The sequence below is a fragment of the Eschrichtius robustus genome, chromosome 8 (assembly GCF_028021215.1).
Source record: "Eschrichtius robustus isolate mEscRob2 chromosome 8, mEscRob2.pri, whole genome shotgun sequence".
Lineage (NCBI taxonomy): Eukaryota > Metazoa > Chordata > Mammalia > Artiodactyla > Eschrichtiidae > Eschrichtius > Eschrichtius robustus.
The window spans coordinates 123882287-123953436 of record NC_090831.1 but is presented as its reverse complement, the minus strand read 5'-3'; the positions used below and the strand labels follow the sequence as shown (position 1 = coordinate 123953436).

The following is a 71150-nucleotide window of genomic DNA, read 5'->3' as shown; positions in this document are numbered from 1 at the left end:
GCTGGTGGTTCAGGATGCAACTGGATAATCTCGGCTAGCCTCATAGACACGTCTGGCAGTCAGCAAGCTCTTGGGCAGACCAGGGGGACAGGGATAACCGGCCCTTGTGTCTCTCATCCAGTAGGCTAGTCCAAGGCAGTTGTAAGGTTCCGAAAAGCAGAAAGAGAAGGCAAACTACAATAAGTCAGCACTTCTGGAGTCTCTGCTTGATCATGTTTTCACGACCTTACTGTCCAAAGCAAGTCACATGGCCCAGTCAGATTCAAGGGTTGGAGAAACGGACTCAGCATCTTGATGAGAGTAGCTGCAAATCCACATTCCCAAGAGGCATGAGTACAGAGAGGGAATAATTCATGGCTGTGTTTGCCATCTATCATAGATTGCCATCCATTTGCTGTCAACATTGGCCAATTTTTGCAGTGTTGGCACTGGCCTTTGGTGCCTTTTTATCTCGCCAGCCATGATTTTCCTACTCCCTGTCTCTAAGGTCAACCAATGCCCTCAGAATATCCTATAGTTGGCATCTTCCATTGTGATGCTAACTAAATAATAGTCTGAACTCCCATCCACATTTTTCCTTAGGTAATCTTAGCCATCCTGTATCCAGTGTTCTCAGCTTTGGGAAATTTACTTCTTTCACCCCAGGATTCTGGTTATCAAATGTGAGAAACTCTGCCTTAGGGATCCAGAGATGAGCAAAAGCTTCACCATAAAGTGTGTGCGAGATGGGGATGAACTACAGATTTTGTGGAAGCCAGAGCGGGAGGTTCTGCAATTTCCCTCTTCTGTTTGAGTGATATTTTTAAAAGATTATTCCACTTTACAGAACAGACTGAAAGGGCCAAAGCGGAAGTAGAAAGACCAGTTAGGAGACTACTGAAGCATGGATGGGGATATAACTTGGGCTAGTATGATGATCTTCAAAATAGAGAGAAGCGAACAGATTTGGAGCCAAGAGAACCAGCTGATGGGTTGGATATGGAAAGAAGGGGAGAGAGAGGAGTCAAGGGTGACGCCTAGATTTTTAGCCTGAGAAACTAAAACATCATCTGTTTAGTTGGCTCTTGGTTTTGGGGTGATAGCCCTGAAAACCAATTGGGGTTTGTAACAGTGTCTATGAGGTTGTAAGCGGGATAATGTATGCATTGTCTCAAAGCAGAAATAGGTAGTTATAACACAGGATTCCTCATGCAGGAATCAGTCTTACATTCAAGGGCCGGCTGGCAGGGTCTGTCTTCTCGGGAAAACAGCCTCTCAAACGTGATTGCCAGTTGTCTTCCCACCGGTCCCGGGTCTATGCCTAACAAATCGGGCAGACTTTGACCTTATAGGCACCTTAAAGAGATATGCAGAGACTTGCTGAATACAAACACAGGAAGAGCTATTAGATGATTTGGTTTGTAACTTAAGGTTTCAGTTGCTGTGCTCTGCTGCTCGGATATTAACTTAGAACTTTCCTGGGAAGTAAAATATGCAACGTCAATTTTGTGTTACTTCCTATGTTATCTTATGAGGACCAGCTACCAGTAGCAGCTCAGAGTTCTCTTCTTAACCATTTTGTTTCCTCCTCTGTGGGCTACTTACCTACGCAAGGTCACAGTAAGAAGCGCAAGGGGATGCTGAAAATTACCTGGGTGGTCCTCGAATACTGCAAGAGGAGCACGAGCCCAGAGGGCTCTCTAGAGACATCCCTTGAGTGCAGAGGACCCTAGCAGGCAACAGAGAAAGGCACCAGTGGGCAGGGGACTTGCAGGGGAGACAGCTGAAGTTCCTTCTAACGCTACGACTTTTATTTCCTGTTGTGCCAGGGCTTGGAAACCAAGAGCCCAGAGATTCACAACTGAGACTCGTCTTAGTGGGTAAGACTGGGGCAGGAAAAAGTGCAACAGGAAACAGCATCCTCGGAAAGAAAATGTTTCCTTCTGGCTTTTCCGCAGTATCCATCACCAGGTCCTGTAAGAAAGGAAACAGCACCTGGAAGGGGAGGGAAGTTGTCGTGGTGGATACACCTGGCATCTTTGACACAGAGGTACAGGATGCTGACACTTGCAAGGAGATTGCTCGCTGCATGGCCCTGACCTCGCCAGGGCCTCATGCTCTGCTCCTCGTCATCCCGCTGGGCCGTTACACGCCGGAAGACCACAGAGCCACGGAAAAGATCCTGAAAATGTTTGGAGAGAGAGCTAGGAGACACATGATCCTCTTATTCACCCGGAAAGATGACTTGGAAGGCATCGATTTCTGTGACTACTTAAAGGAAGCTCCAAAAGGCATTCAAGAGCTGATGGGCATGTTCGGAGATCGCTACTGTGTGTTCAACAACAGGGCGGCAGGAGCTGCGCAGGAGGACCAGAGGGAGCAGCTGCTGGTCCTGGTCCAGCGCGTGGTCGCAGAGTGCAAAGGCAGATGCTTCACGAACAACAGGTACCAAAAGGCTGAGGAGGAGATTCAGAAACAAATCCGAGTGATGCAAGAAAATTACAGAGCAGAGCTAGAGAGACAGAAAGCGCAGATAAGACAGGAGTATGAAGAGAAAATCAGAACGCTGGAGGATGAACTAGAACAGCAAAAGCAAGTGATGTGCATGAGGAGGGAATTGGCAGAAAGGGAGGCTCTCTGTGCTACAAGGCAGCAAAATGCCAGAGACGAAGTTGAGAATCAGAGCGGGATAGTTGAATTCATCTTAGGCTTGTTGGAGATTGTTTCCTTTGTTTTCTCTCTGTTTGAGGATTAGACATTAAGATTAAACTTCAGGAAAATGTGTCTATACTTCCTGCATATGTTCAGCTGGCCCTGCCCCATATAAGTCAGAGCATTCTCATTTTTCTGTCTCTCAGACTCTCAGGACTCAGGAGAGTAAAGTTCACTGTTGGCAATTGGTATATGTTTGATTGATTTAACAGGGGAGGGGCAAGTTCTCAATGTGTGAAACTCCAAAGCACAACGTATTGATGCTCCCTAACTGGTGAATTCTTTCTCAGAGACACAGAGAGAAGGAATGCAGGAGACCAAAGAAGATGACCCCAAGCTTTCTCTGTTTATCCCTAGTAAATGTTTCTCCTCTAGATTCTTTCTAGATTGGTAGGTAATCTCCCCCTGTGGCTTCCTCTCACTTATTTTACCCTCAGGACCACAGTGATCATCTTAACCTTATAGTTTATGAGAAAGATCAGTTCTTTGCATTAGTTAAGCTTATAGATGGAGATGTTTATAGAATTCTTTGTAGATGATTGGAAATTTGTTTACTTACAATTTTACGGAAGGACTCAAATTGTTCCTTATCTTCTGCCCATTGATGAACAAAGAGTTGTCTGGAAGATAGAGCTTTCAGAACTCAACTATGTGAAATGCGAGAAAGAGTGAAAGATAGAGATTCAACAGATAAGAGAACAATGTTTGGTATATTCAGATGTATCTGTAGAAACTCTTTGACCAACACCAACCAATTTGCTGAATAACAAGTTCTCTCCTTTTCTTGTGAAACTAACTGCTATCCCACCCAATTGAATTGTTTGCTTATTGTTATTGTAATAAAACTGTTCTGTTCTCTCATATTTGTACAAAATGGAATCTGTTTTTTTTTGTTTTTGCTTTTGTTTTTTGGAAAATACTACCACTACTTCTTCTAAGAGCACAGGGATGAATTATAGTCTTTTGTAAAAGTTCAAGATGATTTTGGAGGTAGTCTTGGTCTACCCTCTAGACTTCTCCCCTTCTCCTTTTCCCTGGAAGGTTTGAGCCACATTCTCAACACCTCTGACAGTCAAAGACTACATTGCCCTTGGAGTCATTCATTATGTGTTGATAGAAATTACACGTGACCTACGTTTCTGAGACCTTTGTGGCTTTCCTGCTGCAACAATTCTTTTAAATACGTGGATAAAAATAGCTAAGACCCTATCCCTTTTATACTATTCTACTGAGTACTCTTCACCTAATAATTTCTAGCCTTCCCCAAAGCACTTTTCCATGTTCTACCAACGTGTTCTGGTGGTCATATGTGACCTACGCCAACTCTCCTTGTTCTGTCACCTTAAAATCGTCTTCTCCATGCCCTAACCCATTTTGCTCAAACTAGGGCATATGTCTCTCCATGATTTCCCCCAAACACAAAGGAGTTTAGACTGTACATTTAATAAAAGTTAACAAAGGCTCAAGGGTATGAGAAGCCCCGTGCAAAGAAGCACATGACTCCTTTAGAGGTAGTCACTCTGAGTAGAGAGATTTGGTTTCACTCTGCAGAAGGTGGGCGATCTCTGTCTCTACTGTTTTCATCATTGGCGATATGAATTTAACGTGCTATTGTATTACAATCTTCTATTAACAAATATTTAACCAAAGAACCATATACACCTCCCAAGAAAAAGTAAATACAGAATTAATACAAAGAAAATTCTAACGCCAGTGGTTATTTTCTGTGTAAATGCATTCAATTATTCTTACCCTTGCCTCCGGGTTAATGCTGTAGATGAGACAAAGAAAATGGTTTTGCTCTTGAGTAGCAGTTAGGAAATGAGAAGCCCATGTGACATATCCTGAGAGCAGTTTTGCCTATTTGCCTCCCAGGGCAGAAGGCAGAGAGATTAATGATACTATGCATTGTGATTAATACAATAGAAGAATGAAGCATGTTCTCTTCTCTCACAACTTCTGGGAGTTCATACCTATTCATCTATTTATTATCATTCATTGGTTGTTTGTACTTGGTGGCAGGTTTTATAGGAGACACTGAGAATCTAGAGATGAGTAAAACAAAGTCCCTTTTGAGACTGGCTTCATTCACTTAGCATAATGATTTTGAGAATCATTCAAGTTGTGTGTACCAACAGCTTGTTCTCCTTTGTTGCTGACAAGTATTCCATCTTATGGATGTACCACAGTGTATCACTTCTCCTTGACTTATTCTTAGGCCCCTAATTGATTGCTCTTGTCAAATTGCATTTGCTAACACCTCCATTATAATGTTGACTGGTAGTGGGTGGGTATGCTTGCTTGCTTCCTGGATATGCCTTCAGTGTTTCCCAGTTAGGTAAGTGAGATAGCTGCTGAACTACAGTAGTACGTGTATTTGTGTGTGTGCGTGTGCGCGCATGTGTGTGCGTAATCATGTTAAGCAAGGATCCCCCAATCACTATTTTCTTGAGGGTTGTTATCATGAATGGCTGTTGAATTTCATTGAAGGCTTTTAAAAAATCATCCATGGGGGCTTCCGTGGTGGCGCGGTGGTTGGGAGTCTGCCTGCCAATGCAGGGGACACGGGTTCGAGCCCTGGTCTGGGAGGATCCCACATGCCGCGGAGCAACTAGGCCCGTGAGCCACAACTACTGAGCCTGCGCGTCTGGAGCCTGTGCTACGCAACAAGAGAGGCCGCGACAGTGAGAGGCCCGCGCACCGCGATGAAGAGTGGCCCCCGCTCGCCACAACTAGAGAAAGCCCTCGCACAGAAACGAAGACCCAACACAGCCAAAAATAAATAAATAAATAAATAAAAAGAAAAAATACAGCCATTTGCTTATGACTTTAAAAAAAAAAAAATCATACATGAGAATTTTCATGGTGAATGATATGAATAGATTTCCCAATATCGAACCAATTTTTCATTTCTGTTTTCTATCCCTCTTGGCCATGATGTATCACATTCTTAATGTGGTGTTGGCACCTATTTGTTAATATTTTATTTAGTATTTTTGTGTTGAAGTCACAAGAGATATTGCTCTACAGTTTTATCTTTTTGTACCATCATTATCAGACTTAAGTATCAATGTTATATTTGTTTTCAAAAAGCAATTAGGAAATTTCTCTTCATTTTCGATGCTCTGCAACAATTTAAAGAGCACTGAAACTATCTGGACTTTGAAGGTTTGGAAGAATTTCCATGCAAAACAATCTGTCCCTGGTGCTTACTTTGTGGTGTGGTTCCTTAATAGCTTTCTCTAATTCTTCCATGTACATTGGTCTGTTTATTTTCTCTTTCTAAGGACTTCCCTTGTGGTCCAGTGGTTGAGATTTCACCTTCTCAATGCAAAGGGTGCAGGTTTGATCCCAGGTTGAGGAGCTAAGATCCCACATGCCTTGGGGCCAAAAAACCAAAACATAAAGCAGAAGCAATATTGTAACAAATTCAGTAAAGACTTTTAAAATGGTCCACATCAAAAAACCTTTTAAAAATATTTTAAAAAATAAATTTTGTCTCTCTAATGGAGATAAGTTTGGTAATCTGCATTGCCCTAGGAAATTATCCATTTCTTCTAGGTTTTCAAATTTATTTGCAAAAAGGTTTTAAATTTTAAACTTGTCTTCAATTTCAATGGTTGTTCCTCTTGTCAATTTGGAAGTTTTATTTGTGCCCTTTCCTCTTTTTCTCCTGAACAAGTTAATGAGTAGTTTGTTAATTTTAAATTTTTTCAATAAACCAAGATTTTGATTTATTAATTAGGTGTATTTTTTTCTCCACTACGTTAATTTTTGTCTTTCATACTTGTACTTTCTTTTGGTTTACCTTATTGTACTTTTTCTAGTTTTTTGGAAGTGAGAATTTAATTCATTTTCTTCTTCTTTTTGTTGAAGAAGTTTTTGGTGCAATGCTTTTAACTCTGATCACTTCTTTCAATGAAGCCTATAGCTTCTGACATTTAGTATTTTCATTAGTATGATCTGTAAGAAATTCTAAAGCCTCAGTTTGTATTTTTCTTCTCAACAAGAGTTGTTTCATACAAGGTGTTTCCATTTCCCGATGGAAGGACTTTTTTCCAAATGTAATTTCTGGTTTTATCTCATCATGATCAGAAAGTGTTGTTTTTAATATTTCTACTTCATGGAACTCACTGAGGTTTGCTAACATATATTAATATATGATCAATATTTGTGAATGTTCCATGTGCATTTGAAAAAGGGTGTATTCTCCGTTATTATGCAAAAAGAATGTATTTTCTATAAATCCAAGAGAGCTACTTTCTTCATTATGTTTATCCTTCTATCTGCTTACTTATTTTTTGTCTACTTGATTTGTCTTTTCTGACAAGTTTATATTAAAGTCGTATTATTAGGGCCTGTTAATCCATATCTCCTTGCATTTTCTGTAGTTTTTGCTTCATATACACAATGGCTATGTTATGTAGTGCCTACATTTTCTTAAGCATTATATCTCTGATATAGGATTTGTGAGAAAAGATAATGAGATATGGAAATTATAACTCTATTTTTAATTCCTCTTGAGATAATAGTTGCCTTTGCAGAAAAAATGCTTTGAACAAGCTTGTGGAAATGAGTCCTCTGAGAATATAAGTCAGTCGCTTCTTGTGGAACAATTTGAAATTCACTGGAAACAGTCTACGAGGCAAAATTAAACATATACTACATTTAGGACACAAATGGAAAATGTACATGTTTAATTTGTCTATAATTTTATACTCTTTCCTAGATCCCATCCATTACTTCTAGGGAAAATATATAACTAAATGGTGACTCTTGTTTAAAAAGCAGTCCAATCGGATCTGCTAAAGAGCCACTTTAGACGGTGTTCAGTCTCCATTTAGGTGACTTAGAGACTCCCTGCAACCATCGTATTTCTTTCCTTCAGTGGGGGATGGGTTTATTCCATGACATTGTGATCTGCGGAGAAAGATGGGGTCTCCAAGCCTCAGTCCCTGCCTCCTCTACTTGTTGGGTGACATCCCATGTCTGTCAAGCCTCTGAAGCCCTGCTGGTCCCCAACAAGAAAGTCCACAAGCTGGTGTAAAGTCACCAAGTGAATTAATTTCTCACTCCAGGCAGTGCCCTTTGAGGGTCTCCTGGCTGACTTCACCACAGCTCCTGATGGTCTAAAATCTCTGTGGCTGGTCCGACAGTGACGCTCATTCAGCCCTGGAATATAAGCTGGAGGGTATGTCTGGTTGCATGGAAGAGAACTTCACCAAAGTAGCTTAACAAAGGGTTCAGTTGTGATACAACAAGGAGTTTATGGCTGGTAAGTCCAGAGCCCATGGAACTACCCAAAGAACTTGATTTTTTTCTCCACCATTACTTGCAAGTAACTTTTGTCCTCAAAGTGGTAAGACGGCTGCTTCACCTTCAGCCTCATGTCTGAATTGCAGGTGGAAAGAACACAGACACAAGAAGGAAGACAGAATGGCACTTGTATTACAAAAGCAAAGGCAACCCAGAAATGTCCGCAGGGCTTCTGCTACTACCTCTTGGTCATCTGGTTACCCCAGCTGCAAGAAACACTGTGCAATTCAGTATCTCACATGGGTACGTCGCAGTTATAAGCAAAATTGTAGTTTTGTTAGTGAACAGGAGGGGCAAAATGCTAGTAAGCAGACGACTAGCAGCACGTGCCAGATGCAGCTGGGGCGAGTTTGCTCTACACCTGGCTCTAGAGCGACCTCACTCCCACCCCCATGGTGAATTCCTTTGCCAATTCCCAACCACACGTTCCTATAATCCTAAACTCTTGTTCATTCTACACACAAACCAAGGAAAGGACAAGAAAGTACAACCTCAGAACTTGATTCTGGTTCCAAAAGGACAGAGGTTTGTAACATACTAAATATCCTGCAGATAAACTTTGGATAAATTATGAAGAATTAAATGCTAGAAAGTACTGGGGAGCAGCCAAACCAGATAGAAACGGAAAGTGTTTCCATCCTTGAGACGAGGACCACATAGGGTGACACCCATGTTTAAAAGGCTTTTCTCAGAGGGTGTTCCCCAGATCCTAGCTCAAGAAGTGACCAGAAGTTAACTATCCAATATACTTCTTGTTTCCTGAACTTGGAGAGACAAAAGTGAGGACACGTCTCTGATGGCTTGATTCCTCTGCCTTCCTGCTTCCTTTCCCCTGTAAGAAGAGGAGCTGTCCTCATCTCTTACCAGCTGGACTTCTACCGTGTAACATGCTATCACTTAGTGCCTGAACCTTTTTATGCAAATTGGAGACATGATAGAATATAGACCATCCATTCTAGAGAAAACACCCAGGTTGACAAGGTGGTCGTCTTTCAACAAAACTGTATTAATATTTTTTAAAATATTAAAATCTGATTATTCAGGTTTTTTCTGTATTTTGTGGAGCATTAGCATGCATCAGAGTTGCCTGGAAGACTTGTTAACGTACAAAGTTTCTGAGTCAGTAGACCTGAGAATCTGCATTCCTAACAAGTTCCCTGGCATTGCCGATCCCGCTGGTCCAGGACTATACTTTGAGAGTGATTACACTGGAGCAAATATCCTGTGCTTGAAAAAAAAAAGGGAAAGTCACTTCAATGATTTTCAAGGCATTTCCCCTGCTCCAAACGTTACCAGCTAGAACCAGGCAGCCAAAGACCCTTCTCCCCTCCAGGATTCTGCAGGAAAAACTATCCACACAAAGAACTGAATCAAAGAAAACTAAGTACCATGGTGTTACCAGAATTCTAGGACTCCCTAGTAAAGATGAAGTGGAGACCAGAGCAGGGATGAAAAACCAAAGTTAGGAGTCTTCCTTCTTTTCCCTGAAATGGAAGAGAGCTAGTTTCACATAATGGGGCCACCTGACAACCAAAGAGTCATAGTCTGAGAAGGTGAAACCCAAAAAGTAAGACGCCTCTGGACCACCAGAAAGAGGACTTTTTTGGTCTGCTTATAGGATGAAACAAGGAACCAAAAGTGTTGGTCATATCTGATCACAGCAGGTCAAAAGGGAGAGAGGGCCATTTGTTTCCTGTTTTTGAAAAGTAAAACTCATAGCAGGAAGTGGTCTAATGGGTCTAATGGCTCTCCTAACATTTTAACATCCCCAAACAGATCAATCCCTCTGCCTTTCGTGAGAGGGAGGTCATTTATGAAGTGTCACTCCGGAGTTTCTCTCTCCTGGGTTCTGGAGGGACTAGCACTTCCTCTTTCCAAGCTAGAGGGAGGGCAGTCGACTTGATGAAATAACGCCCACCGCTGCCTGTGGGACCCTCCCCCTGAGTTTCAAAATCGCTAGGAAAGACGCCAAAGCGCATAAAATGCTTAGTATACGTGGTTATTGTGGAAACCAGCTAAAGAAGTGAATTCTGAGTCTTCATGAAATTGGGTCAAATAGAGAACAGTGGTACACGACTGAGAAAGTACAGGGAAGCATAAAGAAGTGAGCTCAGGAAATTCCCAGAAAGAACAAGAAAGATTTTGGACTCTCCATGCTGTGGAAATGTAGCTTGAGCCAAGTTTCACCAACTCTCCAAGGGGGAGGGTGAAAAAATATTTAGTGAGGGCCTCATGTGTGCCAGCAAGTTGGTACACAGGAGTGAACAGGAAGAGTCAGCTGCCACCCACTACTGAGGCAGTACGTGTTGAAATGAAAATTCAAGATAATATGTTCATACTTTGTCCCAGGCATACCAAGCATCAAATAGGTGTAACTCCTATTTGATGTCGTGGATGAGACAGGAAAGTTTTCCATAAGGTCAGATATAAGGTGACTCCTTCCATCTGAATTATTCAGCTGTGCTGAATGCTGTAAACGTGGCACCATTGATTCTTCCTGGGTTCTCTGCATCTCAGGGAAGGAGCCTGGGCCAACATTCCTTATCACCCCTTTCCCTACAGGTCCGGGTCAGAGTCTGCCAATGAGAAGCACTCCCACAAGATCTGGAACTTGCTGGAGAAGGAGTACCATGGCAACCATTGCAAATAGACTATGGGGAGACAGCGGTGTGTTTCACAGCTCATGGCTGCTGAAAATCACCCAGTTCAGCACACCACCTCGCTCCCCAGGCCTGGGCAAGCCTTTCATTCCTTGGATTCAAAGTTCATCCAACTTTTAGCATTGACACATATACACTACCAAATGTAAAATAGATAGCTAGTGGGAAGCAGCCGCATAGCACAGGGAGATCAGCTCGGTGCTTTGTGACAACCGAGAGGGGTGGGATAGGGAGGGTGGGAAGGAAGCTCAAGAGGGTGGGGATATGGGGATATATGTACACATGTAGCTGATTCACCTTGTTGTACAGCAGAAACTAACCCAACATTGTGAAACAGTTATACTCCAATAAAGATGAAAAAAAGAAAACGAGAAAGAAAGATATGGATGAAAGCCATACACTCACCAATCTAATGTATCTAAAGGCAACTTAAATTTTTTTTTTTTTTTACCATTTTAGAAGGAAAAACAAAGAGTTCGTCCTACTTTTAATACCTAGATTGGCTTCAGTTTTCCTAATCGAATACTCTGCATAAGTGGAGAGAGATGAAATGTTACTGGAAACAGTCGAGGCGAAATATAGGCAGGATCCAGAAGCGGAGAAGAGCATGGTCCAGGAATTCTGGGGCACAGAGTACGAGCGTGAGACTGGAGATTATTGCATGTGCTTCCATCATGAGGAATTTGTGCCAAGTATCTATTAAAATTCTCCTCTGAAAGGTTTGAAAGATTTAAAAATATCTATACCCCTAATTTGATTTTTTTTTTTTTTGCCCTGAGTTTACATCTTTTCCTAGACGTGGGACGACTTTAAGACATACTCAAAGTATCATTCGGATCATGTCTTAAGTCACACTTCTCATATGGCTCTAAAAAAAGAGACTTGCAATTTTTCAAACCTTAAATCAATTCATCTTTAGTATTATTTTAAAAGTCTTGCCTTCTCTGGGTAATTGTTTGGAGCCTTGATGGAAGGTCTTTTGTGTTTTGCATACTTTAGAATTTTTAGTCTTTTCTTTAAAAATTTGCAATAACACTTTCCATAACCAAAGTAATAAGTTTTTTTCACCATCTCTCCAATTAAAAGTGTTTTTCTTTTTCATGCAGTAATCCCAACTGTTCTATACCTGGCCCAAGTTACAAGCTCAGAGCCTGTTAAAAGTTCTCTAGAGTTTTTTTGTTGGACATTTAATTCTGGCTTCAGTTACTAGTTTTGTCAAGTCTCTTTTTGATGGTTGAGAGGAAACATTTTATCAAATCCTGTATGTGTTTGCTGAAAAGGTCTCCAACAGCTTTTTTTTTTTTTTTTTTTTTTTTTGGTTTTGCTACACTGCAGCAAATTGCAATTGCCATTGTGAATGTTATAACACATCTTCCAGTCTCTTTTTCTCTCTCCTGTTCCAGTTTTATTACCTGCTTAGTCATCTCCATTCATTCTGCATCAATATCATGCCTTCATTTTAAAGTTTAAATATTGTCCATATTTCTTTTTAAATTAAAAGATTTAACTTAACCCTATTATAAATAAAATAATAAACCGTATTTAAATTTAATGACCAACTACAATGTAGATCGGTATCACTATAACTCATGCTGTCTACACAAAGTATTTAAATAAAAGTATTACGTCACTGCATTAGGAAGATCGTTCAAAGGGAATCAATCTTCTGACATTAACTAGATCAATGATGTACATATGTTCTCATACTGGAAACAAAAAATGTGGCCAAAATTTACATTGCAATACAGCAATAATATGTGATACAACAGTTAGAGTGAAGTGTATTTCTACCCAAACAACAAAGCTGTGTTTCATGGCAAAATATTTTACAGTGCTTCAGTGTTTAAATTAAAACAAATTATCATGAAAGAAAAGTTAAAATTCAATTTCTCAGGTACACCAGCTACATTTGAAGGGCTCAATAACCACATATGGCTGGTGGCTACCATATTGGATATTGCAGTTTCTAGGAAATACTCAAATATTTGGAAATTAAACACATACTCCTAAATAATCCACGAGTGAAAAAAGCTATCACAAAGAATATGCAAAATATTATAAACTGAGTGATAGTGAAAACAGAATACACAAAAATTTGTGAGATGTAGATAAACATGTGTAGAGGGAAATTTTATAGCTTTCTATCCTTATGTTAGAAAAGAAGAATTTTTAATAGTTTACAGGATATTGTCGATAGTATGTTGTAGGGACTCTGGATATTATTATGCTCTTCTGAAGAGTGCTGTGTTTGCTCTAGCAGGCACTTAAATTACTGGCAGATCCCTTTGAACTTGGGAAGGCTTGGTTGTCGACGTCATTAGCAAGGGGCTATTCCAATTTTGCTCTTTTAGGGCAAGTTCCTTAGTCCTGATGTGATTTTACTCCCGTTGGTATTTCAGCGGAATACTTGGTGGACCGGAATCTCAAATTTTGTCTTTGCTGCTGAGGGCAACTGCTGAAATCACTAACTAGCTCTTTCAGCCTTCCAAAAAGTTTCCCCTGGACCCTTTAGAGACTGCCGTTCATGGGTCAGGCAAAGATTTGAAGGGAGTTTATATGAAGAATTTCTAATGTTCCCACCCAACCCCCTGTGTGGCTCCTTTGGGGAGTTCTCCATCAATTTCTACCCTCTCTGGCTGCCCCCAAACTCAATCCTCTTCCTCTCAGGTCACTGTGAATTTCTGCTTGAGCGATATCCCTGGGTCAGCAGGATGCGAAAGTGCTCTCGGGGGAAAGCCACATAAAAGTGGTAGCTGCATGGCCCCTTATGATAAGTGTCAAGTTCCTTATAGTGTCTCCCTGTCTTTGGTCACTTCTCAGTACCTTCTAACAGTTGTTTAGAAATTCTCTTATTTTGAATTTTCTACATCGTGTATGAATGTCATTACGGGAGGATTGGGAGCTGGAAACCTTCCCTGGGATTTTTAGCTGCTGCTTTGACCCCCCAAGGAGAAAGCAGCCTATGCGCTCACTGGGCACTTCGGATTCTCCAGATCTGTGCTTTTCATGCTTTGCTCCGGTGTAGAGATATTTTTTGAGAATAATGAATTCCAAAGTTCACTATTTTCACAGCCTTGGCCAAGACAACCCTCTCTGCTCCCCCGCCCCCTCCCTCACCCACACCACTTCTTTCCTATTGGTACACAGACCATGGAGTTTCCAGAACATACCGACACATGCTCTCCCCGTTCTCTGATGCTGAGGGAGTGCTGGCATGAAGCAACATCTATCCCTCCTTCTGAAAAGTCGTGGGAGGTATTTTCCCTGATTTTTAGTAATAAAGGAGAGAAAACCCCGTATTCGATATAATTTTAAACAATTCCTTTAGAAGTTTTCATGAATGACATGTTTTGAGTGACGCACCATTTAGAGTCACTGGATGGGTGTCATTTGGTCAAGTGCTTGTTTTTTCCATTATGAAATCAATCAAGCCAGCAGAGTTCAAACAAAAGTACCTAAATTAAAGAAATTTATCTTCTTCTCCTAAAGGAAATGCAAATGATTTTAGCTTTGACTTCAATAGTTCTGAAGTCATGAGTCTATTCACTTAGAAACAAGATGGCCTTAATTCACTTACCCTGGAGGCATTTACCAATTCTCCCAATTTTTTAATGTTTTAGGTTTTTAATGTAACTTAAAGATTTTCTTTTAACATTGTGTAAATTTAAGGTGTGCAGGGTGTTACTTTGGTACATTTATGTATTGTAGTATGGCTGCTGTTGTAACAATGTTCATCACATCACATACTTAGAGTACAATGTTACTGTCTACATTCAATATACTGGACCTTAGATCTCTATGGCTTATTTAGTGCTTGTTACACGTTTGTACCCTTAAATACCACCAGTCTTATCCCCTGTGCCTCTACCTCCTGGTAACCACCGTTCTACTCTTTCTTTAAACAGGTTTGACATTTTAGATTCCACATGTAAGTGATATATATTACACAGTACTTGTCTTTCTCTGACTTATCTTACTTCCAATCCTCCCAAATTTAATACATAAATGTAAGACAATTCCAACTGGAATCCCAACAAGATTCTTTTATGAAAATTAAACACAGCGATTTTAATTTTCACACAGAAGAATAAATGCCTGAAAATAACAAAGGAAATACAAAAATGCAGACTGGGGAGGAAATCGGTGTGTCACATATAATCAAAGCCACTCTAATCAAATCCATGTTTTATTCGTGCAGGAGTAGAAAAGTCAGAAGACAAGAACAGAATCGAAAATCCTGACAGAGATCTTAGGGAATATGAAAAATTAACGTATGATAAATGTTGCGTTCCAGTTCAGCGGGACACGGATCACCTACTTAATAAATGGTCTGGCACAAAGGCTATCTTAAGCATACACCAAAATAAGTCTCTGTTCTGCCTCGAGACACTTGTCTGAATCTTTTAGCAAAAGAAATGCTTAAGCTTTCTTAGGAGTCCGCTGCGCCTGGAGAAGATGACAGCCGCGTGTTGCAGGGCTCTCCCCATCAGCCCGGCAGGCTGCTCCCTAGGACCTTTTACATCATTCACCTGCTTCCTTTCTTTGCAGCTTCCCTTTCTTCTCTGCCTCCCCCCATTCTATGCACCAAAATACCTTGCTGGGGACCCACCTACACACCAAGACACACCCCACCCACACTTTCTCCCCACTCTCAAGGGAGAAGGGAAGCGGCTGCAGGTGAAGCAGAGGCGGGGCTGAACATCGCCTCTGTCCTCTACGGCCGGACGGCAGGCATCACGAGGGGCAGCAACAGGTGTGTGACCTCCCTAGTCCGAGTCTGCCTCAGGGAAGTGCTCCTCTCTGCCCAGGCCCGCTCGGCACCTCCGGGGGCCTCCACGTCCTGCAGCCAGGTCTAGGCTCCATTTCCTGACCAGACCTGCCCCCTGGATACCCCTGCCCCGCTGTGCCCATCATCCCACCAAGAGGTTCCCACGGGGCTCCTTTGCTGGATTGGGTGGCCTCTTTCAAGAGTGACTGACTAAAAGGGCTGCGCCTTCTCCCCCTCCCGCTTCTACTTGGCTTTCTACTCCCCAGCCCAGTGTCTGCCCTGCCCCACACGGCACAGGGCCTCAAAAGTCATCATGCCTGCCCCCTTAGCGGGCAAGGACACAGCCCAAGAGATGCAGAGGCACCTGGTCGACATCCCACACTGATCTGCTACATCGACGTTTAAGCGGCGACTCCAGTGGCCAGGATGCTGTGGGAGTTACACGGACGAATGAGGCTCGGGCCTGCCCGCAGGAAGCTGTGCTCCTATCGGTGTTCTACTGCAGACTCGGAACGCCAAGGAGACATGAGGATGGAGGGGCACGGAGGAGGGAGGGCCCGCGTGTTCTGGAAGGTGTGATGAAGGACCTGGCAACTCAGGAGCCCGCGCGCCGCTCGCCGCCCCAGACCCTGCCCTGGACACTGGGAGGGGCGGCGACCTGCGGGACGGAGAGAGCCAGTGAGGGGCTGGAAGCCAGACTCCGGGGCCGAGGGAGGCCGGCAGGAAGCAGCCGTGGCTGCGTGAAATGCAGCGCGTGTCAGGTGGGCGGCCTCTCCAGGAGCTGTCCGTGAGTGCGCTCAGATGCCTTCTGGATGCGCCGCAGTCCCTGCCGGCACGGCTCCTCGCTGAGCCCTTCCCTGGCCCTGGGGGCCCCGGCCCTCCCGCCCTCGCTGGCGCAGAACGTGCCCCTGGGGGGGGCGGTAAGCCTGGCGGCTGTAGTAACGGCCTTCGTGCTCCCACAGGACGCCTTCGATGTGTCGCATGAGCTCCTGCAGCTGCGCCTCCTGCTCCGGCCCCTGCGCCTTGTTGTTGAAGCCGCAGTGTCGCCGCTCGCAGAGGACGTCCAGCTTGGCGAGCTCCCGGTTGTCGGTGTCTCGCAGGTACTCCTCCAGCGAGCCGCCGTCCAGGTCCTCCTTGCGCGTGAACACCAGGATGGTGCGGGCCAGGATGGCGGCCCCGAAGAGCTCCTGGAGGCGCCCGACCGCCTCCCGATCCTCCTCGGTGAAGCGGCCCAGCGGCGTCACCAGGAGCACCGCGTGCGGCCCCGGCGACGAGAAGGCGATGGCTTCGCAGCCGCCCCGAGCGCGCCCTGGCGGCGCCGCCCCCGGGGACAGGAGGCCGGGGGTGTCGATGACCTCGAGCTCCTTCCCCGCCCACGCTCGGCGCCCCCGCTGGAAGGCCTTGGTCACGGGCCTAGCGCTGACCTTGGACTCGAACACTCTCCGGCCGAGGATGCTGTTTCCTGTTGCGCTTTTCCCGCTTCCGGGTTTTCCCACCAGGATGAGCCTCAGCCTCTGCGGGGTCCCTTCATCCTCCCGCAGCCCTGGAAGCATCCAGAGAAGGTGGGGGGCCGGGGTTAGAGCCCATCACCCACTTCAGGCTCACCAGGGGCAGAATGTCCGGTGGGGTGGGGGCGCCAGGAGAAGGAAAGACCGGCGTCAGCATCTGAGACGTGCCCTAGGCTCACGTTCTTTCCTTCCCTCTCTCTTTTTGTAACTTTTAGGAGAAAATTATGGTAGAATATCCATAACAGGAAGTTTACCATTTTAACCATTTTTAGGTGTAGCATTCAGTACCTTCATATGGTTGTGCAATCATCACCACTGTGCAGCTCAAGAATTTTCCATCTTCCCAGACTGAAACCTGTCCCCGTTAAACGCTAACGCCCCGTTCCTCCCTCCCCCTAACGCCTGATAACCACTATTCTTTCTGTCTCTATGGGTTTGACTATTCTAGGGACCTCATATAAGTGGAATCAGACACTATTTGCCCTATTGTGTCTGGCTTATTTCACTTAGCATAATGTTTTCAAGGTTCATCGACGTTGTAGCATGTGTCAGAATTTCCCTCCTTTTTAAGGCTGAATAATATTCCACTGTAGGTGTAGACCACATTGTGTTTATTCATATATATATATATATATATATGTATATATATATATATATATATATATACATATATATATATGTAGACTTTGGGGTTGTTTCCACCTTTTTGCTATTGTGAATAATGCTGCTATGAACCTTAGCACACATGTGTTCAATATCTGTTTCAGTTCTTTGGGCTATATTCCCAGAAGTGGAATTGCTGGATCATATGGTAGAAAGCTACATTTTATGTTTAGGTTTTGAAACTTCTTCTCAGGGTCACCTATGTGGGAATCATCCCATCATGAATTGGGACCCTGAGCTTCCTCGAGTACCTCTGATTGGAGACCCTTCTCAGGAAGAGTGGTGAAATTGAAAGCACGCAGCCTCTGTGTCGGTCCTCTCCCTGACGGGATCGACCACGTCACATTACCTTTAGTTTTCCCAGCGAGGAGTGTTGTGAGGGTGGGTTGTTTACAGCCCGACCCCCAGCTCCACAGCACAGCTGCACACTGGGGTCACATTCTTAAGCTACATCCTTGGAGCTGGGCCTGGACATTCTCACCCAGCAGAACGTCAGAGCCATCAGCTGCGAGAAGCTGTGTCATGCCAATCTAATACTTAGAAACCCAATGTCCAGATTTTTTAGAAATCACCGGAGCTGGAGGGCAGGAAGGGAATTCCCTTCTCGTGGCCTTGCAGGTCCCAGGGGCCAGAGCACATAGAGAAGAGCCAAACCCCAGCCGGTTTCCAAGTCTGCTCCACACTGAAGACATCGATGTGTCTCAGTGACAGAGCCCTGGTCTCCTGAAAGTAGGACTGGCACCGCCTTCTTCCAAATCTCCAGCAACGTGTTTCTGCTGCCTTTCTCTCTTGGCTGGCTGACCCACCGACCAGTTCTGACTGGATGATATTGGCTCCCTCCAGCTTCCCTCAGGTGGCTTGAAAGGAATTTGAGTGGATGGGTGGGAGTTTCACAGAAGCAGGGAGGGTGCAGTGTTCATCTCCACCCTCCAATGCAAAGCTGGAGGGAGACAAGGGTCTCCCGTCTGGGCAAGCCTGGAGGCGCCCACGCCATTGGACTTTAAAGCCAGATTTTTAAAGTAATGCTTAATCTCGATTGCTGCCAAAAAAGGGGAAATCAGGTGTCGGCACTTGTATTGTAATTTTCCTATGCAGCTTATTAATATGGCTTTCTCTCAATGGCTCAGGTCACTGAAGTTCATATAGTAAAAAAAATCAGTCGTGTTGAAATGCATGATGAATCACAAATCAATTCTTCTGGCCAGGAAAGTGGATGGATTTCCTGCATTCCTATATTCCTAAATTCTATTTCCTCAGGCTAGATGGTGAAGTTGAGCCCATGAAAGTTAAGCCCCTGACCCTGATGCAACAGCTTTTGTGGGGAGGGAGCCCCTTGGGAAGACGGAGCCCGGTCCTGGGGGCACCTGAGTGCATCCTGCTTGTTCACTAGTACTTTGCAGCCCTCGTGACCCTGAGAGCTCTCACACTTGAGCCAGCAAGATGCCCACACGGAGGCCTGGGGCGAGTCATTTTTCACACCCACTCAGCACATCCTTCCTGAGACTCAGTGAAGGGGCAGTTGGTGCTGTCCCTCACCCCTTCGGCCCACTGCGCCCATCAGGGACCTTTCCCTCCTATCTGGCCAGGTTGAAGAGAGGCCCGACCCAAACGTCCTTCGATGGCCGCCGGGTGGGCAAATCTCTGACAGGCGGAACTCCTGCTGCCTCTCCCAGCGTACCCCCTGTACCTCACAGGTCCCCCGACCATGACCTCTCTCAAGTTTAGGTCTGCTGGAAAGATGTTTTACCTCCTGACCCATCTTGTGTAGGATCCTGAGACAGGCCTTCCTCGCGATTCTCTGGGAAAATGAGTTCATCATATTCTTCTTCCTCCGACTAGAAAAAAATAATCATATGTCTTACTGACTTTTCCACCGAGTTTTAAGAGGCACCTGACTTTTGCCTTTCTCTTGCCGAAAGGAAGTTGTTTGCATTGGTTTGGGGGGGAGAGAAGGAGTGGGGGGGGGAGTCTAAGACACCCTCTACATCCTTTAGGGCCCCTGTTTCCTCCTTTCTCCCCCTGCACTGTGGTCTCCATTTTGGGGTGATTCTGTGATGGAGAGAAAGGATCAGGGATGCATCCTGACAGATACTGCCCTGGGAGCAGTGGCCAGCGTGCCCGGGGGACGTGAGCAGGCAGTTGCTGGAGGGGCTGGTGAGGGGCTCTTGGGGCCAGAATGATCTGTGGGGAGAGCGTGGCAGCAAGGGCCGCAGAGGCCAAGAGCTGGGCGGTGAGGAGGACGGCGGACTCGGACAGGCTCCCTCTCCACGTGGGGCCCCGTCCCGGTCCTGCTGGGGGCCCGGGGGACTCGGCGCTCCTCCCCAGGCCAGCAACTAGGTGGTCGCACTGCCTGGGCCTCAGCGTCCCTGGAGGTGTGAATGCTGGGCCACAACTACATGTTCGTGACATCTCTTCCCTGTAGAAGATTCCAACACATTTTTTGACCTTCTGTAGAGCGATTCCTAGTTCTCTTTGCGAAGGAGGGCCGTGTCACCCACCCAGGAACTCCCGTCATCCTGAGGAGAGAGCAGCGTATCCTGCCTTCCATCCGTGCCACGCTGCAGACCAACACGCTTCCCTGTTTCAGGAGCCCATCGTGTTGTATCTGCTTGGTATTCTCTGTGGGATGGGGAGGGAACCGTGTGGCCCCATGACTTTTTCTGGAATGTGTAGGACACTCAGAGACAATCACAGTCAGATGGCACTCTCCAGATGGAGGCTCTGAGTTGAAGGGGATGGTAGCCCCGGGGGAGCGTCCATAGACACAGCTTTCCCGTCACCACAGCATCCCCGGGGGGCTAAGGCTCTCTGCTCACCTGGCCCACCACCTCAGTCCTCGCCAGATCCCAGGGGCTGGCCGGGGAACTGCGGGGCTGTGGCCGCAGGACTGGGGGTTCAGTGATGTCAGCTCTAACGTGCCAGCTGAGAGCAGACCCAGCCCCGGAGGTTTGGTGACCTTCCGGGGAGAGTGACCAGGCCAGGTGGGCATGTTCGCCCAGACCTGTTCAGCCGCGTTCTCGTGAGGACGCAGGCTTCTACCTCTCAAAGGGGCCCCGGCTTTGCAAAGTGGAGATCCCTCAGTCTCTTTGTCCTTGGTGCCCTTACATCATCGGTGGAAACGGAGACAGCACGTCACCCAGGAAACCTCCTTCCTCCTCTAGAGAGAAGGGTGGTGAGAAGAAGATACAGGCCGGGCCGGGACCAGGGCAGGTGGGTGAGGCAGACCCTGCGCTCCACCCTCGCGCTCAGACAGCGCGTCTGCCCGGCCCCTGGCCGCCTCAGCCTACACCCTGCCTGACAGGGCATCACACGTGTGCCACGTGCCACAGGGTTTGTCTCCAACACGGAGCAGATACGTCCCCTTTGTGAGGTTTCTCAGGAAAACAGTGAAACTCACAGAAGTGTCTTGCCCAGGAGCAAGCAGTGAGTTCCAGGCAGAGCACAAAGGGTTCAAGGTCCTCCTGACTTCTTAGCCCCGGCTCCTCTTGTTGTACCTCAGACACGCGTGCACACACACACACACACACTACTTACACACATACACTCACAAAAGTACGAACACACACAAACATAGCACACACATACCTACACAACACACACATGAACATATATATTCACAAACACAGCACACAAACACATACATACACGAACACGAATATGAGACACACACTCCACTGACACACATATACTCACAAACGTGTAAACATACCTACAACACACACACACACACATAACACACACAGAAAACCCGCATACACTCACCTACACACAAAGAGACATACACAACACACACATACACACACACACACTACCCACACCATCCCCACTACACACTCTCAAACACGACACACACACAAACACAAATACACATCACACACAGACAGTGCCCACACACTCGGACTTACCGCCCCGCTGCCCCCTGGGCAGAAGGAATGGCCGTGTCCTGTGTCTCCCGGGGTCGCGGGCACTCGTGAATTCTTTGTTTCCCCTTTTAGAGCTGCCACATTGCAGGCTGAATGGAGAAGGTAAAAGAAAGTGTCCCAGACGTATGAATAGATAGAGAACATAGCTTATAGTTTTTCAGCAAAATGTGATCTGAAAGCTCAGCTCAAGAACTGCCCTTGAAAGCGCAGCCGTGAGCTGTGAGCTGAGGGAAGAGGAAGTGGTAGGAACAACAAGGCCGGCCCTCCCGACTCAGAAAGCTCTGCCGTGATAACAGCCACAGGAAAAACAAGAACACGCGTATTGTTATTATTTTTATTCTGAACTAGCACAGCTAGAACCCAGAGGCTTAAAGCAAAGCAGCAGATCTCTCAGAAAATGTTGCGCCGGGGGAATGATTTTTTACTGATTTCCTCCCTTTTTTGAGAATGCCCCACTTCCTGCAGGCATCCTCTGCCTTCCAGGTCATGGCGGATATTCACTGTCTCTCTTCCTCCCCCAGGCTCCTCCTTCAGCCACTCCACTGGCTGCCCAGGGCCTCCAGCTTGCTGACCCTACATCTTGGGACTCATCAGCTCCATAATCCCGTGGACCACAGGAGCCACACGAGCCAATTCTTTATAATAAGTCTCTCTACATGCGTGTGTGTATACACACACACACACACACACATACACACACACACATTGTGTATCTGAAAATTCCAAAATCTGTGTCACAGCTGAGTCTGGTTCTAATGTTTGCTTTGTGTGTTTTCTCCTGCCTTTCAGCACGCGCTGTAATGTTGTTGAAACCCAGACATGATATGTCAGATATTAGGAACTGAGGTGAATAGGCCTATGGTGTGAGATTTGATGTTGATCTGGCTACGAGCTGTGTTTAATGTTTGTTGTAGCTGTAGGCGCTAGAGGCCTCAATTTCCTCTTGTGCCCTTGTTTTGTCTCCCCCATTGTCTGCGGGTTTCCCTAAAGCCTCTTCCTAAATAGAGCTTGTGCCTGGCTGTTCTCTCAGCTTTCATTCACTGTTTTCATACTGGAGTCCTGCTGATGTGGGGTAGGGAGTGAAGGAGGGGAAGCATCATGTTGGGATAGAATCTCACTCTTACAGTGGGTCTGTGTTCCTGGGCTGTGAGCATCACAATTTTTTTTTTTAAGCTTGTCCTCCTCTTCTCCCCCTTTAGGTGATTCAGGCCAAGTATGGTCCCTTCCCACCTTTCCCACTTCATTTTATAACAGGATTTTTCTTTCCTTCTATGCTCTGGCCGTGAAGAACTTTTTCTAGTTACTTGAATACTTCATTCCCACCTTTCTTTCCTGGAACTACTGTAAAGAGCTGGAACCAAAAGCTTTCTCAGGGAGTGTATTCTATTGACAAAAAGATTTTGATAAAGATTTTGGAGGTTTAATGGTGGTTTGGAGGATTAAAATGTTCACTAACACTATTTTAAACTTTTTTCTAGTATATATACTGAAACCATAAGAGACAAAGTAGCTGTATGTATAAAAAATGTAAAGGTGGATGTGAAATTATCATTATTTGTAGATGCTATGATTATATATGTGGGAAGAATCAAGAGAATAAACTGATAAACTACTATAAACAATAGGAGAATTTAGTAAATTGATGGATGCAAAATTAAATAAAAACCATAAAAACTGTCTAACATACAAACAATAGCCAATTAGGTATAACTTATGACTTTTAAAACAACAACAGCAAAATAAAAAGCCTGAGAATAAACTTTAAAATTGTGTAAAAAAATCTAATAAAGAAAACTTTGAGAAACTTCTGAGGGTATGAAGCAAACAGAAATCTCCCACGTTTAGTGAAAATGTATATTAGTAGAACCACTTTGGAAAACTCTGTGGAGTATCTCAGAAACCTGAATATCACATACACGTAGTCAACCTTCACCATTCTACCCCAAGGTGCATATCCAACAGTAATGTGTGTGTGTGCCAACAAAAGGTAATGTCTACAATATTTATAGCAGGATACATAGAATAGCAAAAACTGGAAACAGTGTAAATGCCCTCAACACAAAAAAGAAAGAAAGAGAGGAATATGGTAACTACGTGAAGTGGTGGATATGTTAATTAGTTTGATTGTGGTGACTGTTTCACAATGTATATATCAAATCATCAAGTTGTATACCTTCAATACATATAATTATAATTTGTCAATTTGTCATACTATATGATCCAGCAATTCTACTTCTGGGCATTGATCCAAAAAGTTGAAATCAGGATCTTGAAGCAACGTTAGCACTTCCATGTTTATTGCAGCACTCTTCCCAACAGCCAAGATGTGGCAACAACCTGAATGTCCATCAACAGATGAGTGCGTAAAAAAATGTGGTATCTATGTACAGTGGAATATTATTCAGCCTTAGAAAAGGGGGAAATCATATGCCATATGAGACAATATGGACGAAATGTGAGGACATTATGCTAAGTGGAGTGAGCCAGTCACAGAAAGACAAATACTGTATGATTCCATGTATATACAAAATAGTCAAAGTCATAGACTCAGTGAGTAGAATGGTGGTTGCCAGAGGCTGGGGGATGGGTAATGTATTGCACACTTACAATTTTGTTAGGAGGGGCTGACCTTGTCTTAATAGTGCACTTTTTCAGACTCACAGACTTAGAGAACAAACTTATGGTTAGTGGGGGGAAGGGTGGGGGAAAGGGATATTCAGGGAGTTTAGGATCAATATGTCCACACTGCTATATTTAAAATGGATAACCAACAAGGACCTACTGTATACCACAGGGAATTCTGCTCAATGTTCTGTGGCAGCCTGGATGGGAGGGAAGTTAGGGGGAGAATGGATACATGTATATAGATGGCTGAGTCCCTTTACTGTGCACCTGAAACTACCACAACATTGTTAATCGGCTATACTGCAATATAAAATAAAAAGTTAAAAAAAAAATAGTGCACTTTTTAGTCTGTTGCCATTGTGATAGTTTTACCTGGAAACGTGTCGTTTTCCTTTAATAGGTAGTTAGTGTCCCCAAGGCAGACCTTCCGACCTGGAAGGCAATTTAAAGACCATTCCATTAAATCTACTCTAACTCCCTTTACTCACTGAAAAAGAATCAAATTCCAGAGTACTGGTGACTCTCCAAAAGATTCAAATTCCAGAGAACTGGTGGCTCTCCAAGGTTCGTAGAGGTGGACAAGGAAAGATTAGAACCTTGCCCACTGAACTCTCATCTGGATTCATCCCACACTTCACAAGAAGGAGGCTGTGTCCCTCCAGGTGCAAGGTATGGGGTGCAGGAGGGGGTGCTATAGGGAGAGGATTAGCTACTCGGAAGAAAGAATATAACCTGTAAATCCAGCTGAATCTGTAAGTTGCAATGTGTCTCTCAGTCAATCAGTTATGTTTCTTTCCCGGGTTTTCCTATATTTCAATGCACTTTGTAGCACTACCTTTTTATTGAGTGGCTGCCATGCTCTAGGCAACGTAAGAGATCTTTATAGAGATTTCTATCCTATGAAAGCCTCATGGCAACCGTGCAAGATTGGTTTTATTATCCCTTTTCATAGCAGAGGGAACTGAACCTCAGGGAGCTGAAGGAATTTTCTAGAAGTGGTGGGTCTGGACTCACAGTGTAAGTTGGTTCTTTTCTGAAGCACATGCCTTTTTTTTTCACTTCGCAGCCTTTCTTTCACCTGGAGGTCCTCTAGGTCTTCCGAGAACCACTGGAGAAACATTTTTTAATGTTTTTTTTTTCCCCCCTGACTATGACTCCCACCTTTGGCTTCCCAAGATGGAAGAGAGAAAAACGATCTGTGAAATGTGAACCCTCCTCCTTGCCTTCCCTAATGACAGGCTTGCTAACAGGTCACCATTTGGGAAAGAGTGTGGACTATTTTCCCCTGATCCGCCTCTGACCTGATGTAAAGTATAGAACGATGGGTCCGAGAAGGAACAGGAAGAGGCCGTAGTGTGCAGTGGTTAAGAGTGAGCACGGTAGTCAGACAGTCTTTGACTCAAATCCTTGTTCAGCCCAGTACCTTTTAGCACCATGACCTTGGGCAAGTTTCTCAGTACTTTTGAACCACAGTTTCCTTACCTATAACATTAGAATAATAATACTACCTTCACCCTAGAGTATTTATAAGGAGTAAATATTCCTATGAAACATGCATATCAGAGTGTCTGGAATATAGTATATACTCAGTAGTGGTTGCAAAGGCATACATACATCTTAAACCTTTTGCTATAGAACATTTCAGACATTTACAGAAGAATAGTATAATAAACACCCATATATCCATCACCAAGCTTTGACAAATATCAACTTCTGACCATTCATGTTTCCTGTATATCCCAACCTACTTCCCATCCCAACCTTGGATTATTTTGAAGCAAATACTAGACATTGTATCATTTTACCTATAAATATTTTAGTATGCATATCTGAAACAGAAAGATGATTTTTAAAAAACACAACCACAGCATCAAAGGTACTATAAATCTTTAATTTTATCAAATATCCTCTCATTAGAGTTTAGATTTCAAGGATTATCTCATAATTTATTTACAGTTTAGTTTGTTTGAATCAGGTTGGAAAAAAAAAAAGGTCCTATAAGATGATCCCAGGTCATTTCATGCCTTTCCTGCCTCAGACTTTGAATCAGTCATTTCTCCAAGAATCCCTGGTTTCTTTGAGTAGAAACTGGTCCTGAAGACTATAATCTGGTTGGTCTAAGTAGCCCATCACAGGCATGCATTTCTGTTACATCGCTTTTGATCTCAAGCATTTACTTTTGGTTCTTTCTTAGGATTTCCATGTCTCTGCTTACATGGCTCATCTGTTCTTACATTAGAGTCCGCGCATATTCATCTTAGTTGTTTTAAATTCCTGGTTTAATAATACCAAGATTCCTGTGTGGACAAAACAATCTTGCCTGCAATTTCAATAAACATGAATGTTGCCCATCAAGCCATCAGCATTGCAGCCCCCTGACAGTGGGCCCTGAGGGGAATTCAGAATAGAGGAAAGCAGGATACTGTCCTTAGATAGCTAAGATGCATATCAAAGGAATGGTTTCCCTGAGCCCAGACTCTTGCATCTTCCCAGACATAGAATAGCACTACATCATTAACTTGAGATGTCTGGTTTTTGTGTGACTAGCAGTAACCTTTTGATGTTTGACTACATATCTGTTTTGTTTTGTTTTGTTTTCAACAAAAACTCCTATATCTCCTGGCTCCTCCACTACCTCTTTGGAACAGTTCCTCAGAACTATCTGAGCGGCTGTCTCCCCAGCTATAGTCCTCAGTAATTCCTCAGACGAAACAGAATTCTCAACTTTTAGGTTGTGCATTTTTGTTCAGTCGACACCTACCATGTCTGGTTCTGACGCTTGCTCTGTCTCTTCAAATTATGTGTTTTGCTCTTTAGTACGCCTTGTAATTTTTCTTGTTAGCTGGACATGAACAAGAACTGCTGTAAAGAAGCCTTTAGTAATGGGGTGATGGGCTGGGGCAGGAGAAGTATTCTATAGTCCTGTGATTGTGTCTCAGTTCTAGTGAGCCTTTGCCTCTGGACTGTGAACCTCACCAGTGTTTTTCAGTTTTTTTCTCCCCACTTGGGTGGGACAGTAGGGTTCCAGTGGTCTGGAGGTGGGTATTTCCCTTTTCCTACATGAAAGGCTTAGCGCTGACTGTAGTTGTAGATTTTTCTTCCTCCAGGTTAGGTAGGCTCCGACAAAACCCCTGCAGGTTAGGCTCTGGTTAACTGGTTTCCCCTGAGGGCAAGCCTTGTTGAGGAGAAAAAGATGCTCTGCTCTATTTTAAGATGGTTCCTTTGCCCCTCCCCCTGCAGGAAGCAACAGGGGATTTTTCTTCCCGATATTTACTGTGAGAACCTGGTGGAGCTCTTAGAAGTGAAACTCACAAAAGTGTGGAGACGCCCCCCATGACTGGGTCCCCCTGGAGTTTTAACTCCATGCTGACCATCGAGCAATCCGTCAATCACAGCAGGGCTCCCTGCCCAGCACTGCTGCCCGTGGCGAGTCTCTGCTCTGCAAAGCCAGGACTCCCTGCATTTGCCTGTCTGTTCTCCAGTCTTGGGGGCAGCACTTTGCCCTGTGTCCTCAAAGGGATCGCTTAAGGATTTAAGAAGAGTTGCCTTTTCACTCTGTTCAGCTTATCACTTATTCTTAGGATGGAGTAGTGACTTCCAAGCTCCTGACATGTAACTGGAATCTGGAAGTCAAATTTATCAAATGGATTCCATATGGCATCTGTATTTTGTTGTTGTTGTTGTTTTAAACTACAAAGAATTAACTTATTTTCCTGGTAATTGTGAAATCGCTGAGTAAACATAATAAGGAACCAAATATATTAGTCCAGTGACAAAGCTTGAAGTGAAAAGAGAAAATTGTTACAAAGTAACCTGTACTTGGAGTCCTAAGGCCTTATTACTCCCTTCTAATGCAATACATAAAAAATAATTCTAAGTTGCACTCAATATATTGGATATGCAGGTACAAATCTTATCATTTTTGATAATGATTTAATTTTCCTTAGTTAATTATTTCTAGCTGATAAATATGAGCAGAGGCAAAATGCTTTATACTGATCTGTTTAGAATATTTTATTATTACACTGATCATTGAAAAAAACTGATTGCTATGAACGTGTTTACAGAGCAGATATGCATCTGTATTTTGAGTTCAATTTAGAAAAGTTTTCCTCACTCTCAGGTTTTGAAAGAATTTGTCTGTTTTCGTCTAATAGTTCATAGTTTAATATTTTAACAAATATCTGAGGCATTTGGAATACTTCCTGGGTTGTTATGAGGAATGAATCCAATTTTAACACTTTTTCAAATGATTATTCAGTTATTTCAACACTTCTCATTATAATGTCCATCTGCTCTCCCCTGATATGGGATGTTGCCTTTATTATACACTAAATTTTCTTATGCAAATGAGTGTTTCTCTAGATTTTCTGATTTTCCCACTGGTCTTTCTATTCATGCACCAATACTCTAAGGGGCTTTACAATATTGTGTACTATCTGGCCTTCCCTGTTGTTCTTTTTCTAATTCTCATTCCTGTAATTACTTTTTCTTCTCTTTGCATTGACTGATTTCTCAAATACCACGGGAAAGTGAGTTGAAGATGGTTTTAGTTTTAGTGAGAAAGTATTTCCCCATTAAGTAAGTTGCTGGCTTTCAGGATGAGTAGAGAAATAGATAAGAAAGTATGTGTCAATTCATATTTTACAGAATGTTTTTACTGAGAATGGCTATTGGTGAGTTATGTTAATAATTTTCCTCTTAATGAACATCCCCCCCTCTCTAGTTTTCTAGAGTAAATCCCACTTGATTATAATGTAACCCTTTTTTAAATGTTTCAGATTCTGTTTTTGCTAATATTTTATTAGGATTTTGTATTGATATTCGTAAATGTGATTCATCTGTAGTTTTTTGGTAGAATCATTGTCAGATTTGCAGCTCAAAGTTACATTTACTTCTTAGAAAGAATTTGAAGGTTTACCTTATTTCCCTATATTCAGGGATAATTTAAGTAAAGTTGGGATTCTCTGATTGCTGCAGGTTTAATAGAACTCTCCTGTGAAGCCATCTGGGACTGATGATGTTTTGTGGGGAGCACTTCGACTGCTTTCTCTGTTCATTCTTCCATGATCACTGGTCTACTTCAACTTTATGCCTCTAATGGAGTCAATATTTATAAGCTCTATTTAGTCCAAGTTTGAGCCCTTGTTCACTGGGCATGGTTTTAAGACTCAAATGGAAGGAATTTGAAGGCCGAAATGCATCCCGTATTGAGTGTTGACACTACCTGTGAAGCACATTACACGGGCCCCTTGTGAGCATTTTGTAACTGTCAGTAAATTATCCAGTTACCCCAGCAGCATTGTTCTCTGGTTTCTGAGACATGAGTTGATAAATGTTTGTTGTTTCAAGCCACTAAGTTTTGGGGTAATTTGGTACACAGCAGTGGATAACTAGTACAAGATGTATGTTCGTTTATGCATATATACGAAATATGTCTTTAAATACTGGCCACTGCACTTGCCGCTGGGAAAGGAACTTCAGATTCTGGGGATCAGGGTGGGAGGAAACTTACTTTTTACTATAGATCCTTTGATCTATTTCAGTATATTGTTCATTCAACAAATGAACAAAGAGACAAATAATAACGTTTGTAATATCCTCCAATAAACAATAATTCCAAAGGCCCATTTCAAAAAACAATTGCCCAAGTCTCTTATTTTTCTCCGCTTTCCTTTTCTAGGTGCCAACTTAAAATTCTCCTGCCTATAAATTCAAATAGCTCTGTGTCAGAAACATTCCAGTTCCCCCTGCAGATCCACTCTCTTCCCTTTTCGGTCCTTCTTTGGCCCTGCCGGGGACCACATCAGTGGACTCCATTGTTCTCTGTCTCTCTCTCAGGCCCCACCAGTGGGGCGGGCAGCAGAGGATCTGTGGGAGCTAGAGAACTAGATGAGGGAATTTGGCTCCTGGATCCCTCTCTGCCTGGTCCGATCTGAGCAGCTGCCACCTCCAACCAAAGGTCCAGCCACAGGCATCAGGGGCTCTCAGATCTGACCAGTAAAATATACCTGTGTAGGAGTCTTGTCATGCCAAGCCTGTGGTGTGTCTGCAGCAAAACTTTTGACTGCTTTCTGGGATCACAGCTTGACCTGGGAATGAATTTTAGGTTTCAAAAATGCCCCAGTCTGGTGATTAGGGTCAATGGTAAAGCTGTAAGAGGTAGCCATAAAATAAACAGACTGATTCTCTTTTGGCATCCCTCACTCTAAGGTGCGTGTTACCGGAAGAGTTCCAGATGTATTGTGCGAAGGGGAAAGAGGGTTAGATCGCATGCCTTAGCTCAAAGGGGACAGATTTGAGTGTTGGTAATAATCTGACAAAACAAAACAAAACCCTGTTAAAATAAAGTAATTGTTGAATAGGGATGCATAGTCTCTGGTATGTTTCTTAACACATTGGTCTTGTTTAGAGTAGGTCTATATTCCTAAAACATTTTAAAGGAATCAGATATTTAAAGGATACAGTTTGGGAAATAGCAAGAAAGTATTTCTTCCCATGGGATTAATAATGCCATTGTTTTCTTTGTTACCTGAAATTCTATAGTTTATTTATTTATCTTTTTTTATTATCCATTCATCTATATTTTCAAATTTATTGGCATAAATTTATTCATTGAATTCTCTTAAAATTTTTAAAATCTCCTTTGAATATATAGTTACATTCTTTTTTTTAATGCTTAGTATTTTTATTGTGTTCACTCTCTTTTTGATTTTGATCCATATTAGCAGAACTTTATTAGTCATTCCAAAGAATCAGCTTTAGTTTTTAAATTTTGATATGCTCATTTGTGCTCTTTTATATCTCAATAATTTCTGTTCCTTTCTTTATTATCTCCTTTCTTCTCTGTTCTTTGGTTTTACTCTGCTGTCCTTTTCAATTTTTTTGCTTTTTATTTTCAAGTATACATATGTAAGATTATGAACTTCCCTCTAAATACTGCTGTAGCTTAATCCAAAAGTTTTTATTTTTTCGTTGTTATTCAGTTCTCAATATAGTTTCATTCATTAGGGGAATTACAAACTACTCTGCTCTGATTTCTGATAAAACATGAATTCCCTGAATTCAGATGTATCTTTAAAATTTCAGTGAGAAGTTTATAAATTGGAAGAAGACCTAAATGTAGTTCAAGGACATATGCAGTGTGGGAAGGGGTGGAGGCCCTGGTTTATTCACACAACACTGACTTGAACTTCACAGCTGTTCTAACTGAGGTGCTTTCCCTTCAGCCCCTCCTGCAGGGCCAGGGCAGGGTGATGTGCAGAAAGGAAAGGAAGGGGGATTCAAGTCTCAGATTCTCAGAGCCGCCAGCAGGGCCCTGCTCCCTGAAGAACTATCAGCTGCCTTTTCACTTCACCCGCCCATCCCCTGTAATACAGGCCAGCTTCCTGCTGTTCTCCTCCCCTAGCCCTTGAGTTCTGTTGCATGCACTCTGGGTCCTTACATGTGTTGCCGCTTTATTTTATCCTGTGTTTATGCCCTGTGCATGAGGCTCATCCACCCCCTAGACTGAGGTCTTCTCTTACAAACACCACTGCACAGAGCTGAACACACAGAAGGTGCCTGGTGAAGAGCTGTATAAGGAATGCGATAAAATGGGATGAAATGGAAAGGGGAGGGATAGGGTGGCATGGACAGAGCCGGTCCTGTCTGTGAGCAGAGGCATGACTTTACACTGACTACTGCAGGAAGCACCTTGCTCATGAGGACTGTTTTGTGTTGACACCATGGCCACTGTGTCCCTTGTGAGATATGAACTTGCCGACAAAGAGTAGCCATGGGCAAAAAGTTGTAAGGTGAGAAATGCTGGTGTTGAGCGTGGATCCTGTTCTCTGGGCTGCCCCCACTGCACCCACGCCCCATCCCTCCCACCTTACAGTCTAACCAGGACCCCTTGCCCGCCACACAGTCCCCCGGGCCTCCTCTCCTCTCACGGCGCCAGGTCCCCAGGACTTCCTGAACTGAGGTTCCAATAATGTATGAAGGTCCGTTCTTGGCCTCAACATCCAAGTTTTTCTGATCAAAGCCTCAGGACGTCCAGACCAGGCTCCCTCTCTCTTCCAGAGCCATCTCGTTCTAGAAAGGCTACCTCAGGTGCCCTAACAATGGTTTCCACGCCCTCTCTCTTTGGGAACCAGGACACCAAAAGAGAGCTTGTGAGCTCTGGGTTTTCAGGGGTGAAGATCGGGAGATGAGGTGTTGCCATCAGGAATAGAAGTGCAGAAAGGAGGATGAAAAGATAAGCCAGATGTTCTAGAGAGTTCTCCCATGGCTGGTCCTGGTCACAAGCCAAGGTATGGGAGTTCTCATCACAGAGCCGTGGAACACATTCTACAATGTCCCATTCCATGATCAGTGGTATTCTCTCTATTTCCTAAAAATTTCTTCTAATTTGGATTGCTTTCTCCAGGCTTTGGGATCCCCAAATTACCATGTTGCAGAAGATGATGATGAAGGCAAAGAATATCAACAGTGTCACCATCATCATCTTTACCACTTTTCTAGTTATCCTTCTCCATGAAGCAATTCATATTTTGGAAAATTCTCTTACCTCCATTGTTTTAATTGTTCTTCCACGATCCCTGTGATACAGTCCAATTAGATATTACAATTTCTGTTAAAATATTAGGAACCTGAGGTTCAAAGGATGTATTAAGGTCACACAGTTGGTTATGGAGTCGATGCCTAGTCCAGGCTTCTATTTTACATATGTTCTCCTTAATTCTCCAGAAAACAACTAGTATTCTAAATAATATTTGCAACAAGGCATTATGGGCAGGAACCAAAGTGATATTGACAAGCTAGAATCCTGGCCTAAAACCAGCTGAATAATTATTTTAAAAATTCTTAAATGATAGCTCTTCCAAAAATAAATTTAGAAGAACAGACTGGAGGTGTTAAAAAATAGGATATTTTCACTGTATATTATTAACCTGGAAATTTTCTGTGAGCTAACACTGAAGACGAACCAATGATGCAAAAAAAGCTTTCATCAAAAATAAGCCCCTTTAACCCAGACTTTATTATCAGAAGCCCAGATCCGACAGGAAATAATACTGCCAACTCTTTGAGTTGAGCCGACAACACATAGAAACACATAGCCAATTCAGGGACTAGATCTTGGATGGTATTGACAACTTGGAGTATTCAGGGGAGTGTAGCAAAGAATATTTTTAAAGTGTATAAAATAACTATACAGAAACTAATGAAGGAACTGAATAGAGTTTCAAGAAGAAGATACTTGGCAAGTAGGAAGATCTGAAGAAATTTGCTGGTTGTTGATGTGTAAAGCAGAAAACAGACAAAAGGGCTCATATTTCAGGATTTCTCCACCAAAAGGAGAATCTAAATAAGGTGTTCAAAAATGGAAGAGGGTACCATCAGCAAGAGAAGGTTACAGTTGAACAGAGATCTTGTAAAGTTTGATGATTTTAACCATGTGTAAAACGAGGTTAGGTCTTGCGTAAGACAGTAATGTAAATGAATGCTAATGTGTTTCTCATTTTATAGTTGATAATTCTGATTTCCGTCTAACAACAGGTCATCTATAGCATTAAGACAATATAGGATTAATGCAGGATTTGAGAGCCAAACTTTTTGATCTGCCCCCTTCACCCTCAAAGGTAACTCTTCTGCAAATATGCTCCAGTGCTTACATTTTTAACTCTTAGGAATCACTTGCTTAGGGTTTTATTAATTATGACTCCACAAACCCCTGGTTTAGCACATGTGAAATATTTACTAATACAAGATACATGGTTGTAGGGAACGGAGCACGGGGTGTGAGGGGGAGAAAGGAATGGGCCTGAGAGAAATGAATGCACACCAGGAGGTCAGGTTTGGATCTCTGTTCCGAGTGATAGGAGAGCCATCTCACCCACATGACCCTAAGGAGACCTTATGAAGGCATTGCCCTCTCCAGTCAAACTTGACATGCAGGCTTGAAGGTTGAGTGGTGAGGTGCTGAATGGGGAAAATTGCACCCCATAGCCCCACCTGGCTATGAAGGATTCTGTTGTCTGGTCTTCCGGTGATATTTGCCCATTTTTGCACTGTTATTTCATGAGGCTCAAGTGAGAAATGGAAAGGACCGTTAACATTTTTAAATGGTTAAACAAGGACGAGAATAAAAACAAACACATACCAAAGGAACGGCTATTGCCCAAAGTGCCAGTAAGCAATATCACCCAGAAACGTGGCTGACAGATTCGGTCACTAACTCCTAACATGAACAACTGATGGTGAACATTTACCAAACTACGCCCACCTGTTCAGGGATCGCTTGTCTCTGAACCAGCCCTGCAGAGTGACAACTGCATTCCGACCGGCTCTCTGAGGATCGAGTCAGCGTTGATGGGTTTGTGAGCTGGGGACCGTGCTCCTGGGTGAGCCGGGGTCTCAGGCTCCCTGGATATGGTCAGAAGTATTGGGGAGCTTTAATGTCACAGTAGGAAGAGGCCTTAGATCATTGGCCACAACCCTAATTTTAACCATAAACAAATGACGCTCAGAGGCCTTATGGGTCTTGCCCATAAACCACAGTGGCAGCCTGACGCCCACAGTCTTCATCTTCTGCCCTCAACCCGTGTTCTTTCCACTCTACTTGTGTATTAACAGGAGGCACAAGTACTGAGGTGACAATGGGAAAGTCCAACACTGAGGGGGCTCACAGGGGAAAACCAGCAACGCTGAGCTGACGGAAAAGCCCTAAAGCCACTCACAGGCATAATGAGTACTGTGGTGACACTCAGAGAGGGAAGATCTAATGTATTAGTAGGAAGAGGTGGAGACGATTTTAGGGAAAGGCTAGAAAAAAGCCCTTATATATCTTAATGCAGTAGAACAAGGGCTTTTGGAGTTAATACACTCCCCTTTGTTAACCCCAGTATAGTTCTCCAGGTAGGAATTCAAGTTCCTGTCATTGTGTGAGTGTGTCTCACTGCCAGTGGGTCACGTTTATAGGAGAGGGGGCCTTGCAACCATCTCTAACCACCCTAGCTTAACAGTCTGCCTGCTCCCTGAAATGTCCTCCATCTCTTGGAAAAGCAAATCATGGCCCAGTGTCCAGAATAAATTAACCTCTGAAGCAAATTCCTCCACAGAGGTGCTAATCCTCAGAAAGGGTAAGACCTGAAAGCAGAAGAGGCTGGGAACAGGCTGGGGGCTGAGCACCACAGTAGGTGGGTGTGTGTATGTATGTATGTGTGTGTGTGTGTACTTCAGTTGCAGCAGTCTCTAAGGAGCAGCCTGGGCAGAGTCTAGAATGGCCTTTCCAGAAAAGCTACTGCCTCTGCTCTACTCTTTTTGACCCTCAGACTCATCAATTCTGGAATCTGTCAAGACTGGAAACCAGGATTGAAGGGAAGTGTGTTCTCCTAAGATTGGGTACTTCAGACTCCCTGATGTAGTGGGGTAAGGAACTGCGGTCAAGAGTGTTAAAAAAGACATAGTGAACCTAAATGTCCACCAACAGATGAATGGATAAAGAAGGTGTGGTACATATATACAATGGAATTCCACGTAGCCATAAAATAAAGAATGAAATAATGCCATTTGCAGCAACATGGATGGACCTAGAGATTATCATACTAAGTGAGGTAAACCAGACAGAGAAAGACAAATATCATACGACATCATGTATATGTAGAATCTAAAAAAAATACAAATAAACTTATTTACAAAACAGATTCAGACTCACAGACATGGAAAACAAACATGGTTACCAAAGGGGAAAGGGGGGAGGAATAAATTGAGAATTTGGAATGAACAGATAGACACTACTATATATAAAATAGATAACCAACAAGGACCTACTGTATAGCACAGGAGACTATATTCAGTAGCTTGTAATAACCTATAACGGAAAAGAATCTGAAAAAAGAATATATATGTATGTATAACTGAATCACTTTGCTGTACACCTGAAACTAAGACAACATTGTAAATCAACTATACTTCAGTTAAAAAAAAAAAAGACATTGTGCAAGAAAGAAGGAGAGGAAGTGAAAGAGACTGATACTGGGTAACACAGGATTGGGCGGAGTAAGAAAAAAAGAGGAAGGGAGAGGAAAATGGGAGTTCACGGAGATAGATGGTAACTTCCCTCTTGTCCCAGTTTCACTTCCTTAATTTAATCTCCATGTACCAAATCAAGATTATGCAACTCAGCTTTCTCATGTGTCTATTGCTCAAGAGACCCCCCCCACTATAGGTCACAGTTCATACTTCTTGGCCTGGAATTGACAGATTTACATCAGGCTGCAAACTTCCTTCGCAGCCCCATCTCCTTCTATTTTGCTACCTTATGAAGGACACACCCATAGGCTTGGGGTCCTGAAAGTTCCCTTCCCCGCTCCGGCCCCAAACTCATTCTCTAAGCAACGTTGTTCAAGTTATTCAATTTTCTGAATCTTATTTTTACTTCTTTGGATATGGAGATAATAATCTTTACTTCCCAGTGTGGCTGTTAAGTATTAAATGAGAAGAAGATATGAAACGCAATGTTCAGCCAGAAGTAATTACATGGTAGCGTAGTTCATGCCACCACGTAGCGTAGTTCACCTGTGCACTTTTTCCCACCCATGCAATGCTTACTTCTACCTTCAAACCATCGTTCATGCCATTTCCTCCCACCTGTCTGTTTGTCCCCAAAGCTCTCCACGTACCCCATCCTCCCATCCTTCAGAGAAAACCTCCTCTCTGACCTCCTGCGCGGCAACTGGAGATCACTGATCATCCTGTTCCCCTGTCAATCAGACACTCCCTCCTTGGCCGCCTCTTTTCCACAGGTGTCAGTCCTTGTCTTCTCATCAATATATGAGGACACCTGCAGAGATGAAGCCACCTTGGTTTCTTCTTTTTTCCCTTACATCAGCCTCTGACTCATGACAGGCACATCAGAGACATCTGAGTCTACTTACTGTTTATGGAAATGGCCACCTACTCTGATCCCCAGAGTCATGGAAACTACCCCGATGAGCTACTTTGCAGACTTACTGTGTACTAGGCCAGCGCTGCTCAAAGTGTGGGCCACGGACCAGCAGCAGCAGCAGCATGACCTGGAAACTCGCTAGAAATGCAAAGTCCTGGGCTCCCTCCCAAACTTACCAAACCAGAAACTCCGGGAGTCCAGCAATCTGTGTTTTCACAAACCCTCCAAGTGAGTCTGATGCAAGGTAAAATCCCAGAACCACTCGGCTAAGGCATTTTCTATAGAAGGTCTTTCACCTCGGATTAAATCAGCTAACGGGAGACCATAAACGGGATAGACAAAGCACATCTGAAATGTCAAGGTTTTGGGTGAGAAAGTCAGCATTGAACCCTCTCATCTGAGATGAACCTAAAAGAAAGAAAATGTAGAAGTGCTTTGGGCAATCAGGAAATGTCCTAGATGTCCTATGTAGGGAGAAAGCCAGAAAGTTAAGGTGCCTCAGAGATAAAGCCCCTACTTCTGTTTATAGTTGGGTAGAGGACACATGATGGTAACCCAACTTCAACAATAAAAATGATGACAATGCCCTAGGGCAGTAGTCCTCAAAGTGAGGTCCTTGGGCCAGTAGCATTAGTATCACCTGGGAACTTGCTAGAACTCCCACTTTTCAGGCTCCACCCAAATCCTACTAATTCAGAAACTCCAGGGATGTTGCCTAGCCCTATGTGTTTTCCCAAGTTCTTCAGGAGATTCTGATGCAGGCTAAGGCTTGGAAACCACGGTGCTAGGTGCTGGGGCTACATGCTTTACATATATTTTTCCATTTAATGCTGACAATCCTATCAGTAGTTTAAGTTTTTTCCCATTTGAAGATGAAGGAAATTAGGGTCAGAATTGCCTAAGGACACATAGCTGGTTAATGGCCCAACAGGAATTGAAACGGTCAGATTCCAAAACCCCATTGAGTATACGGAGGATGTCTTTTGGTCGTCGGCGGTCACTGATGGGCCCTGGGTAACTAAAAACGACGGAGCGGTTTGGGGGGACAGGTGGAAGACAGGAAGTTAGAACTAGAGCAAATAGAGCAATCTGTACAATTTCAATGGATAATATTCAAATCCAGGACCTGGTAGCAAGTTAGATCTGAGGTGCCCATCTCTTTTAAAATATCCTGCACATCTGAGAGCAATGGGTCATAGGCTACACTAACCGAACCCTCCAGCCTATACCTGGTGTTTGAGGACTTGAAGCGTTAACTCTTCGCTTGAACTACTTCAAGCCCCTTTGACATCCTTCCAAGTCTCTCCCTGTGTGTTGTTTTCTTTGCCTAAGCACCCTCCTGGTGCAAGAGCTTTACTCAGAAGAGAGCAGTGACAGTTCAAGGATAGTGGGCTGCAGCTGATGTTTGGCAGAGGGGATTTCAGTCCCTTCAGATCATACCAGATAAATAGGCTTTCTGCCCTCTGGCAGGATGGAGCTTGCCTCAGGAGCAGCTCGGGGTCTTGTGGTTTCCTTTCACAGACAGAATCGCAAACAGTTATTTTTCACTCTTGGTTAAAAAGAAACACCCAGACACCAAGTTCTTCTCAAGACATAGTTGAACTTAGAACGAGAAGTGAAAAATGAAAGAGTCTTATGCAAGAAGTGGTTGGAAAGGAAATGAAGGGCTGACAGGGTGCTGAGCACTGGGGAGGGTGTTAGGAAATAGATTGGGGCAGAGAGTTCAGTGGGCTCACCTCAAGGCTCACAGCCAGGGTCCTTCTCCAGCTCACTTGAACCACACTAGTTCTGTTTCCGTGCACTGAGGGGGTGGGGTGGGTGGGGAGGCAGAGGATGTGAGAGAGAACATTGAGGAGGACCTCAAAAAAGATACCCAAATGCAGATGATGTAAAGCAGGGTAAGGGACAAGGCCTTCGAATCCATTCTTCACATAACTCACAATCGGGGCCATGGCACTATGACCCCAAGTCAATCTCAGAGTGAGTTTCCATTGTTTTGCAAGAAAACATTCAGGATCCAAACTTGCCAAATGCCTGCCTCAATCTCCAGCCTCATTTCTACACAATCTGACTTCCTGCCTCTAGGTTCTAGCCATCCTTGCCTTCCTTAATACCTGAGAGTTCCATGCTGTCACTTGCCTTGGAATATGCTGCTACTTATTCCTGGAAACACCTCCAGTCCCTTTCCTCACTCACTCTTCAAGTTCAGCTCAAACAAGTTTACTTTTTCTCAGAAGTCTTTCCCGGCTACCCCCTCCCATTAGTTTAGTTTATCCTTTATACATTCCCAATGGCACCCTGGCATTTTCCTTCATAACATTCACTATGCTATAGTCTTTGTTCAACATCAGGCTGGCCTAAGAAAGGAAGAGGTGATGGTGAAAGGTAGTGATGGTAAAAATCTTGTTTTCTTAAAAGATAGAACCAGAATTCTTCTGGAGTGCAAGTATCTATTCGAGAAAAACACCATGGTTGATACGTTTGGAAGGAAAATGAAACCCCCAAACCAGATACAGCTAGGACCACGGCAATCAACGGAAAAAGAATTTTCTTTGTTTTAGAAATGAATAAGATCACTCATGAAGAAATGCAAAAATTCTAAATAAACTGTTACCAAATAGAAGCCAGCGATAACTTAGATGAGAAAGATTAGTCCCAAATATGCAAAGAAGGTTCAATATCAGGAAATATTTTCATATAATTTAATGTATTATAAAGCTGTGGAGCAACATAATCCAATGATCACCTTAGTGTTGGAAGGTAATTTGGTAAAATTCAGCATCTAATAACTGGTTACTTTTTAAAAATAATAAAAATTTCCATCTCAACCTCAAAGCCCACACCTTATTTAACTGGAAGCATTGAGGTATTGTCACAAAAGTTAGAAACAAGTTAAGGAGGCCTACTATATTGGGATTGTTGAACATTCTTCTGGATACTAGCCACAATAAACTAACAGTGGACAAAATTGGATGGTTTTTTTCAAAACTCCAAGAGGAAGAGGTAAAATGATCATTTTCGGCCACATAAAGAACTTCTACAAATCAGTATCAGAAAGATTAACAACAGAATTTAAAAATGAGTAACAAACATATGAGAGGATAATAAAAAAAGACATAGTTCTTTAACATATGAAAAATAACTCGACCACATTCATGTTGAATAATGCATATAAAAAATCACATGAATACAAGTTTTCATTGATCAGATTGGCAGATAAAATCATGAACAAGGATATGGGGAAATTAACAAAATGCTGGTGTAACTAGTTTGGTTAAAATTTTTATTGTGGACAATCCAGTAATATCTATCAAAATTACAAATGCCTCTACCAATTGTCTAGCAATTCCATTTCTAGGAATCTATTCAGGTGATCCAATCATCTATTGCTATATAACAAATCACTCCAAAACTCAGTGGCAAAAACAGCAGTTTTATTATGCTCATGATTTTGTGCGTCAGGAAGTCGAGCAGAGCACAGAAGTTTTCCCCTGCCTCTTCTTCATGCAGAGTGGGGCTTCAGTTGGTGGGGACCTGGGCCTAGCTCCACACCTCTGTGCCTCCCTGCTGGTCAACTGTGTTCCTTGATTCCTCCCTGTTGCATCTTTTGGGGCTGGAATGTTCCAGATGGCTTCTTCACACCTTCACCAAGGTGAGCACTTTCCTCCTGGTGGTTTTGATTCCTGAGTTCACAATAGTAATGTAAAGTCAGAGGAATTTAAAGGGATTATTGTCACCTTTGTCCACTGAGAGAGGAAGCAGATCAAAGAGCAGTCACTGTTTCTACTGAGTGGGGGTGACTTTGTGTGGGAATGAACTGGTGAAGGCGTGGGTAGAACAGTCCACACTTGAGGTATGTCCATGTCCAATTCCAAGGAGCTGACAACTATCTTTACATCATGGTACGAGATGTTCCAGAAGGAGATGATTGTGAGCCATCATTTGAAACCATAGACAAAGCAATGTGATGGAAGAAAACTTGAAATAGACATCTCTTTGGGTTCCCTTGCTTGCACATATACCTCTTTTTTGTAATGTAACACTGCTGGTAATTGCATCTTTTAGTGGAATGCTTCTGTTGATGTCTTTTGTTTGATGTAAAATGTCTTTAAAACTTTTTAAATTAAAATTTTAGCCATTAGGGATTTCCCTGGTGGTCCAGTGGGTAGGACTCCGCAGTCTCAATACAGGGGTCCTGGCTTCGATCCCTGGTTGGGGAGGTAGATCCCTCATGCATGCTGCCACTAAGAGTTCGCATGCCGCAGCTAAAAAGCCCGCATGCCGCAACTGAGACTCAGTGCAGCCTAAATAAATATTTTAAAACTTTTCTAGCCATTAATCTTTACAGTTATTCCATGAGATGACCCTTCTTACAACTCTGAGCATCCTTTGGAACTAGGTCTTCGGCAGCTAGTTCTTTGCAATGTAAAGCTAACAGTTCCTCACACTTTTCAGCAGACAAGTCGCTCAATCCAGCCTCTTTGAAAAGATCCAGGTTGGGTCTTTTGTTGTTTGTTTGTTGGGGTTTATTTGTTTGTTCACTGAGTTTTTGTTTTGCACCCATCACTTTGGTGAAACTTTGAAAGTCAGGCGTCCATCGTTCCTTCCCTGCTTCACCAGTTCACCCCACACACTTTCACCTCCACTGAACAGCCATTGTGACTGGTCTTTGATTTCCCTCCACCCTCCACCAAACCTCTTTTCTTTTTCTCTTCTTCTCTTTTTAAGTCGAAGGAGAGTTGATTTACGACATTATATTAGTCTCAGGTGTAGAACATAGTGATCCAAAATTTTTACAGATTATATGCCATTTAAAGTTATTATAAAATACTGGTTATAGTTCCTGTGCTGTACATCATGTCCTTGTATCTTGTTTATTTTATACCTAGTAGTTTGTACCTCTTAATCTCCTTCCCCTATCTTGTCCCTCCCCCTGCTCTTCTCCCCTCTGGTAACCACCTGTTTGTTACCTGCATCTCTTTTAGATTCTGCATATAATTGAAAACATACAGTGTTTGTCTTTCTCTGACTGACTGACTTCACTTAACATAATACTCTCAGGTCCATCCATGTTGCTGCAAATGGCAGCATTCTTTTTTATGGCTGGGTAATATTCCATTGTGTATATACACCACATCTTCTTTCTCCATCATCTGTGGATGGACACTTAGGTTGCTTCCATATCTTCACTATTGTAAATAATGCTGCTAGGAACATTGGGATGCATGTATCTTTTCAAGCATCAAACCTCTCCTAAGCAACTCTAATCAGTACATAAACATGTTTTAAATTACGTATTTGTCTTCTTTTAATTTGTGAGTGTAACTTGAATTCATAATGTATATTTAACCTTTCGTGGAATGATGCGGAGAAGATGATTCCAACAATTAAAAACATAGCTAAGCAACATGGGCAGGAGACAGGATCCTGTCAGGAAGCAGCTGAGATAGGACCGCAGTTCACTCTACATCCTCTTTCCCAGCTTCACATGCAATGTGATCATTTTTACTAGTATGCACAGTCGGATTTGCTGTAATGGATTTGCAATTCAGATAATGAATTTGGGGTAAAACTGTTTATAGCAAATGTTCAAATTGTGGGAGTTTGGACGGTGAGGGACACCTATCAGTACCTGTAACTGAGTCTAGGATAAACCCAGACACCCACGGTAATCAAAGGGAAATGAAAAACTATTTTTAGAAATACTGGAAAAAGTAAATTGTCTGGCTATAAAACGAATTTATTAAAATTTATTTTATTCCTCCATACAAAATAGAAGCCCTTCAGAAAACAGGGTGAAAGGGGAAATTATGACAGAATAGCAACACAAAAACTTAAGTTCTAAGGAATAAACTTGGTAAGAAATATGTGTGCTCTACATAAAGAGAGACATAATATTCTAGTGAAAGACATAGAAACTGCCAGACATTTTCCCACAGTGTTGTAACACTTTACACTCTCACCAACAATGCAGATTCCTGATTGTTCCACATCCTCCCCTGCTGTCTATCTTTATTTTTTATTTTTAAAATGTTTATTTTTTTCCTCCAGCTTTATTGAGATATAGTTGACAATAAAACTGTAGATATTTAAAGTGTACAACTTGATGATTTGACATAGGTACATTTTGTGAAATGATGATCACAATCGGGTTAATTACCACATCTATCACCTCCCATAGTTACCTTATTTGTGTATGGGGTGAGAATGATTAAGACCTGCTGTCTTAGCAAATTTCAAATATACACGGCAGCATTATAGTCGCCAGGCTGTACATTAAATACCCACAACTTATTTATCTCATAACTGAAGGCTTTTACCCTTTGACCAGCATCTCCCCAAACCTCCAACCCCTGGTAATCAATCACCATTATACTCTCTGTTTCCATGAGTTCCACTTTTTCTTTTTAGATTCCACTTATAAGTGAGTTTATACAGCATTTGTCTTTCTCTCAGTTAATTCACGTAGCATATGCCTTAAGTTTCATCCATGTCTTTGCAAATAACAGGATTTCCTTTTTTCTCATGGCTGAATAATATCCCATTACATACAGCTTAGACATATTTATCCATTCATCCATTAATGGACACGGATTTTTTTCCCATATCGTGACTAGTGAATAATGCTGCAGTGAACACGGGAGTGCAGGTATCACCTCAAGATTCTGATTTTGTTTTCTTTGGATGCATACCCAGAGGACAGATTGCTGGATCATGCAGTAGTTCTATTTTTAATTTTTTTAGGAACCTCCATACTGTCCTCCATAGTAGCTATACCGATTTACATTCCCACCACCATGTGAATTCTCCGCATCCTCACAAACACTTCTCTCCTGTCTTTGTGATGATAGCCATCCTAACAGGTGTGAGGTGATATCTCATCGTGGTTTTGATTTGCATTCCCCTGATAATTAGTGATGTTGAGCACCTTTTCATGTACTTGTTGGCTATTTGTATGTCTTCTTAGAAACGATATCTATTCAGGGGCTTTGCCCATTTTTTAATTGAGTTATTTGTCAGGATACTTAACCAATAACTTTCTTTTATAAACCAAAAATATTTTGGTTATTCAAAAGAGCAATATTTTAAGCTTTTATTCTAAAAAAATGTTTTTATATAGGTACTTTAGTGAATTTTACATGTGATTTAGAAAATTGATGGGCTTTGAATTTGATATTGCATTATATGTTTTCATATAAAACAATAAGAAATAGGTCCGTTAGTACTTTGACACAGAATGGTTTGTTTTTAGGAAGAGATTACTGATATTAAGTAGAAGACTGCATAGCAAAGGATGTGGAAGAATGCAAAACAGTGATAATAGTTAGTGTGTGACAAAGCAGTGGTGTCCACCCGTGTCCCGGGACTCCACTGCGTTTCCCAACCTCTCTTATAATGAGGTCGGGACCTGTGATTTTTTCTCATCAGTGGTTGGGAGAGAAAGCAAAGTGCATCACTACTAATCTGGGATATTTAAAGGCTATCTAAGTCCCACATTTTCCCTGCCCCTGCTGTGGTGAACGTCATATAAATAAGGGAATACAAGCATTTGAGTGATTTCAGCTTTAACCCCTTGGGTCATTCTTCCTGAATGTAGAGACTCAGATTATTATTGTAGACACTGCCTAGATCATTGTAGACACTGCCTAGATCATTGCTTCCCAGGGGTGCCTCCCTGACATTGCAGAGCTGGGCAGGAAGGGAAAGCAGGGAAACCATGAGGGAGTTATTTCCAAATGCGCTGATGGACGTGACTGTTACAGTCAGACAGACATGGGCTTCTCCCGGGTTCCCCTTTCTGTACCCTCCCCGCTCTGCACAGCGCCCTGTCCTGTGCCCCTCACACCCACGCTCTTTCTGCCCCCCAGCCCAGCGGCACTTGCCTTTAGGACAGTCACTGCTACGGTGTGGATGAGGTGTCATTCCTCCTGGGGGGAGTTGAGGGGTGTTCGTTCAGGGAAACCTGTAACTGCGGGGACGCAGCCTGGGTGGGAAGGAAGCAAATCTACCAGCATCCCTGGCGCCCCTTTTTTTCCTGTCCAGTTTAAATGATTCAAACATTGGTTTTTTCACTATTGAGAAAAAACAGTCCACGTGACAACAAATTATTCATTAAATTTTGCCATTTTAACTATTTTTAAAAAGAGAATCACAGGCATGTGCTGGGGCTCACTTGCAGTGGGGAAACTCAGTGGAGATTCAAGAGAGGAAGAAGCAGACTAGGTTTCCGGTTTTCTGGGTTGTTTTTTTTTTTTTTTTCTCTTCAAGCTGAACGGGCAAGTCACAGATTTCACTGGGGACGCTTCTGTTTCTTTCAACAATAACTCAGGTAAGCCCACACTCAAGAAAGTTCTGCAGTGTTGATTTCTAGCTCCCAGGCTAAAGAAAAAAATTTTAAACAAATTTGCCCTATTTTCAGGGAAACAATTTAGAGTGAGGCATTTGGCTTAAGTGAAGCCAGTTTACAGGACCTGTAAACTTCATGGAATTTAGATTACCCATTACTGGCAAAGAGAGCTTCCTCTGCATAGAGCCAATAAAAAGTGCTAACTGGGAAGAATTTGGTCATTAACTCATGCATTTTCTCTGCCTTGTCGCTTGGTACAGGCTGCCAGTTTTAAGATACTTCTCTCTGTATACGAAAAGGAACTAAATGGCAAGGCTTCTTCGTGGAAAGAGGAAAATTCAAGTAATTAACGGATCAAATGAAGTGTATTTCTGGTTTAAAGGACAGTGTACTTTTCTGGAGTCGTGTTCTTAATTCACTGAGCCTCTCAGCAAGGACTCAGCGTGGAGGGAGGGGTTGGGTGAGGTGGGGAAGGAGCGAAGGAAAGAGCAGTCTGAACCTGGGACCCAAGGCAGACCTAGAAAGGACGCAGAGGGAAGGGAAGGTGTGTGGCCACGGAAAGCAAGAGTGGGCAGGGAGGTCCTGCAGCGAGGAGGGAAAGTGGAGGAGAGGTGGGCATGGAGATAAGAAGAAGTAGGTGGGGCGACAAGCGAAACCCATTTTCTGACTCACTGGGTTGACTCTGAGCAAGTGACTAAATTTCTCTGTAAAATAGAGATAGTACTTCTTTCCACCCACCTCCTCAGCTTTTTGTAGACAAATGAGGCATGGTTGTGAACGTGCTCTAGAAATATAAGGTTCTGTCATGAGTCGTAGCTCAAAAATGATAGTTTTTTAATTGGTCTCTGGTCTCTCTGTCCCTCAGGAACTGCCATGGGCCAAAAGGAATGCAGTCACTCTGGTAAGAAAGTGACTTCCTGTGTGTGCCTGTTTTACCCATTCTGTGCCTATTTTGCATAAAAATCATGCTATCCTCTTGAAGCAAAGTATAAGCGAGCAGCAGTTTCTTCACTGGAGAGAATCATTTCACAATGTTCATTTCAGTATTTTCCTGGTCCAACCATTTCACTGGTGGTCGGGACCACACCTCTGCCCAGCCACGGTCAGAGGAGACATCTCTGGCCCTGGAACAGTCAGGTTACTTTCCCCACCTGGAGATGGAACCCACAGTCTTGGCTACACATCTCTCATCTCCAGAAAATTTGCCTTTTACAGGGCCAGAACTGGGTGATATAGGCAAGCTTTAAATGACAAGGTGTGTTTCTAATTCTAACTCGTCCTCCAAATATGTTTTTCTAGGAGCCAACATGGCAATGCCCTGCAGACCTAGAGAAATCTAGAGTTTTAAAAATCATTATTTTATTTGATAACAGAGTTAGCTTCTATTTCATAAATACCATACATTGTGAGAGTATCTTTTCCCAGACTTTTCCTTATCATTAAAAATATTCCATTGGCATGATCAGTGTGGTAATAACAAAGCAAGCTTGCTCTAATTTTTTCACCTTTGCTTTTTTTTAATTGAAATATAGCTGATTTACAATGCTGTGTTACTTTCAGTTTTACAACAAAATGATTCAGTTATACACACACACACACACACACGCACATACATATGAATAAATTTTTAGATTCTTTTCCATTGTAGGTTATTACAAGATATTGAGTATAGTTCCCTGTGCTGTACAGTAGGTCCTTGTCGGTTATCTATTTTATATATAGTAGTGTGTATATTTTAATCCCAAACTCCTAATTTATCACTCCCCTGCCCATTTCCCTTTTGGTAGCTGTAAGTTTGTTTTCTATGTCTGTGAGTCTATACCTGTTTTGTAAATGAGTTCATTTGTATCATTTTTTTAGATTCCACATATAAGCAATATGATGTGGTATTTGCCTTTCTCTTCTAAGTAAACTTGCTCTTAGCAGGACCATACACAAACAGCCAACAAGCTCAACATGCCAGAGGATCGGAGCTGAGAGTCATTCTGGTGGGCAAAACCGGAACCGGCAAAAGTGCTACAGGGAACAGCATCCTGGGGAAGCAAGCATTTGAGTCCAGGCTGAGTGCCCAGCCCTTGACGAAGACCTGCAGTAAAAGTCGGGGAAGCTGGGGAGACAGAGAGATGGTTGTTATTGACACACCAGACATGTTTTCTGGGAAGGACCCCTCCGATTCCCTGTACAAAGAGGTACACAGGTGCTACTTACTCTCCGCACCAGGACCCCACGTGCTGCTCCTGGTGACACAGCTGGGCCGATTCACCACCGAGGACCAGCGGGCTGTGCAGAGGGTGAAGGAGATCTTTGGAGAGGATGCCATGAGGCACACAATTGTCCTCTTCACCCGCAAGGAAGACCTCAAGGGAGGCTCCCTGATGGATTACATCCATGGCTCAGATAACAAAGCCCTAAGCGAGCTGGTGGCTGCGTGTGGGGGGCGAGTGTGTGCCTTTAATAACCGTGCTAAAGGGAGCAGTCGGGATGACCAAGTGAAGGAGCTAATGGCCTTGACTGAGAGCCTAGTGATGGCGAAAAGGGGTGACCACTACAGCAATAGCTTGTACAGCCTAGTAACAGGGTCTGAATGTGGAACTGTGCAGTCAGAGGAGAGATTACAGGATTTCAAAGAGAGCTTTATAAAGTACATGGAAATTCAGAGACATTCAACCATGGTCAAAGCCCTAATCCTAATAGTGATGTGTATTTTATTGTGTATTCAGGTGTTTGTCAGATTGCAAACTCTGTTATTTTGTGTATTGCACGGAATGTGCAATTTCTTTTACTGCTTACTGTTTAGCATGTGCAATTTATTCTGTAGCTTACTGTTAATTATACCCCAAAATTTAATGATAATTTTTAGAAAGACCATTAGACTGGAATGCAAGACTCCTATATTATAGTTACAATCAGTGGTTCTTTATCCACTGTCATTTAGTGGGTGAATCACACACTGTACCTCCCCTGTAAAATACAGTGCCTGACAGCACTAAACGTTTGAGATTCTGTGACGTGCTTAAGTCTTAACATCATTCTATTTGTTAGGGAACCAAATGATTTTAAAAGTTACTGTTTGTTTTGAAATATATCTTTTGAAAGTTGTAAACATAAAATTCCTCTCATTTGCAAATCTCTAAAGTCAGTTTTATGTTCCTAAAAACTCCTCTTCTTCATTATACTATTACTATTTCTACTGAATATAACAAAAATAACAATAAAATTTCTACTGGGTGCAGTAAAATAACAAGTAAGCTGTAAAGTTCCTGAGGTCACATGTCTTTAAGTCTGTGCTATGGTTTTACCCTCAGAAGATGGTAAGTGAACACGTGGCTCATTTCTGTAACACAACTAATTCATGCTCAACAATCACACACGGACACACTCACACATCAATAGTCTGTTTTATGTGCATCAAATTTGCTTAACATTGAAAGAGGCTCAGCCAGATTTTATCCCTGGTACCCATTCCCAGTTAGCATTGAAACACACACAGAGGCTTACGCTTCACACAAGATGATGGACTGAATATTTTTGGGCATCATCCTGTTAAATGCAACTAGAATTTTTTAAAATAAACACAAGCTTTATGACTGATGAGCTCACTAGAAAATTAGGAAAACTCCAAGAAGGAAGCAGACAATACACATAAAAAGGATGTGGAGCTAAAAGGGGAGTTGAGAGCCATGAGGACAGGCAAACCCAGAAGGCAGGGTTGACCTACAGACAAACGCCTGCATCAATCCCGAGATGAAGAAACTCAGCCTTGGGTTGTTGGTAAAGTCAGAGAGCTGATTCTGAGGTCTCCGATCCCCAGACCCAAACCTATATTAAACCTTCCCTAATATTATAAATTCTAATGTTATAAATTAATATTTAAAGTCTTTTTTAACCAAATGTGCTGTTTTTTTATTTCTTCTTATGCTCATTTTTGTATGCTGTGCTTTTCAAGGAATTTTTCCATTATACTTAAGTAGTTGAATTTATTTGCAGAAACATAAAATATTTTATCATCCCTTTAATATGTACAAGAACTAAATTATTGGGTTGGCCAAAAAGTTCGTTTGGGAACCCAAAAGAACTTTTTGGCCAACCCAATACTTGTTCCTCTTCGAATTCTGATATTGGCAATTTATGATTATTTCTTTTTGTTTGATCAACCTGGCTAGAAGTTTAATTTTATAAGTTTTACAAAAATCTAACTTTGATTTTCTCCTTTATATTTTCTCTGTTCCATTTCATTGCACGGTTTTAAAAATGTCTTTTGCCCAGAATTTTTTAATTTCAAAGAAGTTCAACTCATCAATTTTTTCTTTCATAAATCATGCTTTTAGTGTTTTATCTAAAAAGTCATCACCAAACCCAAGATCTCCTAGATTTTCTCCAGTGTTATCTTCTAGGAATTTTATAGTTTTACATTTATATCCATGATCTCTTTTGAATTGATTCTTGTGAAAGGTATAAGGTCTGTGACTAGATTCTTTTTTTTTTTTTTTTTTTTGCACGTGGATGTCCAGCATCATTTATTGAAAAGTCTGTGCTTTTTCAACCTAAGTGTCCACTGACAGATGAATGGATAAAGAAGATGTGGCACATATATACAATGGAATATTACTCAGCCACAAAAATAAACGAAATTGAGTTATTTGTAGTGAGGTGGATGGACCTAGAGTCTGTCATACAGAGTGAAGTAAGTCAGAAAGAGAAACACGAATACCGTATGCTAACACATATATATGGAATCTAAAAAAAAAAAAAATGGTCATGAAGAACCTAGGGGCAAGACGGGAATAAAGACACAGACCTACTAGAGAATGGACTTGAGGATACAGGGAGGGGGAAGGGTAAGCTGGGACAAAGTGAGAGAGTGTCATGGACATATATACACTACCAAATGTAAAATAGATAGCTAGTGGGAAGCAGCCGCATAGCACAGGGAGATCAGCTCAGTGCTTTGTCTTTTCGTTTTGTTTATGGTTTCCTTTCCTGTGCAAAAGCTTTTAAGTTTAATTAGGTCCCATTTATTTATTTTGTTTTTATTTTCATTACTCTAGGAGGTGGGTCAAAAAGGATGTTGCTGTGATTTATGTCAAAGAGTGTTCTGCCTATGTTTTCTTCTAAGAGTTTTATAGTGTCTGGCCTTACATTTAGGTCTTTAAGCCATTTTGAGTTTACTTTTGTGTATGGTGTTAAGAAGTGTTCTAATTTCATTCTTTTACATGTAGCTGTCCAGTTTTCCCAGCATCTGTTATTGAAGAGGCTGTCTTTTCTCCATTGCATATTCTTACCTCCTTTGTCAAAGATAAGGTGACCGTAGGTGCAGGGGTTTACCTCTGGGCTTTCTGTCCTGTTCCATTGATCTATATTTCTGTTTTTGTGTCAGTACCGTACTGTCTTTATTACTGTACTTTTGTAGTATAGTCTGAAGTCAGGGAGCCTGATTCCTCTAGCTTCGTTTTTCTTTCTCAAAATTGCTTTGGCTATTTGGGGTCTTTTGTGTTTCCATAAAGATTGTAAAAATTTTTGTTCTAGTTCTGTGAAAAATGCCATTGGTAATTTGATAGGGGTTGCATTGAATCTGTAGATTGCTTTGTTGCCCCATATTTTCATTGTTCCTCTTTTTTTCATTTTTGTGTGTTGATTTTTTTCAAAATTATTCCATTTCCTCTCCTCTTTTGCCCTTTTGTTTTTTAAGTGGTTGCTCTAGAAACTAAAGTATTTATCCTTAACATATTATCCTCTACCTTGAATTAAGAATGGACCACTTCAAAGAAGATATTAATAAAAGAACCTTATGAAAGTGTACTTGCATCTAATCTCTACCCTTCCTTTGTGATATTGTCATTTTTTGCTTCTTCATATGTTAGAAACTCACAATAGGTTATTAATATTTTGCTTTAGTCAATTTCATTTTTTAAGAAACTAAGCAATAATCATACAGTGATGTGTATAAAATTGATGACTGATTAAAAAAAGAAAAAAGAAAAAAAGAAACAGTAAAAAACAAAAATAAATAAATAAATATAGACAGTTGTTATTTGTCAAAGATAGATGAAAGTACAAAGAAAAGAACTTTGTCTTGCAAGGCAAAATGAAGTCACAAGCACAAGTTTATTTTGACTTCGATTTTGATATCCCAGCTTATAACTGGGACTGTACACTGAATCTTAGAATAAAAAACAAATTAAAAAAATAAAAAAATAAAAAAAAGAAACTAAGCAATAATCAAAATAGCAGTCTTTTCATATTTCCCACATATTTAAATTTTCCAGAAAAAAACTTTATTCTCTCCTGTTGATCCAAGTTTCTATCTGGTATCTTTCTCTTTCAGCCTGAAGAATTGTGGGACAAATTCTTTTTGCTTTTCTATCTTAAAATGTCTTTTTTCAATCTTCATATTTGGAGGGTAGTTTTGCTGGGCTGATCTTTCATTTTCCTTCAGCATTTTAAATATATTATTCCAATGTTTTCTGGTTTGCATTATTTCTGATAGGAAATTATTATTCTTATATTGTTTCCCTGTGTGTAATGTGTCTTTTTTTCCTCCCCTAGTTAATTTTAAATTATTCTCTCTCTCTCTTTCTTTTTTTTTTTTTTTTTTGTTTTTAGCAGTTTGACTGTAAAGTGCCTGGATTTTGGTTTTCTTTGTATTTCCCACATAAAGTTAAAATTGTTGGATTTATGGGTTGAAGTTTTTCATCAAAATTTAAAAATTTTGGTCATTATATATTCAAATATTTTTTCCTACCAGTTCAGTCTTTTCTTCTCCTTCTTGGATTCTAATTACATTAGACTGTTTGATACTATCCCAGTGATCACTAGTGCTGTGTTTGTTTATTTTTTATATTTTCCTTTTATGCTTTAGTCTCAATAAATTCTCATGGCCTGTCTTCAAGTTCATAGGTCCTTTCTTCAATGTTCAATATGTTATGAGGTCCAGCCAATAAATGTTTTGTTTTCCAAATATTTTATGTTCTATTTCCAGAATTAATGCTTTTGATTTTATATGTCTCTCATGAAATTCTTCAACTCTTAACCCATTATATTTATTTTTCTATAACTTCTTTAACACTTTTATGATAGCTATTTTAAAGTCCTAAGTTCCAATGAATGAGTCATCTGTGGTTCTGCTTCTAATGTTTAATCTTTTGATTATGAGCTGTATTTTCCTGACTCTTCATATGTCACATAAATTTATATTGCAGACAATAAAACTGAAGTCTAAAGCTTATGTTTCCCCAGGTTTGGTTTATTTTATGGATAGTGCAAGTTCATTTATCTGTCTAGTGATTACACTGATCACATCATTGGCTCCAATGCTTGAGTTGAAATGAGAATGAGCCACCATTGAATCAATTAAGTTCACTTCAGATTCATACTACACATAACAATCTCTTATCTAAGCAACATTTTATCTAATCAACATTTGAACTGAGAAAGGTGTAAGGCTCTAATTTGAAATGGCTTTACCTCACTAGCAGGGCCTAATGGGATAGAATAATTTCTCATTATTTTCTTGACCCTTCCCCATTGCTGCTTTCTTAGGAAAAAATATTGTGATGAGAACGGGAGGAGTTTTCCAGATAGACAATTTAGCATTGCCTTTAGGATCATACAGATTCCAACCTATTTAGATAACCCACATTGTTGTCAAATGAGCATCTGACTTCTCCTCCAATCTGCAAAATCTGTCTGTGACAAGCCAATACCTCCAAATGTTTATATCTACACCAAGTACTTACCCCAGGTATAGAAGGCTCCCCAGCTCTCTCCTCATCTATAAAGGGCTCTTTTATATCTAGAATTCAGTTCCTCAGTGCTTCCTTGCTTCCACCATCCTTTGACATAGAGAAGTATATTTTCATTCTGTCCAATTCTTGTTGTCAGTGTGGAAGCTGAGGGCTTTTGAATCTTTCTCCAACTTAACCAGAAGCAAAAAATCCCACATTTTAATGGATTCTTTTTCTTTTTCATATTTTCTGTAGCTTGTCTTTAATAACAACACACTTTTCAGCTAGCATTCCACTTTTCAAGCATTTGTACTGTTTTCCTCTTAATGGTTCCAGAACTATAAGGTCTCTGGTGTTCTATTCTCCGTCCTTTTTTCTTCATATCCTACACATTTTCTCTGAGTGTTTTTTGCCCATTCATTTGTTTTCTGGCACGCTGGTATTGCTTCAAATATACCCCCTCCCAGTCCTTTCTCCTGGTCTTTTATTAACTGAAACTCATCCTAAGTTCTTGCACAAGTCTCAGTTTGTGTTAACATTTGCATCTCTCTCACTCGGAACTCTTATTTTCTATCTTGGACTCCAGTGTCCCATTGTACATAACATTGGAATATGAAACACACAATGTTTTACTTCTGATTTGGCTTATAAACTTCCATCTCCTTTTATGTTATGCTATCAAACTAGGAAGCTTGCCCTGGTGCTTGTCCTATGAAACTGAATCCTGGATGACACCTACCTCACTGGTACTTCTAACAAGTAAAGCTTGGTGGCCACAACCTCTCTCTCTCCCACAAAAAAAGAAAGTAGGATCTACATGACACTAAAATAGTCCTTCTAAATGCTGGTGCATAGTGGGGCCAATGTCTTTCAGATAGTCAATATTTGATTGAAGATATATTTCCCTACAATCTCCTCTCCTGAGATGATATTTGGATAGTTCTTATTCCTTTGTAGCCCTGGGGATGCTGATAGTTGAGCTCTTGCCATATCTAGAAAAGGCAGGGAGACATCGGGGATGAAGAATGATCCCAGAAGGTTTGAACTTATTATTATTCTGTTCTGAAGGTCTGTTCAGGAAGGATGTTTTCCTTCTGTGTCATTTTTACTGGATTTATAAGGATAGAGAAGAAAATGATAAACATGTACGTCTGAAAGGAGAAGAAGGAAGAATGGAAATAGGGAGGAGAGGAAGCAGGAGCTCTGGATGGTTCTGAGACCCAGGAGTCTCAGGGCCTTGGCCTTGGATAGGTTTCCACACCGATGGCAAGTCGGAGAATACCAGGGGACCAAGCCCAGAGGCAATGGCAAATAACCAAAAGCTTATCTAATCAGAATGCAGAGGAAAATGGAGACAGACAGTTACTTTGGGGCAGGAAGGCGATCCCAGAAAGCACTAGTAGAGCCGTGGGAATGTGAGACAGGGAAGGGAAAGGAGCCGCCCCAGGTTGTGTTCATGAGCATGTTACCACTGTAGACAATGATGAGGGGGTTCCCACCACAGACAACTGGGTCTCCATCCTGCCGGGGACCACAGCAGTTGCTCCAGAATATACCTCAGAGTTATCCCACTTGGTGGGCAGTGCACAATTTAGTAAGCAAGGAAACTGGGGTATTTATCCACTAACTTCTCACTGTCACAGATTGAGGTCTGCTCCTGGGGACCTTAGCTCTCTGATGACTTCAGGCTGCTCCGTGCACTAGCCAAGCATCCTCTCGTAACCAGGTAAATCCTCAGGCAGAGAGTCACAACTGCTTGAAGGAAGACACCGCATGCGTGCATGAGAACACTGAATGGCAAGGAGATGTCAAAGAGGCACTGAAAGCATCTTCATGAAAGGTACAGGTTGGGTGTCAAAGACTTAGTCAAGACTGGTCTATGTGGCCTGGACTAGGGTGCAGCCAGTGAGGAGACATATGCACCTCAGTCCTAAGGAAGTACTCACTCCCAGGGCCATTCACCTGTAGGGTTGGCACTTGAGAGACCTTGGCAGTGAGTGCCTCCTTCAACTTTGTGCCCTGGACACCAAACTTGCCTCACACTAGTCCTGGCCCTGCTGATCTAGTGGGAGAATGAGAGACTCCTGGCTTCAACGATGCTGAATGGAAACAATGGGAGCGTCAGTCACTCGAGAGATTCTGTACCTGAAATAAAGAATGGAAAATAGTGGAAGTTGGGTCTCTTTCCTACCTGAAAAAATGGGCTGGAAAGAAAGAGATGAAAAAGCAGGCCCCAGTCAGTAGAATAGGGCTCAGGACAGCCCTCCTTCCCACACACAGGGACAGTCAACTCCAGAAAGCTTGAGTTAGGTTGGTGACCTGACCAGTCCTAGGGCCAGTCCTTTTGTAGCCTGTTCACCACACCATTGGCTCTTTTGCTGACCTCACTCTCACGGCCCTCTTGAGAGAAGACAGAATAACTAGAATTGCTGATACCAACACAGATGACCAGACTAAGCCTCCTCGTAAGGCTAATTTAGGAATTGTGTAAAGGTATCCATCCTCAACATACCGGCTGGCTTCAAGTCCTTCAGTAGCTGAGACTTCCTTTCTCAGATAAAACTCTGCTTCTGGATTTTTCTGACAGACTGGACCCCAGAGGAGCACTGGCCACATGGGTATCCAGTCAATGGACAGCTGTTGAGAAAAGCTACCATGTTCTTTGTTCTGGGGCAGGAGGCTCTCTGGACTTATTTGATATGGGGAAAAAATGCTACAGGGTAAAAAGTCATTGAAGATTAGATCACTAAACAGTTCTAGAAGGAGAGTCAGGCCTCGCGTCCTACAACACCCTTCCCTTCTTCAGGTATGACAAGATATTTGGTATCGAGGGGCCCTGTTGGAGACACACACCACTTGAGTCACAACAAGAGGGAGGTTTTGTAAGGGAAATGCTTTAAGCCCACAATGAATGTTCCTGTCTCTTTAAGTCGGCACCACCACCTAACCCTCCCTCTGCGCTTTCCAGAGCTCTGAGTCTCAAAGGCCTGAGACTTCCTCTGTGCACACTGGGAGAAAACAGCCTGCCGCACTCACAACCGAAGGGAAAGCAGAGATCAGGGCTTTCTCAGATCACCTGTCAGAGTCTGTCACCAGGAAAGGCGAGCCCCGGCAGGGGACAGGAGCTGCGACCAAGCAGAAGGAACATGGCTCTGAGAGCATTTACTGTCTGAGCACCTGGGTTCCAGCAGGCACCATGCGGGTAAGTAAGAGCCGGAGCCATTAAGATGGGGCGTCCAGATCTGTAAAGATGTCACAAGTTTCCAGTAGAGGAAGTTCAAAAGAAGGTTTATGAGCCTCTTCTCCAGTCTGGAGGACACACATTCCTGTCTCCTTCCACACTCCCTCCATACAGTAAGAGAAGTGTGTGCTGGAACCACATCTAGGAATAAAATACATTTTAAAAGGCATTCAACATTGCCCAAATGGCATTTTCAGCACAGGCAGAAGATATTTCTGTGGCCCCCAAAGCAGTCTAACTTCAGAGCAAGTTACAATGTGGTGAGTCAGGATACCATCAGAATTCACCCCCCAGATTCTCCCTCTCCCCTCTGTCCACAGGAGGGGACCCTCAAGGAATTTAAGAGGTCCAGAACTAGGTCTTCAACCCCTCTCCCTGCATGACCCCTTACATGTCTGCTCCCTAATTCAGGTCTCTCCCACGCCAGCTGCAGGGACACCTCAATTTCATCATCTGTACAGTGAAGGGGTCTGAATAAATAGCTCGTTTCCAAACTCTGATTTGTGGACTGATTACATCAGATACATCAGGTTCGTAAATCGGAATTTCTGAGCATGGTCCCCCCAGAATGGACATTTTTAAGGAACACTCAAGTAATTCTGAAAAACAGCAAGTCTGAGAGGCACTGAACTACATGAACTTTGAATTTTCAGAGTGTTCCGAATACAGGATTCTACATGTTTTACGTAGTTCAATAACTAAGAACAATTTGTCGTCCCAGATTGCAGTGGGAGCTCACCTCCTTCCTGAAAATTATTTTAAATGATTTTAACCCCCATTTCAAACTATATGGAAAGTCCAGTCACCTACTCGAGAGTTCTGTGGATTCCCTGTAACTCACTTCCTCCTTTCCAGCTTTGACGAGGACATCTTGCTTTAGCTAAATTTTTCTTCTTGGCTCTGAACCTTGCGGCTCTTTCTTCATTTCTGCTTTGGTGTCAATTATGGGAGTTTGTTGATTTCTAGACACAAAATAACGAATCACATTATGTGATTTACCCCTGGGGTAAACTTTACAGAAAGCTTTGGGCGGGGTGTAACCGGGGGCAGCGGCAGGAGAGTTACTGCAGAAACACCGACAGCTTTGGTTTGAGTTCTAGGCAAACCTGCCATCTGAGTCCTTTGGCCAGAGACAGGTTATTCAGCCAACCTCTCCCTTTGCTTTTGCTTTGTTGTTGGTGCCAGTAGGGGGAGAACACAGTTACTTGTAGGAACCAGGTGGGCGACATGAAGAGGTAGAATTTGAAATGGACGTTGAAGCACAGGACAGGACTCAGGCAGAAATGTGTGGTGGGATGAATGGTCCTAGGAATGAACGCACGAGGTGGGTTGGAAAAGGCCCTGAAATCTGCTGTCTGTGGAGGGGCTGACTGGGGAGGGGATTAGGTGGAAATGAGGCTGGAGTAGACGGAGGAGAGACTGTGCTCTCGTGTTCAGGCGCTCCTGTGATCAGGCAAACTTGACCACAGAATGTTTAATTGTATTAAATAATGTTTGAGTGGGTAAGATCACTTTACCTTGAGAAGCCTCAGGTTTGAGGCAAGAACATAAAGAGCCGGGGGGGAGCACCCCTGTCTCACCATATGTAGACATATTAGGACGAGCCAAGTCATGCGGTTCTCTGAGAACAGGAGCTCTCCAGACCAGTTTGGGAAATACCGTCTGTTTTCCGATTTCCAAAAACGAAATTCCAATTTTCTTCTTGTTTGTTTCCCAAGCCAACAACCTTAAGGTAGGTCCTAAGTCAGTGAGCAAACTTTCTTGTTCTCAGGGTTTTCCAAAGCCCCCCACCCCACCCCCAGCTGCTGAATCTCCAGGGAAAACTTATTTCCTACCGCTTATGTCACTAACATAAAATTACCTGGAAAAATTAATATCTAAAGCTTACTCACTGACATAGAATAAGTGTTGTCCTCTCCCCTCCGCTCTGTGCATTTCGAGGCCCTGAAAAGACAGCACAAGCTCACCAAGTGTTCTCACAGTATCGTCCCGACCCCAGACCAGGCTCTTCCACTGTCTTCCCTAAATTCTGATGCTCGGAGAGGGCAGGAACTATGACTTTTTCACTGTGGTGTCACCAGCATTTTGGACTTTGCCTGACACATTGGAGGGAGTTATACTTATTTGATGAATGAATGATTGAAAGAGTTCCAAATGGTGTTTGGGACTCTTTCAGTTAATCATGAGAGGACAGAAGACAGCAAGAGATGAAGAAAACGCCTATGGTAAGAACACGCCTCCCAACGCGTGTTTGCCCCCAGGTATGAGCTCTGGGTAGTAAGGGGGATGGGCTATCTCAACACTGAACAGAGAGAAGCCCCAGAGGTTTCTCGATGCTGGGATGAAACAGCAAAGAGCCCTGGGACTGGCATTTGACCTAGATCTCTGCCCCTGACCTGCTGTGAGATACTGAGTTCTTTGACTAACCTGCACCTCCGTCCCCAAGGTAAAATGAATAAACCTCCTCTGATCGCCACAGAAGGGGATGTAGAGGGAATCCAACTGTATACTAGAGGGAACATGATTCACCAGGTAGAAGATGTTAGGGGACAAGGATGGAGGGTTAACCAGGTATCTTATTAGGCAGCAGGTTTAAGAGAGAGGAGAGGAAGAGGAAGGCAAGAGGGAGGGAAGAAGAGATGGTCTCATCTTATCCTCCCAGCAGCCCTATGAGGACAGCGCTACATTATTGATCCCATTTGTGCAGAAGAGGTTTAGCACTTAGGTTAAGCAGCTTCCCAGGGTTATACGGCTGGCAGGGGGTGGGGCTGTGATTCAGACCGAGGGTGTGGGACACCAGGCAGCCCTCACGGCCAGGCCCACTGCCCCTCCTGCCTATCTTCGGTAAGAGGGTATCTGGGAAAGTATGGCAGAGGCCACTGAAGTTGTGAAATAGGGAGCAGCTCTGCGCAGTGTGGATGACAGATAATTTACAGCCTTTTATTTGAAGAGGAAAGTAATCTACTGAGAGTCAAGTGATTTTCTAAGGGTAAAACGTGGCAAATCAGAATTGGAACTTATTTTTCCTTACTGTCCTATAGGAAGAGTTTCCTTAACCGGATACAGAGTCAAAATACCAAAATTTCTCAAAAACTGTCTAAGTGAATATATATATATATTCATATCAAACACATACATCTCCTCTCACCTTTTCTTTTATCTCTTCAAGCTTAAAAATTCCTTGATCATGTACTGATGAAGTTTCTTTCATATTTCCATGCCCTGCTGCATGGATCTGCTGTCATTTTACCTAAAGAGGTTCATATTTGGCTTACTTACGAGAGTTGTTTTTGGCCATGATGAGTTTTTCAAGCAGAAGATTTCAAACAATGCATACCCTCTTACATAGTCTTGTACAATATTCAGTATTGTACAATATTCAATATTCTTGTACAATATTCAATATTCAACTGCCTGGCTGGGCAGATGCTACTACTGTTTCCAGAGAATACCCAATGGATTGAATTCCCTAGAAGAGGAATTCCTGTAAGTCCTTGGGGAAGCCAGAGCTAGGCTATGACCCAAGACTCATTTTTTTTTTTGAAGCTTTTTTTTAATTTAGTTTTAAAAATTTTTATCGGAGTGTAGTTGCTTTACAATGTTGTGTTAGTTTCTGCTCTACAGCAAAGTGAATCAGTTATACGTATACATATATCCCCTCTTTTTGTAGATTTCCTTCCCATTTAGGTCACCACAGAACATTGAGTAGAGTTCCCTGTGTTATGCAGTAGGTTCTTATTAGTTATCTATTTTATACATAGTAGTGTATATATGTCAATCCCAATCTCCCAGTTCATCCCACACACCCCCGTCCCCCCTTGGTATCCATATGTTTGGTGTCTACACCTGTGTCTCTATTTCTGCTTTGCAAATAAGTTCATCTGTACCATTTGTCTAGATTCCACATATAAGCGATATTATACGATATTTGCTTTTTTCTCTTTCTGACTTACTTCACTCTGTATGACAGTCTCTAGGTCTATCCACATCTCTGCAAATGGCACTATTTTGTTCCTTTTTATGGCTGAGTAATATTACATTGTATATATGTACCATATCTTCTTTACCCATATTCCTCTGTCTATGGACATTCAGGTTGCTTCCATGTCCTGGCTATTGTAAATAGTGCTGCAATGAATATTGGGGTGCATGCATTTTATCTTTTTGAATTATGGTTTTCTCCGGGTACATGCCCAGTAGTGGGATTGCTGGGTCATATGGTAGTTCTATTTTTAGTTTTTTGCGGAACCTCCATACTGTTCTCCATAGTGGCTGTATCAATTTACATTCCCACCAACAGTGCAAGAGGGTTCCCTTTTCTCCACACCCTCTCCAGCATTTATTGTTTGTAGATTTTTTGATGATGGCCACTCTGACCAGTGTGAGGTGATACCTCATTGTAGTTTTGATTTGCATTTCTCTAATAATTAGTGACGTTGAGCATCTTTTCATGTGTTTATTAGCCATCTGTATGTCTTCTTTGGAGAAACGTCCACTTAGGTCTTCCACCCATTTTTTGATTGGGTTGTTTGTTTTTTTGGTACTGAGCTGCAGGAGCTGTTTGTGTATTTTGGAGATTAATCCCTTGTCGGTGGCTTCGTTTGCAAATATTTTCTCCCATTCTGAGAGTTGTCTTTTCGTTTTGTTTATGGGTTCCTTTGCTGCGCAAAAGCTTTTAAGTTTAATTAGGCCCCATTTGTTTATTTTTGTTTTTATTTTCATTACTCTAAGAGGTGGGTCAAAAACTATCTTGCTGCGATTTATGCCAAAGAGTGTTCTGCCTGTGTTTTCCTCTAAGAGTTTTATAGTGTCCAGTCTTATATTTAGGTCTCTGATCCATTTTGAGTTTATTTTTGTGTATGGTGTTAGGTCTTTTTTTTTTCTTGGTGCCCTGGGAACCTTCATCTGATAGTGGCAATGTTTGCCTTTTCTGATACAACTGGATTTGCGCTTGTTTATTCCAGCAATAAAATATTTTGAGATTTTTTTCTAAATTTGTCTTTTACCTCTTTTTTTTTTTTTAAGTAGTTGTCTTCCAAAATGATGTAGTGTTTTGTTTTAATTATTATTTGGTGTCTTAATTATTTTTATACCTTACATTCAATCTCATTCTTGGCCCAATTCTTGTTTATTTTATATTTCCTTTCACTCTTTATACCACTAATTTTAGGCACTCCTTTTTACTTTGGAAATAGTGTTAAATCGTGTATATCCCCTGATTTACTACATCTGAAAACACCTAAGATCTATTCTTCCACATGCTAGCGAAATAGCTCATGGATACGCTGAAGAGAACTGCTTACCACTCCTCAAAAATCACACACACACACACACCCAAGAAGAGACACCCAACCCCAAGAAACGAAAGACAAGGGTAGTCACTCTCTGACTCCCAGCCCTGGGGAGTTTCTGGAAAGGAGGAAGGCTCCATTCTAACCTGTTCCACATCTGGGCTCCAGCTTTTCACGAAGGTAGAGAAGTCCTCCTTCCTGAAAAGCCAGTGATTCTTTCTTGCGCCAAAGAAAATAACTACTTTTCTCGGTAGATCTCTTTGTAGGTGCTTTCACAGGGAGACTCAGATCAGCGGGGTCTGCGTTAGAGTGAGAGGTACTGGGACTCAACAAGAGAGATGAAACGGTGATCTTCCGGGAATGGTGGCCGGAGAGCACCGCACGCCCGCGGAGGCAACAGGGGCCTTTAGCAACGGGGGAACAGGGGGGATTGGGGCCCGTGTTCTTCTCTTTCACGCTCCAGACATCACTTCTTTCCACACGTCTTAAAGAGGAAGCGGCAGGGGGCGGGGCGCTCGCGGGCTCCGACAGGAAGCATCCCATTAGGGGGGCACCACGCTCCGAACTCGCGGCTCTCCGGTTTCCGCGGCAGCAGGTTCGCCCCATCCGGAGGGGGTGTCCCCAGCTGCGGGGACAGGGGGCGCACTCCGTTAGCCCCATTTTCCTTCTTGCCCTGCAGCCGTGCCCTGGAACCTTCGGCCGCGCGCTCGCGCCGACCCGCCGGCACCCAGGCCGCAGCGCCGCGCCTGGTAAGGGGAACCCGGCGGGGGTCCCAGCGTCCTGGGTGGAGACCCGGGGTGGGGGGGGGGGGGGTCCTGGAGCCCGCGGTTGAGTTAGGGCTACTGATTCCTCGTGGGATCTGACACCGGTTACCAGACTTCTGGGCTCTCCCATCAGTGAAACGGGGCGCCGATGGTGAGCGTTATGGGCAACCGCGGATTCCTAGCGGGAGGGAAGCGGCTTCGGGAACCGCTCACCCCGCGTTCACGGCCCATCGCTTTCCACAGCGCGGAGGCCTTTTCCGTCTAGTTGCCAACTTCTTAGCTCTTCTGACTTTCATAAGCTTCACGGGGTTTCATAAAGCTTCACTAAGATTCTCATCCCATTTGACAGATGAGAAAACTGAAACTCACCAGGTGCCCCAACTAGGAGGGGCGTACGTCTCAGTTTTAGCTCTTAACCTCCCCCGTACCAGCCCCCCCCCAATCCCTGACAAGCACCATGCCCCCGAGAGGCCTGGGTACCGGGAATCTATTCCTAGGGCTCCACAGGACAAGTAGGGGATCATTATGTTCCCACCCTCACTGAGCCACGTGCTCCAAACGAAACCTCTCAGTGAAATTGTCCTACTGATCTTCTGAAAACCAGCCCATTCGCCCCCAAATACCCCACACTTTTCCTACGACACGATGTCGAACTCGACCCTATGGCAGACAGATTCCAGTGTGTACAGGAACCATCCCTTTGTCTGCTAAACCTCCTGTGAGAGCCGCGTTATGAAATCACAATGCTAAACTCTGAAACAAGTGATACCAGGAAACAGAGGGAGGGGGCAGATGGGCGAAGGAGAATATGAATAAGGCAGACAGAAAATATTTTTATCTTTCCTAAAACAGCGTGAGAGAGCCTGCTTTCCAAGGGTTTGATAAAGTAAGGTACCGTCAAGATAAAATCAGGTTCGTATAATGTAAAAATCAGGAGGTACATTAGGCTCATTTGCTCCAGCCTCCTACCTAAGCTAGATCCTCCTGCTGTTCCTGTCACATACTCTTATACTCTCTGCTCGCATACTGCCCGCGACTCTCTCATGATTCCTGATCCCGCCTGGGGGAAGATTAAAAGGGTTTTACTTGTGGAGAAGAAATCTGCCTCCACTCCTGATTCTCCCACTTCTGTCTACTATGGTGATTGACACGTGTCTCATTTCTTCCGGTTTAGGATGCTTCCCGATCTTTTCCTAGGCTTGATTCTGTCCTTTTAATATTCTAGGACTCATTTTAGCATCTCCATCAATATCCTTTCTGGCTAGCCTCTGCACACTTTGTTATTTGTTAATATCTGTCCAAAACAATCTACTCCTCGGTGGGATGTGTCTCCCCCGGCAGCCTGACCCACTCAGAAGACAGTTCAGGAGGACCGTGCGCGCCTCTGCTAATGTAACCTGAACTTTGATTGGCTTTTATGACAGCCACAGAGCTCCATTTGGGTCACACTGATCATCAAGTCATGGGAAAACACCAGATTGCTTTAAACTGAAATACTTCCATTCCGAGCAACTTCTGCCCCCTGCAATTTTATCTTTGAATAATCTTTTTTTTTTTTTTTTTTGAAAACGTGCACTCAAGATTTTGCAATACAGTTCTCTTTGTTAGTTTTAGGGTAAGCTTCCAGCCTGTCTGCCTCAGTTTATGTCCTGACCATGGATGGCAGCATGGTATGTGGTGTTCCAAGAGGTTCACTGACTTTATAATCTCTTTTCCACCCTGATAAATCTAGGAGAATACACAGGCAAAATGAGCCATTTTTTGGTCTTAGCTCCATGGCAGTTGTGTGATCATGGGCAGGTCAGTTGAGGCTCAGTTTCCTAATATTTTAATAGAAATTTTAATACCTATCTTGATCACATCATAGGGAATTTAGGAGAACAATTAAAAGAATGGACATGAAAGAAACTTGAAAATTACAAATGGCTGCACAGAGGATTATTACCATGGTGAAGTTCATCATCAACATTGTCACCACTGTCGTCATCGTCTTTACCACATCGATATATTGATTCCAATATATAGAAACTGTCATCTGAAGTAGAAAAGATGTCAGAGAATTTGAGCAGTTTTAGCAAAAGCTGGAGTATTATTTACCAGAGGCAAGGACAGCATGTGGGAGAATGTGGTGAGGAAAATGCTCTTCTCTGGGCTTAAGGTAAGGAAAGTGGTGCAGAAGGAAAAGGAAAGGAAGGAAGGAAGTTGCCTTAATAAATTCTAATAATGTGAAAAGGGATGGTTTCCCTAGTGACGGCCATTTCTATTCTTCCCTACTGAGTGGATAGAAAAATGTGAAAAAGGTAGAAATAACAGAATCAACCTGAATAGCAAATAAACTATGAAAACCGTTTTGAATTCAATGTTAATCAATAAAATGCACCTTTAAACCAGTTAAAGACATCCTAATATATGCCCATCAGGGTGACCAAAAATTAAAAATCTAATATCACCAAGCGTAAGTGAAGATTTGGGGGTTTCTCACCCGTGGCTGCTGCCAGTATGACTCAGCACAAGCTTCTTGGAGTCATATTTGGCAGTATCTTGTCAGGTGGAAACTATATATCCCAGAGGAATCGTCCATGTGCACAAGGAGACGTGGGGGGGGGGATTCTTCTGCAGCATTGTTTGTAGTAGCAAGCACGTATTTTGGCACACCAAATGTTTGTTAATAAAGAGTTGGATAAAGTGCTACATAAATAATGTCACTGACATAAAAGATTAAAATACCAAAAAGTACTATATATTACCTGTACATACATTTGTATCTCAGAATATTGGTTGCCTCTGAAGGGAAGAGGGAGAATGAGACCGGTTGGGGGGAGTCAAAAAATAAAGAAATGGAACTATATGTGTTATGATTTAACTTTTTCAATCAAACCGAACAGCAGCAGTAAAAATGCCAAAATACTTAGATCTGTTCATTGCAAATAGTGGGCATTTGTTTCATTACTCTGTGTATTTCTCCCCTTAAAATGTTTGTTTCATAACTGCATAATCTTTAAAACTGAATAAATAAAATACAGTCTCAGAGATCATCTTAATTATAGTGGCATATTGCATGCTTGCCTTTTCTAATGCATGCTTACCTTTTCTAGCACCAAGAAGGATGACACAATATTATGCCTCATCTGAATGAAACATTTATCCCCATAGTTTTGCCAGTTTCTGGTCATATCTACTGGAATTTTTTTTAAGTGGGTATTGGGAGACCCACAAGGAAAGACATTTGGTTTAAAACTGAGCAGGAAATGAACTTATCTTGAATTTGTCCTGAATGTTGACTCTGTCCCTCAGTCATGGCACCAGCTTCTCTCCACCAGCTGCTCAGAGGGGAGGGAGGATGGTGGCCGTGCTCCGCCCTCTTTCCCTTCGTCCTCTCATGTCCATCCTCAAAGGAGCCGTGGATCCCCCAATTCCACACTCCCATTGGAAGGTACATTGTACTTTCCTCTTTGCTACTGGGATATCCATCTGATACAAAGAGTTTCTGGGACTGGAAATGGCCAGTACTTCAAACAAACCGATGTCATTTACAGCAAGGCAATTTTTATTCTCTAGTCTAGCAAGTTTGCTTACTTTGATTCCAATAATAATAATAATAATAATAAAACAATAAAAAGTCCTGCTTCTCATTCCATAGAAGAAGAGTTTCTTTATTTCATGTCTTTTCAAGTAGAGGGGAGATAATCAACTGATTTGTTTTCAAACATTTCTTGCTTTCCTATAGGATGAGGAAAAAGCAAGGGTTCATTGTGTTAACATAACCTAGCATCACCTGGGTTGCTTAAGGTTATAAATGGATATTGGAAAGTAAAATATAAGTTAGAAAATTAGCAATGGAAATGCCTCATCTAAGGATAATTATTCTTGGCTGTCTGAATTAGAGGTGTTCTCAGGCCTTACCAAGTCCCATATGGACACTTGCTTTTTATTCCTTTCCTTTTTTTATTCCAGAAGAGAATGGAAGGGCTTCAGAGGAGCAGATACGGGACTATGGCTGAAGGTAAGAAAGCCTCCAAATTCTCAAGAGCTCTAGGCATCAGGGAAGAGTCACTGTTTTCTCTCCTCCTCTCCCTCACCTCAAACACAGTGACAGAAAAGAAACCCAGTTATTTTCAACTGCAGAAGAAAAAGGCAGCTATCATGTTCTTTATCTTCCCTACCATCATCACACCCACACACACCCGAGTGTGAAGCTCTCCCCTGTGCCGTGATGTATGGGAAATGAGGAAATGAAACTTCAAGTCAGAAGTCAGGGGACTTGGAAACGAATTGTGAAAACGATATCCTTCCCTGCCTGCACTCAACTGAAAAGAGGAAAATTTCCCCATAGAGATTTAGTAATCGTGTTTGCTAAAAAAAGAGGAAAAGAAGAACCAACACAGAATAAAAGGAATAACAATAACAGATTCTAGGAGCCTAAAATGAATTTATTTGAGCTCATAAGAGCTCTAGAAATCCTTGGATTCTCACTCTCTTCATCCCTTGAAGATTTTAGCTCTTGATGCAGTGTCACCCTCGACAACACCACTTTTGTTCTAATTTCCTGTAATTCTATCAGCCAAATTGGCGATCTTTCCAACACATGTATTTCTTATACATGATGGTCTTATCATCTCTTCTTCAGCCACCGATCCAGGGTCATCTGTCAGACTCCGTCCTTGACTTTAACGACAAGCCTTCTGTAGGCTCACTTCCGACTCCCCACCCAAAAAGCAGAAACTCAGGGACCTTCAGCTGGTCCTCAGTGGGAGGTCACTGGAGCTCTGACATCTGAGACTTCCTTTGCCCCCAAGGTTCAGATGAATGTGATTAGCAGTCTGTGTGCCTGGGCATTAATTGGTGGGTGAAAAAGAGGTGATAATAGTTTCTCATTTGTGACTTCTCATCCTCCGCCTCTGTCTAATCTCACATTTATTTAGCATGAAACTGGCCTAAGCACCATCCCTGGAAAAGCACAGGGACCACTTTTCTTTCTGAAAAGCTGTGTTTTCCCTGGTCCTGATGAAGTCCTCGGAGCATCCGTCATAGTGTAGCAGTTCTTACTCTTGGCTATGGGTGCAAGTTCGGCCTCCCAGTGTGGGCTTCCTGCCATTCAATAGCCGCCTAAAGTTGTATGCAAACATTTGTATTTAAGTATCACTATTTGGCGGGGAGAGAGGTCCATAGCTTTCATGAGATACCATGAAAGGTCCGTGACCTAAAAATCTTAAGAATCACTAACTTTACCAACAAGGACCTACTGTATAGCACAGGGAACTCTGCTCAATATTCTGAAATGACCTAAACGAGAAAAGAGTTTGAAAAAGAATAGATACATGTATATGTACAACGTAATCGTTTTGCTGAACACCTGAAGCTAACACATTGTTAATCAACTAAACTCCAAGATAAAATAAAAATTTTTTTAAACCACTGACTTAGTAAAACACGGAAAACTCTTTTTTTTTTTATTAGGCGGAACAGAACATACGCGGTCTGCAGCCTCGTCCCCACTGAGGATCGTCCTGGCGGGCAAAACAGGCTGCGGGAAAAGCGCCACCGGGAACAGCATCCTCGGCCAGCCAGTGTTTGAGTCCAGGCTGGGGGCCCAGTCGGTGACCAGGAAGTGTCAGGGGGCCACGGGCACGTGGAACGGGAGGAGCATCCTGGTGGTGGACACGCCCCCCATCTTTGAGGCGAGGGCCCAGGACCAGGAGGTGTACGAGAACATCGGGGACTGCTACCTGCTCTCGGCCCCGGGGCCTCACGTGCTGCTGCTGGTGACCCAGCTGGGGCGCTTCACAGAGCAGGACGTGGTGGCCGTGACCAGGGTGAAGGAGGTCTTTGGGGCGAGAGCCCTGAGACACATGGTCATCCTGTTCACCCACAAGGAGGACTTAGCGGACGGATCCTTGCATGACTACGTAGCCAACACAGACAACCTGAGGCTGAGGGGCCTGGTCCGGGAGTGCGGGCAGAGGTACTGCGCCTTCAACAACCGGGCGTCCGGCGACGAGCGGGGGGAGCAGCTGGCCGGGCTGATGGCCGTGGTCGAGGGGCTGGAGAGGGAGCACCAGGGCGCCTACCTCAGCAACGACCTCTTCTTTGATGCACAGCGGTTCCAGCAGGGCGGGGGCGACCCCCACGGAGAAGGTCACGTGCGCTACCTGGCCAAGGTGCGGTCGCATGTTGCAAAGCAAAAGCAAGACCTGCAAGAGGCCCAGAGAAACCGTGCCTTCAAGGCGCTCCTCCGAGTCAAAAACTGGATCACTTCTCACATCAGAATATTTGCTGTTCTTGTTATATGTTTTTTGATCTTTCTTGCCATTTTAATTAGCTTGTGTAGTACTCACGAATGCTGAGCATTTTCAGAGGATACCTGCCATCAGCTTCCATTTTTTCAGAGTCAGCATCTTTATCTATATTGATAAGGAACTTTATTTGCTTTTTACATAATTTCACTTTCAATGTCCCTTCCTTGCATCAGACACACCATCCATTTTCTTCAGTTGCTTTTTATTTTCCATCCACCTGACCCATCCGTAGATCAGTCTAGAGCAGCCTGTTGCCTGATGTCTGGAAACAGTTCTTTTACACAGGCATACCTCGGAAACATCGCAGGTTTGGTTCCAGACCACCACGACAGAGTGACTATCAAAAGTATCACACCAAGTTCTTGGTTTCCCTGTACACATAAAAGTTATGTTTATGCTACACTGTAGTCTATTTAGTGTGCAATAGCATTTTGTCCAAAAAACAATGTATATACCTGAATCTAAAATTACTTTACTGCTAGCCATCATCTGAGCCTTCAGTGAGGCATAATCTTTTTGCTGGTGGAGGGCCTTCCTCCACGTTGATGGCTGCTGACTGATCAAGGTGGTAGCTGCTGTTGTGGGGCAGCTGTGACAATTCCTTAAGATAAGACAGCAGTGGAGTTTGCCACATCAATTGACTCTTCCTTTCACAAATGATTTCTCTGTAGCACATGATGCCATCTGATAGCATTTTACCCACCGTAGAACTTCTTTCTACGAATGGGTAGAAAGAAGAATTGGAATCAGTGCTCTCAAACTCTGCTGTGGCTTTATCAATTAAATTTATGTAATATTCTAAATCCTTTGTTGTCACTTCAACAGTGTTCACAGCACCTTCACCAGTAGATTCCATCTCAAGAAACCGCTGTCTTTGCTCATTCCTAAGAAGCAACTCCTCATCTGTTAAAGTTTTATCATGAGGTTACAGCAATTCAATCGCATCTTCAGTCTCCACTTCTAATTCTAGTTCTCTTGCTGTTTCCACCACATCTGCAGTTACTTCTTCCACTAAAGGGTTGAGCCCCTCATAGTCGCCCATAAGGTTTGGAATCAGCTTCTTCCAAACTCCTGTTAATGTTGATATTTTGACCTCTTCCTATGAATCATGAATAGTCTGAAGGGCATCTAGAATGGTGAGTCCTTTCCAGAAGTTTTTCAATTAACTTTGCCCAGATCCATCAAAGGAATCACTATCTATGGCAGCTATAGCTTTACGAAATGTATTTCCTAAATAATAATACTTGAAAGTCAAAATTACTCCTTGATCCATGGGCTACAGAATGGATGAAATCTCAAACTGCTTAGAACTGCTTTTGCTGCATCCCATAGGTTTTGTGTCATTGTGTTGTCATTTGTTTCTATGTATTTTTTTATTTTCTTCTTTGATTTCTTCAGTGATCTCTTGCTTATTTAGTAGTGCGCTGTTTAGCCTCCATGTTTGTGTGGCTTTTACAGTTTTTCTCCTGTAATTGATTTCCAATCTCATAACGTTGTGGTCAGAAAAGATGCTTCATACGATTTCAATTTTCTTAAATTTTCCGAGGCTTGATTTGTGACCCAAGATGTGATCTATACTGGAGAATGTTCCGCATACACTTGAGGAGAAAGTGTATTCTGCCACTTTTGGGTGGAATGTTCTATAAATATCAATTAAATCTATCCGGTCTATTGTGTCATTTAAAGCTTGTGTTTCCTTATTTATTTTCATTTTGGATGATCCGTCCATTGGTGTAAGTGGGGTGTTAAAGTCCCCGGCTATTATTATGTTACTGTCGATTTCCCCTTTCATGGTTGTTAGCATTTGCCTTATGTATTGAGGTATTCCTATGTTGGGTGCATAAACATTTATAATTGTTATATCTTCTTCTTGGATTGATCCCTTGATCATTATGTAGTGTCCTTCCTTGTCTCTTGTAACAGTCTTTATTTTAAAGTCTTTTTTATCTGATACAAATATTGCTACTCCAGCTTTCTTTTGATTTCCATTTGCATGGAATATCTTTTTCCATCCCTTCACTTTCAGTCTGTATGTGTCCTTAGGTCTGAAGTGGGTCTCTTGTAGACAGCATATATATGGGTCTTGTTTTTGTATCCATTCAGCCAGTCTGTGTCTTTTGGTTGGGACATTTAATCCATTTACATTCAAGGTTATTATCAATATGTATGTTCCTATTACCGTTTTCTTAATTGTTCTGGGTTTGTTTTTGTGGGTCTTTTTCTTCTCTTGTGTTTCCTGCCTAGAGAAGTTCCTTTAGCATTTGTTGTAGAGCTGGTTTGGTGGTGCTGAATTCTCTTAGCTTTTGCTTGTCTGAAAAGCTTTTGATTTCTCCATTGAATCTGAATGAGATCCTTGCTGGGTAGAGTAATCTTGGTTGTAGGTTCTTCTCTTTCATCACTTT

General features: G+C 42.6%; 4 protein-coding genes across 7 annotated transcripts in view; 3 read left to right on the top strand and 1 right to left on the bottom strand.

Moving 5' to 3' along the window:
- Positions 1–3493, top strand: part of LOC137768618 (GTPase IMAP family member 4-like) — a 7091-nt gene extending 3598 nt beyond the window's left edge. The window contains exon 4 of the mRNA XM_068550165.1: positions 1809–3493. Within this exon, the coding sequence (XP_068406266.1) occupies positions 1809–2734 (926 nt within the window). The 3' untranslated portion in view covers positions 2735–3493. The remainder of the gene's footprint in view (positions 1–1808) is intronic.
- A 12739-nt stretch (positions 3494–16232) lies between these two features.
- Positions 16233–21730, bottom strand: LOC137768370 (GTPase IMAP family member 6-like). The gene is made up of 3 exons (XM_068549843.1): positions 21512–21730; positions 19354–19441; positions 16233–16978 (listed from the first exon to the last, which is right to left on the bottom strand). Exons 1-3 carry the CDS (start codon positions 21671–21673, stop codon positions 16233–16235), a joined length of 996 nt encoding a protein of 331 aa, XP_068405944.1. The 5' UTR covers positions 21674–21730.
- A 24575-nt stretch (positions 21731–46305) lies between these two features.
- On the top strand, positions 46306–48332 carry LOC137768615 (GTPase IMAP family member 2-like). The gene is made up of 2 exons (XM_068550158.1): positions 46306–46333; positions 47341–48332. Exons 1-2 carry the CDS (start codon positions 46306–46308, stop codon positions 48330–48332), a joined length of 1020 nt encoding a protein of 339 aa, XP_068406259.1.
- A 7826-nt stretch (positions 48333–56158) lies between these two features.
- Positions 56159–69443, top strand: LOC137768616 (GTPase IMAP family member 5-like). 4 transcript variants are annotated; one of them, XM_068550160.1, is made up of 3 exons: positions 56159–56358; positions 66407–66455; positions 67910–69443. In XM_068550160.1, exons 1-3 carry the CDS (start codon positions 56353–56355, stop codon positions 68794–68796), a joined length of 942 nt encoding a protein of 313 aa, XP_068406261.1. In that variant the 5' UTR covers positions 56159–56352; the 3' UTR covers positions 68797–69443. The 4 variants fall into 4 exon arrangements, with proteins under 4 accessions (XP_068406261.1, XP_068406264.1, XP_068406263.1 ...); XM_068550163.1 differs by lacking the exon at positions 56159–56358 and adding an exon at positions 62411–62437 and having other exon boundaries at positions 66410–66455; XM_068550162.1 differs by lacking the exon at positions 56159–56358 and adding an exon at positions 62555–62603.
- Positions 69444–71150: the final 1707 nt, after the last annotated feature.

Coding starts and splice junctions, on each gene's coding strand:
- LOC137768370 (XM_068549843.1), bottom strand. CDS start 21,673: ATGTTCTCTATCTATTCATACGTCTGGGACACTTTCTTTTACCTTCTC. Junction 19,442..21,511: donor GCCCAGGGGGCAGCGGGGCG/GTAAGTCCGAGT, acceptor ATTTTTTTCTAG/TCGGAGGAAGAAGAATATGA. Junction 16,979..19,353: donor TACACAAGATGGGTCAGGAG/GTAAAACATCTT, acceptor GGATGCTTCCAG/GGCTGCGGGAGGATGAAGGG.
- LOC137768615 (XM_068550158.1), top strand. CDS start 46,306: ATGGGCCAAAAGGAATGCAGTCACTCTG. Junction 46,334..47,340: donor AAAGGAATGCAGTCACTCTG/GTAAGAAAGTGA, acceptor TTCTCTTCTAAG/TAAACTTGCTCTTAGCAGGA.
- LOC137768616 (XM_068550159.1), top strand. CDS start 64,566: ATGTGGGAGAATGTGGTGAGGAAAATGCTCTTCTCTGGGCTTAAG. Junction 64,611..66,406: donor TGCTCTTCTCTGGGCTTAAG/GTAAGGAAAGTG, acceptor TTTTTATTCCAG/AAGAGAATGGAAGGGCTTCA. Junction 66,456..67,909: donor ATACGGGACTATGGCTGAAG/GTAAGAAAGCCT, acceptor TTTTTTTATTAG/GCGGAACAGAACATACGCGG.